The sequence below is a fragment of the Bactrocera neohumeralis genome, chromosome 5, assembly GCF_024586455.1.
Source record: "Bactrocera neohumeralis isolate Rockhampton chromosome 5, APGP_CSIRO_Bneo_wtdbg2-racon-allhic-juicebox.fasta_v2, whole genome shotgun sequence".
In the NCBI taxonomy this organism is placed as follows: domain Eukaryota; kingdom Metazoa; phylum Arthropoda; class Insecta; order Diptera; family Tephritidae; genus Bactrocera; species Bactrocera neohumeralis.
In genome coordinates, this window is record NC_065922.1 from 5,615,446 (window position 1) to 5,686,886 (window position 71,441).

Genomic DNA, 71,441 nt, shown 5'->3' on the forward strand with positions numbered 1-71,441 from the left:
AGGCTCTCAGTAGCGCCAACACAAAGTCTCATTGCGTAAGATTGTGCAAATAAGTTATGGGTAGACTCTCAGTATGTAACTCGGTTAATATCGTGTGTGTGCTCGCTCTTATAGCAAAAGAAGAAATTGTAAAGGTAGACGAGATAGCCCCTAAGCAGAACCAGACCATTAGCTTTTCAACACAAGTAACATAGGTTATATTGGGGTAGTAGTGGTAATGATGTATAGAACAACAAGCACACACAGAGCTCCTGCACTTAAAATCCCACCTTCACAAAATGGGAAAAGTAGACCTTGCGGAATGCAGAGTATTTGCGATGTTTGATGAGACACTGGAACACTATAAATGCGAATGCCCAGCTTATAATGATCCAACTTAAGAGACATTGGCCTCCTGGACCGAAAAGAATAAGGTTACCAACCATTTTACCATTTTTGGTTTTCTTGACTCATTGCACACTTTTTAAGTTTTCGAATCAATGTGATTTCGTACAATTTCCCCTCCAATCAGGTATAGTACTCCCATATATTGATGATATAATTATAGAGATAATACTCCACTATAGTAATGTCTGTAATTCCTGCAGGAACTCCACGAATCTCCATTTTCATTCACTCATTTCAATGTAGCAAATTATGAGTGACCCAAATTGACTGAGAATCCTGAGACGAGTGGTTCAAAGTCATATTATATCTAAGAAAGAGATAAAAGATCTATCTTTCCTGGCCAAAATATACTTAATTCATATCACTAGTTGTAGCAAATGACCGCCTCAGTGCACACATGTGGTACATCCCATTCCCGATCTAATATATTTAAACGAAACTTAGTATTTTTACCGTTACAAAATTATAAATGCTCCTGCATAGATTCAAATGCGTGGCTCTCGTGGATCCTCGAAGCGTAAAAGAAGCATTGTGGATATATAGCAATCACATGTTCTAAGAATAACTGCTAACACACACACATACACATCCTAATGCGTGGGTCTGCGTGTTTGTATTTGCAAATAAAGGATTTATACATTTCTTACAGTGTTGCTGAGCAACCGTAGTCCGCCTAGAAATGTATTTCATTTTGCTAAGCTGTCAAGCTGACGGCGGCGAAAAAGGAAAAGAAGAAGAAGAAGCATAACATCAACCATAAAATAACGGGCAAGGAAGTGCACAAGTTGGGAATGTGCAGCTAAGCAAAGTGGCATCGTTTACTGTTGCAATCACAGCAGCGACATGCAATGCCAACCATTTGTTGTTGCTGTTGCTGCTGTGGCAACTGCTTTGGCAGCAAAAGACGTTTCGGGTGGGCGGATCACTGAAGCGTTGCTGGAATGCTCGCTGCAATGCAATGCGTGCAAACAACATAATGGCGCCACTTCCGCTGCCGCACACTAACCCACACACACACACACACGCAGCAGTGCGTTTACAAGCATTTTATATTTTATAGAAAATACACAACAAAGTATAAAAATGTGTTTTCTTATTCAGCTGCTGTTGTTGTTGCTATTGCTGTTGTTCGTGTTTGTGCTGCGGGTGTTGCATGTGTTGCACGCACTGGCGCTTACACATAAATGCACTTAACTCTGCTTTGTTGGTTGGTGGAAGCGGGCTCGCGGCCAACCTTCGGGTGAGTGTGAGTGTGTGTGCGTGTGGATTGCGTGAAGTGGCAAGCAATACAGCGCAAATAAGTGCAATGTCAACAGTTGCTGCTGCAAAAAAAAAAACTTGGGTACAAGAAAACATGCACAACAACTGCTGCAACAACAATATAAAGTTTTAAGCAGAACAACAGCCTCGCTCTTCGCACAATCGCCTTAATACGGAACACAGTGCTTTTTGTCTTCGCAGTTTGTGTTGTTTTTGTTCTTGGTTTCCCCTTGCCTGTGGCGACCCAAGTGTGCGTGCGACATGTGGCACGCAGTAAAATCGTGTGAGATGCCAAAATAGCAAGGATGCAGAACTAAAGCAGATATTATATTTCGCGTACAAGGAAATGCCATTTTTCACAGTGTGCCGTTAGATTGCTCATAATCATAACTTATTTTCTGACTGACAGCAGAACTTGCAACAATTTCAAATTCTAAATTATTCATGAAAATCTGAGCTGTACGGCGGCTGCGGAAGCGTAAGGATGCCGCCCTTGGTTAGGTAACTGTTCACAAGAAAGGCAGTGTGACCCGGGGCAACTTCCAATCGGCTGCAATGTCTTGTCGGATCCGATCCGATTGACCTTTCGTTTGAGTCTCTTGAGGACTTCCACGTAAAACTTGGCGTTGTCGGTTTGTCCAGGAGGAAAAAAATTCATGGTGGACGATGCCACTGATGTCAAAAAAGAAGCACTCTCCTTTTTGATAAAGCAACGTTTGGGTAAGCCTGCTTGATCATATCAAACGTCTCTGTCGCAGATTTAACGAGTTTCACACAGAATTGAATCGGCCTGCACCACTCACAGAAACACGTCGAGCGAAAATGTTTGTCCTAACTCTCCAGGTGCTCGGAAACAACTGACCAGCCGATCGTTCGTTAGCTAGGAACGCCCTCTACCGAACCCAGTCCGTGCGCGCACGCTCCGAAGTACAGTCGCGGCGGAAGAAAATCAGTTAATTTACTTTACCGAGCTCATTAGTGCGACGGTATTGAGGACTGGGTAGTCGACATTGCGCATTCACTCCGTTTCGTTAGAACCCAGAACGTGATTCCGTAGATGTCGGAGATTATTGGTGTTGTTCCGAGTGAATGATCTAATTTAGTTTGAATGTGTCGTGTCTGCATGAAGTAGGTGACAGATCGGGCTTAAGGCTTTGGGAAACGATGGTTTGATAAGCGGTGTCGGAATCATACGCCAGTGCGGCATGAAAAAGATCCAAGGAATTAAGCCAATATTCATAAGCTTGGTTATGGTCAGGGAGCGCTTTCAACTGCTTTTATTGCTTTAGTTTCGGTTTAAGATTGGTACCGAAATTTCTTTTTTGAAATTTTGCCAAAACTGAAAGGTTCAAACTTTTAAATTCATAATGAATAGACTTATCTTAATTGGAACAACCACTAACTGAGGGACTTCAGCATTTCTTCTCCATGTAAAGTAGAGTATTCAGAATAAGTATGTAACGGAGTAAGTTTATTAGTCTTCAAAATAATAAAAATTTGGGTTTCTTAGGGATGCCAATTATTATGAAAACAAAATTCAAATTGTTGCCTTCATAAATAATAAGACAGGAACATCAATTAACGGGTTTGAGGACTCGTCGATATTTGTCAATAATATCCGTGGACAATTTTATTATCTTCGGTGTCACCAGTTTCACTTGTGGTCAACTAAATCCTAAATAAACACACACGAAGTATATAGTTAAGGCTGCAGGCATAGTCGCTGCCACCGTGCGGCGCGTTGCGTCATTTCATGTCATAAACTGTCAAAAAGACACGCACAGATACGAAATATACAAGGACGTGCATATTTAACCGTTATATTGAAAGTGTGTCAATGTGGCACAGTGAAAATTGAGGGATAACAACTTAATAAGGGTGTTGCAAGCGCGAAGGGAGGAGGCAAGGTGAGCTGTACGCCATGTCTATAGAGGACTATATGTGTCAAGTGTACGAATACTGAATCGCTGATCACAATACCCGTACAATAATAACAAAAATTTTGCACTAAGCCACAACACACCCACACACATACATATACAACTACAAACACTGTGTAATAACGCAGAATGGGAAAATGCTAGCTAGCAGCCGTCAAATTAACAGCAACATGTTGTGACGGCAACACTAACGGTAACAGCGCGGCTTTTGTTGTCGCCGACAACGCGAGCAACACGCGAATGGCGCAATCTGCTGAGCCAACAGTGTTGCCAGCAACGCCCGATGAAGTTGGCTATTAAACGGGTCCGTGGCAAAGCGCTGCGTCGCATTGCTGTTGTTGTTGCTGCTGCTGCAGCTGGTTGTTTGTTGTACCTGTCATTTGCCGCGCGTCAAATGTATGTATTTGTTGCATTTAATGAGGAATTAGCAGAGTCATCTTTTTATCACCATTTTGACAAGCGCACATACACACACACACACACAATTGCATAAATACATATTTACGCTGTAAAGGTGTCCGTTGAGCTACTGTTGGCATAAGAAATGACAATATCGAACACGCGCGCTCACGTTTGCCTGGGCAGTGCGGAGACAGCCGGGATGTCAGCTGACAGCGCAATAATGTTGCAAATGATGAATGGTCCATGGCGCGTAGCTGGCCGCTGCACGCTGGACATTCGGCGCAGATACAGTAGTGGACCCCTAATACAAGTTATTGCAGCTTCTGCCACACCTACCTCTTTCTGTGCCACACGCAGTCACTGTGTCTATGCCGCCTCACCTCCACTAAGCATTGCCACACCATTGGTAATTATGTGGCATTGCTTGCGCTACAAGTAGTCGGCACAGCCAGGTGTCGTCAGCGGCTTGTAGGTGCGGACATAACTGCCGGACAGCTAACGCAGTGCTCAGCTGCGTTGGTAATGCGTATACTACTTTGGTAAACGGCGCTATAACATTTGTGCCACATCGCCACGCAACATTACCGTGATTGTCATGTACCACTGACAGACCGCAAACAGCATTAGGCAGTTAGCGCTGTCAGCGCCAACGATGATTGAATGCATTTGCCTTTGCAGCACAACCTCACATGCAATGATACGAAGATGGATGTATTGGAAAGTTGTTGGGTAGATAAAGAATCCATTTGGGCATATTATGAAGTATTATTTTAAAATTTAATTATAATTGTTAATTCATTAAAACAGAATTGCGTCATTTACTTACTTTTATTACTTGCAAAGGTTAGGTTAGGCTAGATGGCATGATGCTGATCGCACATGGACTGGTATATGTTGTTCTTTGTGAAGCCATGGAAAATAAAAACTGTTGTGTTCGGACTTACAGATTGGCAAAATGCTTAGTAGCCAATACAAATTTGCAAAGGCGCTTAATTTCAACTACCGCCAGTTTGGTGGGATGCGCTCTCCAGTGTGAAAGTTTCGACCTCCAAAACGCTGGACAGTCTTCTTCCAAACAGCTTTTAAATGCGGCGTCTGGTGAGATTCCCAACCTTACAGCATGGAAAGTCTAACCTTACCTAGGGCAACGAGATCACTAGATCTCCTGCGAAAGGCTTTTGCTACTGCGCAAGTACCGATGGTGGCCCAGCACTGGCCAAGCTTTCGCGAAGCCCAGTTTTCCAGTAGTAGAACGAGGTAGTGGTCCTAGGGTGCCTTTCCTTGCTAGCTCATCACCTTTACATTCACCTGCTCTTCCGCTATGGCCTGACACCCATGAATATTATGATACTTAGTATGTTCCCAAATACCCAATACCACAGATTTCTGAAATTCTATAGAATTGAATTTAGGTCCCCAAAATAGTCTTCCCTTCCAGAGAAGAGGCATATAGATGGTCCAAACTAGATGATCAAGTGGGTGGTAGTGTCTGTTCAGAAAAACTACATACCGAAATCGGCTCCCGTCTCACAGACACAGATCACAGCAATTAAAGAAAGCCTACCTGTTCTGAGAAGGTGTGTGCTCACAACAAGAAACATATTTATATACATATACAGACAGAACTATGTCACATTTCCTCTGAAAACACTATGTTTTTCTAGTCGATTTCCAATATATGTACGTCATCAGAGAATTAAACTAATTATCTCAGCATTAGAGTACAATATATACAAGTAAATAAGTAAAACTCTGTGAATAGCGCCACCAATCACACCTACCCGTAAATCTTTTAGGAAAGACAGCTGGCCGGTGGTTACATCTGTGCTCGACGCTAGACTGAGCTTCTCCGAATTCAAAGCTCTCAGCCTGTTGTAAACGGCTAAAGGTTAGGTGAGCTGCTTTTCAAAAGCAGCAAGGTACTGGGAAATCCGAAATTTTCTTAATTGGCGACTTCTAAGGAACAAATTTTTTCACTGATTATTTTAAGTACCTACTTAGTGATGGGAACATTTTTGAGATTGATTGCAAAGTCAGTTCTAGAAAGATAACCTATATTAAGGAAAGATTAACGTTACAAAAGTTAATTGCGATGGTCATCATAAGATCAAGTTGAAGTTGGAATCAACAACACATTTAATTCGATGTGGATGTAAAGACTTTGACGTTTTGCTTTTTTATACCCTGAACAGGTTAAATTAGGTTTGCCATGATGTGAGCAACATCAAAAATAATACGTAAGAGATATTTTTGAAAGTATATAAGCTATATAAATGATCAGCGTGACGAGCTGAGTCGATTTAGTCATGCCCGTCCGTCCGTGCGTTGCAATCTTTACAATGGATAAAAATATCTAACAAAAAATTTGTCTCAGATTTTGTATAAAGACTTAATGTGATTCAGTTTTATCAAAAGCACAACCCTAGAAGTGGTATGAAGCCTTCAAAGGCCGTCGATGGATCGTTGAAGACATGTTTTGTTCTGGACGACCGTCGATATTAAAAAAAATATCAAAAATATTAAACAAGTTAAAAATCGCCAGGCAGTTGCAAGTGAGAAAGCAGGAGAGCTCGATATCTCTCGCGAGTCCGTTCGAATGACTCTGGTGGATATTTTGGATATGAAACGCCTTCTTCTCGATAATATTGAATTTTTTTTCAAAAAGGGTACCGTAAATAAGTGTCTTTGGACAAGCTTGATCGTGCGAACTCCGATCCCACATTCATGGAGAGCATGGTAACTGCCGATGAGACATGGGTTTATGAGTTTGAACTGCAAACAAGTCAACAGCCATCGGAATGGAGGGAAAAAACGAGCCGAAACCCAAAAAACCTTGCCAACGCCGCTCAAAAATTCTCAAAAATCAAGGTGATGCTCATGTTTTTTTTTCGATATTCGAGGTATGGTCAATATAGAGTTATATTTGGCCATTTTGAGCAGTTTGTGTGAGAACATCCGTCGAAAACGGCCGGAATTGTGCAAGAATAACTCCTTGATTTTACACGATGATGTCGCATCGAGCAAACAATGTAATCGAACTTTAAGTTAAAAACGCAATGCATACCATCGATCAACCACCGTATTCCTCAAGATTGCCTCCATGTGATTTCATCTTGGTGTCCAAACTGAAATTGCCGCTCGTGGAACTCGCTTTCAGTGCTTATGAAAAGACCTTGAAGACCGGAAAAATCGTAAGTACGTAAGTAAAAATTTCAAAATTGCACAAGTTGGAAAGTCAAGTCAGAAATTATTGTTGTTTGCCTTTATAGTCTTGAGTTGCAATACATTGTATAGACTTGAAAAACTAATGAAACCTCGCTCTCTGTTTGTAGTTGTTGTTGACTTTATGCAAGAATAATATTTCCAAAAACAAACTTTAATTTGACATTTGACATTTGTGTCGCCTGCCACACCTCGTCGCATTCGTTTGCCTCAGTTAATTGAGTTACGAATACAAAAATCGCTTTTATTGTTAAGTAAATCCATTAAAAAAACACTCTAAATTGCATGCAACAGCAGTTTGTTGCGTAAATTCCATTGTTTTATGCTAAACGGTAAATTCCAAAGTGAGGCGAAATGCAAAAGTAATTGCCAAAACATATGCCAGACTAATGCAACAGCAGGATAACATGCCACACAAACACACACACACACTCACTCGCCTACAATGACATGGCATGAGTGTGGCAACATTGGCAGCTGCATTAAAATACGAAAATAAATACGATGCAAAGCTTTTTGCATCAACACATAACGGTATTTGTATAAATAAATAAGCATGTGGAAGCATGCTTGCAACGCAAATACCACGAAGCATGCTTGTGTGTGTGTGTGTTAAATGTGTGCTTAAATGCCATATATTTATTCATATACTAAACGTTATGTTGACAATTGGCAAAATAGAAACTTTATCTGCCTCATCGAAACCTCAATGACGACAGCCGATAGATGCTCCAGCCTTGCATTGTCCTTGGCACTGGCTCGGAGATGCAAGCACACACATACACACACAAGCATAATCTCGCATGCGTTGTTTGTAGGCGTTGCTGGAGGCATTGGCATGCAACCAAGCCACAAACGAGTCGACAGCTTGTCCGGCAGCCAGCAGCTGGACCAAATGCTCGCATCCCTAAAGTAATTTTCGCAAAAGAAATTCAATTGTGGTTCAAATATCCTTCGAGATTTGGCCATTGGCAACGGACAACACACACACGCACATACACACAACCATAAATGCGCATGTATACGCACAAATCCTCCTGCTCCGCCGTTGAAATGAAACAGCAAGTATGTGTGTGTATATTTGTGCATCTGCATCTGTGTGTATTTGTGTGCGTATTGTTCTTGGCCTCGGGCTGTCTGCGCTATTGCGGCCGTTTCTGCTGCATTTGTTGCTAATGAAAATTTCCTGCATATTAAATGTAGGCTTTGTGTTGCAAGACAGACGTGCGAGCCCGTCCTTCGTGCTTGCGGTTCTGGGGCCGGCACACTGCCGGCCAGCCGAGAGCAGCTGCTGCTACAGCTTATTGCCAAATACATCCGAAGCCAAGTGATGGGCCGTTATTTAGCCGTAATAGGCTTGTGTGCACTAATGCATGCAAAAGCGTATTCGCAAATTTAGTTGGGTATGTGTGGATGTGTGTTCGTGTTGGGCTGTCGGTGTATTTAAAGAATGCAAGTGAGCCTAGAAAATTTGTCGCTTGCAAGAGAGCGTTTTCGTTGTCAATTTCGAGCATTCTAATGTCGGCGCACTTAAGAAACGTTCTAGCCATTTAGTTCCAGAGGCGTGGCCAGATCAAACATGTTTCGGGTATATGCATGTAAGCATATGGTATATTTATATGTACATACATATATATTTTTCAATGTATCGAATGTCCTTTAACACTGAAAAAATTAGAAAAGTAGTACGACCAGTTAAATCATTAGAAGTAAGTTTATTTTATTTACCAAATATGTATTCAGTTTTTTGAAACTTTTAAAGAAGTTAATGTTCAAAATAGTTTACTTATACTCAATATATTGGGAAGTCGAAAAAGTCTTTTCGTATTTTTTCAATAGATGTCGTTGCTGTCATATACCTCCAGTGCTACCTATCACATTGTGTCATACCATATAGCGTTGGATAGATAAAAATCTCAGCTTCATTTAACACACAAAAAAATTATTAAATTCAGGTAAAGTTGAAAAAAGATTACAGCTGTTCAAAATGAAGAAATTCGTTATATTTTGAAATTTTTGTATAAAAAAGGGAAGAATGCCACGCAAGCCACTAATGAAATTTGTGAAGTATACGGAGACGACGCTGTATCAGTTCGTGTAATACAATAATGGTTCGCTCACTTCCGTTCTGGAAATTCAGAAGTGAAAGATGCACCTCGTTCTGGTTGACATATCGTTGAAAATCTGGAAAATATTGACCAGGATCGTCTCATAAGCAGTAATGACATCGCTAAGGGATTTAACATTCATCATAAAATGCTTTTGAAACATTTCAAAAAGGCTGGCTACAAAAGAAAGCTCTTTGCTAAAACGAAACGAAATCGAAACATTTCTGAAGCAAATGGTAACAGGAGACAAAGAGTGGATCAAATACGACAATAATGTGCGAGAAGGAAAATGGTCCAAGCGTGGTGAAGCTCAAGAAATGGTCGCAAACCCAGGATTGGAGCTACGAAAGGTTATGCTGAGTATTTGGTGGGATCGGAAATAAATCATCCACTATGAGCGGCTCCGGCGTGGTCGAACGATTGGTTCTGATTAAGATTGAAGCAAACAATCGAAAAAAAAATGGCCAGAACTGATCAACAGGACTTCGTCTTACATTAGGACAACGGTAGACTACACACCTCTTGATGACTCGGCAAAAACTGGGAGAGCTTGGCTTTGAAGTTTTGATGCAGCCACCATAAAGCCCTGACCTTTTACCATCGGACTACCACTTGCTTTGGTCCATGCAGAATTGCCTTAATGGAGTAAAGTGGGCTTCAAGAGAAGCCTGTGAAAATTACTTGTCGCAGTTTTTCGCCGAGAAACCAGAAAAGTTTTACACTGATGGAATGTCTCCAGAAAGAAAGTAGCAAAAAGTGGTCGAGCAAATTGGTATATATTTGGTTCATTAAAGTTCATTATAAGTATACAAAAAAAATAAGTTGAAGTTTGTGTAGAAATACGAAAAGATTTTTTCGACTATCCAATATAAAGAGCTTCTTTGCAGCATGGAAGAAAATGGATGGAATTTCCGCTATTTCGACTTAGTTCTGAAAGTTTTATGAGATTTGATGTTCGATGGACAAACTGTGACAATAATGCTTAAAGACAGATTGTCGCCAGTTCGTACACCAATTGTCCGGGTGAATGTAGTCAGCATTAAGTAAGTGACGCAAGTCAAATACCTGAGTGTGTCTTTGCTGCGGAATTACTGGATTTCCTATGATGATTCTTCTTGATGATAAGGTTACGAGTAGGTGGCATGATTGTTGGGACAATAGTTCCGAAGTCGAATGCTTCCGAGTCGGTACGTTTGTTGATGGTAACCCGCACTTCAGATTTTGTTTGACTCTGGGGTTTCTGCTTACGAGGCATGGGTGTCTGAATGCAATATTGTACCAGAGGGACATATCTGATAGATCAGATTTTTGGTGTGGAGAGTACCCGATGTACTTGTCAGGAGTATGAAGAATAGCTCGACTGATGAACGATTAGATACTAGCGGTGTGATCTCCACTAGTCGGAATGCCCAACAGTTAGAGTCGTTTGGTATGTTTGGACTTGAGTTGTTTAGGCGGCAAAGCATCTTGTGTAAATGCTGTGTGCGTGTAATGATCGTATGGGGTTCAACCTCTGGCCACCCGCCCAGAGCAGTATGGGTAGCACTGGCTACTGGCAGTAGATGCGGCTACGAGGCTCGATCGGAGACTTAAATTTTTTACCACGGAGAGTAGGAGCCCTTAAAACTCGCTTCAACCTCTACATCCGGCATCGCCCTTTGGGAAGTATTTTGGTGTATGCGGTTTAATACCCGAATGTAGAAAGAACTGACCTCTGTTAGTTCAATGTGGAGATGCATTCCACCGAGGTGGTTAGTGTTTTCTATTTACACTTCACGTTTTCAGGGTTTTGATTAACGTATTGATTTGATTCACTTTGCTTTTGAGCGCCATGAGATAAGGGTATCATCAGCAGATATCCAGGTGTAACACACCGGACGTTATTATAATATCATTTAGCGCGAAATCGGTCCAGATATTGGTCCAGCCTCAGAAATTTAATTTAACGATTTTACCTAATATGACCAAGATATATAATACCATAGAACATTGTTCCTTTTTGGTTATGTTTATACGGCATCAGCATTACGTCATTCGATAGTAAAAATGGATGGAAAGATGAAATCATTCTGTAAAAAAATATTTTCCAACACCAGAAAATATGTTGTTTATTCTTTACTTACTTGGAAATAAACTTCCAGTGACCAAAAATTTTTACTTCGAAATAAGTCTTTAGAAAGATGAACTAAAAATTTTCGTAAAGAATATATAACACAATTTTTTTTTTCACTGTGTATATACACATGAGGCTTTAAAAATTGCATTTACCAATTCTCGCAAACCCTGTTCCAACACTTATTTGTCTGTTTAACGTTCAATATGTGGTTTCGCCCACTGGGCCTGCGGTTTTGGCTGCCCGTCGCAATTTAACACATATCCAATAAATGCACACATACAGGCAAAATACTTGTGCATGCATGCGTGTGAGTTGCTCGTGTAGCATGGCAAATAACTGTTAATGTGCTTTCATGTGTGAATGGAAATTTTTATTATAGTGTGTATTTAGGCGCATATGCTTTCATTACCAAAACACCCGTTGCGAGTATATGTATGGGCTTGTATGCTTTCGCCGCAAAGGCTTTTAAGTATCAAAAATTCTCTCAGAATTTATTTGCCAACTGTTCAAATATTCTCGTAGCTTTAGTGAAACTTCAGGAATCTCCTCTGCTTTCTTAATGGCGAGCGTGTTTGTACGTGTGTGCGCTTTAATGTATGAGTTTTTAGGCAAATTGCATCAGTCAAAGCCACACGCACAGTTACATATGTGTATAGTATGTGGTTGCGCCATCAAAATGTGTTTGAGGTATGCGTAATGAATTTTGACGTATTTAAAGGACAAACGTTTGGAAATATTTTACTTGTTTCCGAAAAGTAAATAGGATGCTGTGTTATTATTTCAGCTTCACCTGCTGAAGTCAAAGGTGTTTTCGAACAAAACAAATTCTGATATTTAGTCAATAATTTTTTTGGGCTGCGCGCGTCGAAGGATTTGGAGAATTATTTTGCTGAGTTTTTCGTTTTTTGCTATGTCGAAATTTGTTGAGCAAAGAATTTGCATTAAATTTTGTTTACGGAATCAATTTTCTGCTGCGGATACGTTGAGGATGGTGCAGAAAGCCTTTGGTGATGAGGCTATGTCTAAAAAAATGTTTACAAGAGGTATAGTGAGTTCCAAGCCGGCCGTGAACGTGTCGAAGACGAAGAGCGTCCAGGGCGACCATCAACCTCAACCGACGAAGCTCACGTTCAACAACTCAAAGATTTGGTATTGAAAAACCGTCGATTAACAATTAGAGACCTTGCTGATGAAGTTGGCATATCGAAAGGCTCGGCCAATACCATTTTGAAGGATGTTTTGGACCTCAAGCGCGTCAAATCTCGACTGGTACCGAAAACATTGAGTTTTTTGGAAAACGGCGTCGCGTTGAAGTGTATGAAACGATGCTTTCCGACTACGAGGGTGTCATGAAACGCATTATAACTGGCGATGAGACTTGGATCTATTGTTACGACCCCGAAACAGCCGATCAATCGAGCGAATATCGTGCCAAAGCCGAGACCAAGAAAATCTTGCCAAAGTCGCTCAAAAATCAAGGTCATGTTGACTGTTTTCTTCGATTATCGTGGTGTTGTGCATTATGAATTCCTTCCAACCGGTCAAACAGTCAGCAAGGAATATTATTTCAGAGTTATGCGTCGTTCGCGTAACGCTATCCGCATAAAAAGGCTGGAATTGTGGAAAGACAATTCTTGGTTTTTACACCACGATAATGCACCATCCCATACTGCCCTCATAATTCGTGATCATTTCGCCAAAAACTCATCCCATATCGTTCCGCAACCACCGTATTCACCTGATCTGGCGCCGTGCGACTTCTGGCTGTTCACCAAGCTCAAAAGACCGCTCCGGGGACACCGTTTTTATACGATAGAGGAGATTCAAGCCGCAGCGAAGACGGAACTGAAGGCCATCCCAGAAAGTGACTACAACCAGTGTTTCAAAGATTGGAAAATGCGTTGGCATAAGTGCATTGCATCGGGAGGGGATTACTTTGAAGGGGATGAAATTGATTTGGAAGAATAAATAAAGAATTTTCAAAGAACAAACCTTCGATGCGGTCAGATCCATAGAATTATATGAGGAAGGAGATATTCCGAAATAAATTGCTATACATAAAACAATTTTCAAAAAGATGGCAACCTCATTTAGAAACACTTACACTTTTCTGCCTAAACGCTACATATAATAAAACCTCTCTTGTAGTTTTACTTATTACACAAATTTTTGCTTATTAATTTGAAATAGGTGGCAATATTACATTTTTCTGTTTTTTTTTTTGAAGCTTTATTGTACGACTCCATTTATTCATAATTTGGGTTCCTGGTGATATGAACATTTTCGGCAACGAAAATGCTGACGAGATGGCTAAGTCACGAGCCTCTCTAGACGAATCCAAGGCAGAGACAATACCATGTCCGCTAGGAGCGATCAAGAGTTACCTCAATACGCAACGTAGAATAAATGGAGATCTACAACTAAATGCAACATAACTAAACAGATATGGCCAAGATAAGTTAGAACAATAACCATAGACCCATTTCGGGGCACTGGCCATTTGTAGAACATGCGTTAAAAATGGGAATGCCCAACTAAAGCACGTTCCGTAGCTGCAAACTCGAGCGAAGCAAGGAAACTTCACTTCCTCTGTGAGTGCCCAACTTTATCACAAATTAGACATCGAAGTTTGGGAATCCATAAGTTAACAAACCGTGAATAACTATTTACAAAAATAATAACAAATATGTGAATATGGAATGTGATATCAAGATAAGGTTTTGATGGTGTATCAAAATGGCGATAATGGAGCCTGGAGGCAGCATTCTTACCTACCTACCTAATACACTTTCTTAACCGTACGATCTCAGCCATCACTATCTCTTCTCTCTATATATTCACAATTTTGCTTGCCAAAAATCGATAGATTTTACCACCTTTACGCACTTTCACTACAAAAACCACGAAAAGAAAAGAAGAGAATTGCATAGAATGAAATCAAATCATGGCCAATCTTTAATTTGCCTTCAGATCATAATTTTTTCTGCTGCATAGTTTATAAGTTGCAATTTCCTTTGCTTGTTGACGTCGAGTGAAAAACTTTTGAAGGAAAGTGATTGCAATTTTTGTTTTCGCTGCAATTTTATGCGCAGTTTTTTGCCGCACTCCTTTCTGCCGAACATTCAAATCAACGTCACTGAGTGAATGACACTTGAACATGAAATTTGCATATCATGATAAATTGAGCCATTAAAAACTGGCAAGGCAAATAAAAAGCGGAGAGCTGAGTGGATGGAAAAATTGTAACAAGACTTTTTATTGAGCTCTTGAAAGCGGCGAATGGATTCGAAAGGTACCACAATGCTGTATGAAATATGTATGCAAGAGCTGAGGAAGTAAAACATAAAGAAAGCTGACAAATGAAAAAATTAGAATTTGCGAAGGAAACAGAACAATTTTTGAAAGGTAATACAAATTCATAAGGCTTTCAGTGGCGCTGAGCCAACAACTGGAATAAAATGTAAAATATTTGGAACTACCTAACCTAATACACAAAACTCAATGCATTTGAGCAAAATTCGAAATTGTTCGCATTTTGGGTAGACAAATGAAAACTTGTAAAACATGAAACATGAAAAACGATGTCTCAAAATGATTGTAAAAGATAATTTTTACTTCTAAGTTAAGTTCTTAAGAAAATAAAGCTTGTCTTGTAGATATGTAAAAATGTTAACAAGTCTGCTTTAATTTCCTTTAAACAGTTGATTTGAAGAAGCTTCTAGAGTTTTGTCTACAGACCTGGTTTTATATTCGCACGGAATATGACACCGTTGCGCCTTTCCCAAAAACTATTTTGGAAGTGTTTTTCGCTGCCGAAACGAAACCAATATCAACACGGTTCTCTGCTCCATAAACTCGAGTTTATTGTTCACTATTATTGCTGTGATTTTTACTGTTCATTGGGGGCGTTTTTTATGTAGCGGGTTCCAAAGAATCGTTTCTGGCCACTCACAAGTGAATGGCGATCAGAGAACGTTCCTTACTTACGTGAACTTCTACACATGACTCCATCCGCCTTATTGCTCTGATTTGTAAGATTTAATAAACTCTTTGTTTAATTTCTCTTACCAGCTTTTACTTGAATTGGAAAAAACATGGTGGAAATGCAAGAGAGGTTTTCCATTTACTTCGCGACTGGAAAATATAGAAAGATCTATCCGATTACTTACTGTTGGGGTCCATATCTAAATGAGGTAAGATCGGAAAAGTTTAATTTTATCGAGACGCGTCGAGCGTTTCATACCTAAAATATCCACCAAAATCATTTAAGCCGACGACGAGCTCTCTTTGATATTTTCATCAGTTGAAGAGGTCATTTAGAACGAGGCATGTCTTCAACGATTTCTCGACCGCCTTTGAAGCCTTTGTACCACTTATAGTCCTGTGTTTTTGAATCACCATAAGCTTTTTCCAACATTCGATTTGATACCATAAATCAGCATGACGAGCTGAGTCGATAGTCACTCAGTGATTGAGATATCAATCCGAAAATTTGCACCTGTTCTTTTCTCACAGAGAAGCTGCTTATTTGTCGGAAAGCCCGATATCGGACCACTAAAGCTACTATAGCTGCCACAAACACTGAACGATCGGAGTCAAGTGCTTGTATTGAAACTTTTTCATTGAATGAGACATCTTCACGAAATTCGGCATGGATTATTCCCTAAGGCAATTGCTCAGATGGAGCCCCAATAGCACATAACTGATTCTGGTGTGGAACCTTTTGAATTTTGCGCGGAAGATAACGTTTGTTTCCTGTTTTAGTTGCCTTTGAGTCGTTATTAGACTTCTGTGACCACATTTCAAATCAACCTCCATACGAGGAGGCCTTTGAGTTCTCCGGTCTTCTTTCTAAATGTGAGAAAGTATACAAATGATAAATTAAACGATAAATGTATAAAATGGCAAAGGCCTTTGTTTTCATTCAGCTTTTGTGACAAAGGACTTGTATTTTGTATTTTCGTGGTTTGACAACAATTGTCTCATTACTCACTTAAGCAGCTACTTTGGCAAGTGATAAAAACTTAAAAACGGTCAATTGTAAACAACAAAAGTTGGTCATTCAGCCGCAGCAAGGACACTCAAACTACCACCGTTACAATATATAAGCCACATAGACAGTCTCTCTGCGTTTCGCCTCTTAGTTATATACATATGTAAAAGTGTGGGTATTGCGTGGTCTGGTTATCTTCTCATTGTGAAGCGGAGCTTTTTACTAATTAAGCTGACCACAATTAGTCAAAGTTAATTGCCTGAAGGACGGCCACAATGTGTACGTAAGGACAACGATTAGCCGGCGCAGGATCGAACAACCGAAGCAGTGAAGTGCAATTTTCGAGAACTCGCATGAAGACAAAGCGAAAGTATTATCTTCTATGCTGGATTTAAGTATCCATGTTTGTGTGGCTGAGTACATAAGTTCCTCTGTCGATTTACCTTTCGTGTGTACACATTTCTTTGTGTTTTCACAGCCTGCGACTGGGGTCATTGCGCATTGAGTTCCACGGTCTGGCCGCCTGCGACAACTTCGAACATCGCTCAATGCTACATCTGTGACGTGAAGAAGCGCTCACCGCCTGCACCGCACCGCCAATGACCAGCACTGATTGTGACTTTCTTGCGACATTTTTTCAACATTCTTCCGATTTTTTATTATTATTGTGTGCTCTCTCTTTCTTGGTCCTTCTTCTGTCTGCGCTTATTTAGTTATTGGCACGGCAGAAGTTCGCCTGTCCTTTTGAATTATCCAAGCAGCTTTTACGCTAACCCAAGCGCACACACTCGCAATCTCTCTCTTGTCTAACAACAGCAAAAACAACAACATCTAACTGTATGTTTGCGCTGATTAACACGATTGTGTAATGCTTCTGATAGAATAGAACCCACCGCCCGCCTGTCTGTCTGTCCTTCCATCTGTCTGTCTCTGCGCTTGCTAGACCAAGTAGACAGCGCCAGAAGTATGTGTGTGTGTGGCTGTGTGTGGCAGCTCGTAGTGTCTCTAGGTGGTGATGGTGGCTTTTTATTAAGTTTGCCTTTGTATATGCTCAATATTGCATGTGACATTTGTAAATGTCAGTTTGTTGTCAGCAGTTTCATTATTGGAACTTGGCTTGTTTGCCTCTCACTTCACTTACCGACACACAAACATACCGTCGAACAGCACGGAAGGGCGACGCATTGAGGGTGAGATGTCGCCCACATTCTGTGTCAGCTGTTGCCCTTATTGTTGTTACAAAACATGGCCTTGTTGTCGTTGTTGTCGCGTTTGCTTACAGATTGTGGCATATTCAAGCGAAAATTCGTTATTCCTAATTCGTAATTTGTCCTTTTTATTATTTGGTTGTTGTTGTGTTCTCGTGTGCGTGTTGTTGTGTGTGCGTGCGGTCAGTCAGGTGAAAGTTCGAGTTGCGAATACTTTTGAGTGACGAAGTTTAATGAAAATGTCATTGACGCCAAGAGCAATTAATTAAATATTGCAGTCGCATTGTATTCGTAATTGTGTTTGTATCCGTGTTCATTTTGTATTGCTTCAAGTGTGTGTGCGCTGGAGCAGCTTTTTTAAGGGTCCAATTACACAAATTTGTTGTTGTCCAAATACACATAGGGTTAAGACTAAAAAGCGTCAAATATATTGAGCTGGATATTTATCTCAATATTTTCTGAGATGCGTTAAAGTACTTGAATGATCTTTTCATGGCTGTAAGAAGTTGTTTTCAGAATTCATTCATTTTAGGCACCGACCCTCCCTTGGTTTATGCATGTTTTTTTAGGTTTAAAGTGGAATTTGGAATACATGTACCACTCTATGGACCCTTGAAAGCTTCCAAGAAGATCCGATGTTTTCGAGCCAAATTTTGTTTGCCGATGAGACCCATTTCTGGCTGAATGTGTATATAAACATCCTAAATTGCCTGAAGAGTTTCAAGAGCTGCCATTTAATATAGAAAAAACAACGGTTTGGTGTGGCTTGTGGGCCGGTGGAATCATCGGTCGATGCCGTTGAAAACGTAACCGTCAATGGAAACCGTTACCTCGCCATGCTAACCGACTATTTGATGCCTGAAATTGAAGCTCGTAATCTCATCTGCGCAACATTTCAAACAGATAATCTTCAAGAAATAAATGCCAAAGAATGTTCTTTCGAATGATAACAACTCTTCCCCAATATACTTAAAATTTCTGATCATTTTTTTTTTGTTTTTTGCGTAGGGAACCTCTAAATTAATCACCTTTTAGTGGTAAAGCGGCATATAAAAACACTATAAAGCCACTTTTTTTCAAAACGAAGATTAAGTTTATAAAAAAAATACATATTTTCGTAGACATGATTCACCGTATAAAACCTGAAGGATCTATTAAAAAAAATTAATAAAAGTCTGAGTTCAGCTGACAGTGTACACTAAACATTGACCATTTATACAGTAGCATACTAAATTTATTGAACCTACTTCTCAACTTAACAAAGATTACAGCCTCTCATACTCTAACCAAAACTCGCCATCAATGCCCACTATAAACGTGGGCGAATCGTGTCGCTTTTCAGGTATTGTTTTTGCGCAACATTTAACACGATAAGACTTGAAAATTTCCACGAGACAAGCCTTGACCTCCATCGTAGCCAAATGTATTCCTGAAAAAAAGGTTGAAATCTCTTATTACTCCGGAGTATATAACTTGAGATGGAACTAAAAATGTTGATGACAATTTGATCCACAAAATTGAGTTAACCGATCAAAAAGTTGCTAAGGTAGACACTTACCCGCACATATACGCGGTCCACTACCGAATGGCATGAATATGCCCTTTTTGATCAGGTCGACATGTGCCGCATTGTTGAAACGATCCGGATTATATTCCGATGGTTTTGGAAAGTAATCGGGGTTATGGTGATAACTAAATATGGGCACACTGACCACATCGCCAACACGAATCGGTATGATATGGCCGTCACCGACATCAAGTTCCGTGGGTTCCGTGCAAATGCGCGCATAAAAGGAGACCACGGTGATCAAGCGTATGGATTCTAGATAAGAGGCGTTGTCTTTACCATGCGATATGCAGTGGCGTTTGCTTTCCAATGAACTTACCATGAAAACATTGATCCAAATAAGGCAGGCTAGACAATTTTTGGTAGCTCACAAAGCCATCCTCTTCGATATTCTCCAATATTTCAGCACGTAACTTCTCCTGATATTCCGGATGATGCGCTAACTTTTTGCGGAAAGCAAATAAATTTAAAAGTTTTTGAATTTATGCTATAAAAATTAAATTTCGTGCCATAACTCACATAGAATATTGTGTGGAAGAGCACTGTGGCCGAGGTTTCATAGCCATTCAGCATTGTGGTCAGTATATGCCCGACCATATCGTCGTGTGTTATACCCTTCTTTTCCTGCAATTGTCGCAGATGGTTCAGGAAATCGACTCTACTCTGACTATTTGTATCCTTGGCTCTCAGCTCAAGGGCATCTTTTGTGAGTTTCGAAAAGAAATTATTGGTGTCCTCCGAGAATAAACGCTTTTGTGCAAAACGACGTAGCCAAGGTAATGGTAATAACTTAAAATAGGTGTCCAACGAATTTACAATGAACTGCAACCATTTGGCCTGCATTTGGAGATAAATGTTTGGTTCATCTGGTTTGGCAAGCGCATTCGTTTCAATGCCCCACAGAAACTCGCCCAAAACGTTCGAGGTAAAGCAGAAGCCGAGCTGTGGGGAAGGCAATTAATATTCATTTGTGTTTAGTTATGGGGGAAATAATATTGAGTTAGATTATCGTTGGTAGGCTAAAATTTTACGCTGTTGAGGCACTGAGTTTAATTATTCCTCGTTACATCTAAATGTTAAGTAATCCCCATTCGGTTTTAAAGACTGCTTTTAATGTCATATAAATTGGGTTACTTTTTAGTTACTTAAACTAAACTGTGGTAGGAATGGTTTTTTCTCTTTGGATTTACCATTATATGGAAGTTTTTTTATATTTTTTGCTTACATTTTTGGTTTCTATGACCGCGTTGCCTTGGGCAGTTCTTTTTTCGAGATATTTGGATAGTTTCTCTGCACAGCCCTTTAGGATTGGATATGCCGCATTTAGCTGGAAAGTAACAAAAACATGAATTTGTTTTTATATGAACATAAAATAAATCTGGCTGAAATTACCTTATTTTGCGTTAAACCTGTAACAAGATCGGAACGTTTCGTTTTCCATGAATCGTCACTGGTGAAAAATGGACTAAGCGCAGCCAGTTTGTCCAATTTTCTGTCATAAATCTATTTGAAGTAATGGAAAATTACAATTTTTAACACCTTATAGTATTACTTTAGTATTTTTAAATATCGAATGATTTAATATACAATCAAAAAAATTTTTGCCCTTTGTACGAAAGAGTAAAATTTTCTTAGTTCATGGGTATCATTGGTTTGAGCTGTATGAAATGGGACTTGGATCATCTAAAATCCGACTGAGCTACCACTTATTGAGAAAGAACTAAGATCGCAAGTAAAGTTTTCCGTTCGCCAGGTGAAAAGGCATCGAACAAAAACGTTGTCTAATCGCTGTCGATTGCTGTAAAGGAACGGATAGGCGTGTGCCCCTAAATAAAGTTTCAAAACTTAAATTGCTTTTTAGGAACACAGTGACGAAAAGCTGATGACGATATAATTACATATGGTTCAAAACTACTGTAAATAGCTTCCTCAAATTGATTCAGTTCATTGATTGGATTTGTCATGGATATTTTTTCGTTTTTTAAGCGGAACTACTTTCTCTACTTGCATGTTGTTACTTTCTGTATAATCGGAAATTACTTTCTGAAACAACGTGAAAATTAGTGAATGTAGTTCCTAAAATGGATAGAGTCATGTGTAGAAGTTCACGCAAGTAGGAAAGTTCTCTGATCGCCATTCACTTGGGAGTGGCCAGAAACGATTCTTTTACACTTGGCTCAAGCAGCTCACAACTTCCGGTCTTTGACCAAGTATCCTCTGGGTAGCCTAAGAACATCCGTTCGAAGGCGAGCTAATGTGAGAAGGCGAAACATCCCCTGCTTAGGGTTGTGCGCTGGGTTTGGGACCCGCCACGTAAAAAACACCCCCAATGAAAAGAAAGCGACAGCCTCGGAAGAGAAACCCCCTTTTGATGACGACCATGGCAAACGAAATAAGGACTACGAGATAAGGGCATGCACCTGGAATGTCCGGACCCTTAATTGGGAAGGTGCCGCTGCCCAGCTGGTTGATGTCCTCGCGAGAATAAAGGCTGACATCACCGCCGTCCAAGAAATGCGATGGACGGGACAAGGACAGAGAAGAGTAGGTCCTTGTGACATTTACTACAGTGGCCATATAAAGGAGCGCAAGTTTGGTGTTGGATTCGTGGTGGGAGAGAGACTCCGTCGCCGAGTACTATCATTCACTCCGGTGAATGAACGTCTAGCCACAATCCGCATCAAAGCGAGATTCTTCAACATATCGCTGATTTGCGCCCACGCCCCGACGGAAGAGAAGGACGATGTGACCAAAGATGCCTTCTATGAGCGCTTGGAGCGCGCTTATGAGAGCTGCCCCCGCCACGATGTCAAAATCGTGCTTGGCGACTTTAACGCCAGGGTGGGCAAAGAAGGTATATTTGGCACTACGGTCGGTAAATTCAGCCTCCACGACGAAACATCCCCAAATGGGTTGAGGCTGATCGACTTCGCCGGGGCCCGAAATATGGTTATCTGTGGTACTAGATTCCAGCACAAGAAGATACATCAAGCTACCTGGCAGTCTCCGGATCGAAAAGCCACCAACCAGATCGATCATGTTGTGATAGACGGAAGACACGTCTCCAGTGTACTAGACGTGCGTACGCTCCGAGGTCCTAACATCGACTCGGATCACTATCTTGTTGCAGCCAAGATACGCACCCGCCTCTGTGCAGCAAAAAACGCACGTCAACAAACACAAGGAAGGTTCGACGTCGAGAAGCTGCAATCACAACAGACAGCCGAACGATTTTCTACTCGGCTTGCACTCCTGCTCTCTGAGAGCACTCGTCAACAACTCGGTATAAGGGAACTGTGGGACGGCATTTCAAATTCCTTACGTACAGCTGCAACCGAAACCATTGGTTTTCGGAAAGTGCAAAAGAACAGCTGGTACGACGAGGAGTGCCGTGTCGCAGCGGAGAGAAAACAGGCTGCCTACCTCGCAACGTTACGATCGACCACTACACGTGCGGGATGGGATAGATACCGAGAGTTGAAGAGGGAAGCGAGACGCATTTGCAGACAGAAGAAGAAAGAGGCCGAAATGCGTGAGTACGAAGAGCTTGATAAGCTGGCCGACAGGGGTAATGCTCGAAAATTCTACGAAAAAATGCGGCGGCTTACAGAAGGTTTCAAGACCGGAGCATACTCTTGTAGAACCCCCAAAGGTGATCTAGTCACTGATGCCCAGAGCATACTTAAATTATGGAGGGAACACTTCTCCAGCCTGCTGAATGGCAGTGAACGCACAACACCAGGAGAAGAAGAACCCGATTCCCCAATCGATGACGATGGAGCAGACGTTCCATTACCCGACCATGAAGAAGTTCGAATAGCAATTGCCCGCCTCAAAAACAACAAAGCGGCAGGGGCCGACGGACTACCGGCCGAGCTATTCAAACACGGCGGCGAAGAACTAATAAGGAGCATGCATCAGCTTCTTTGTAAAATATGGTCGGACGAAAGCATGCCCAACGATTGGAATTTAAGTGTGCTATGCCCAATCCATAAAAAAGGAGACCCCACAATCTGCGCCAACTACCGTGGGATTAGCCTCCTGAACATCGCATATAAGGTTCTATCGAGCGTATTGTGTGAAAGATTAAAGCCCACCGTCAACAAACTGATTGGACCTTATCAGTGTGGCTTCAGACCTGGAAAATCAACAACCGACCAGATATTCACCATGCGCCAAATCTTGGGAAAGACCCGTGAAAGGAGAATCGACACACACCACCTCTTTGTCGATTTCAAAGCTGCTTTCGACAGCACGAAAAGGAGCTGCCTTTATGCCGCGATGTCTGAATTTGGTATCCCCGCAAAACTAATACGGCTGTGTAAGTTGACGCTGAGCAACACGAAAAGCTCCGTCAGGATCGGGAAGGACCTCTCCGAGCCGTTCGATACCAAACGAGGTTTCAGACAAGGCGACTCCCTATCGTGTGACTTCTTCAACCTGCTTCTGGAGAAAATAGTTCGAGCTGCAGAACTAAACAGAGAAGGTACCATCTTCTATAAGAGTGTACAGCTGCTGGCGTATGCCGACGATATTGATATCATCGGCCTCAACACCCGCGCCGTTAGTTCTGCTTTCTCCAGGCTGGACAAGGAAGCACAGAAAATGGGTCTGGCAGTGAACGAGGGCAAGACGAAATATCTCCTGTCATCAAACAAACAGTCGTCGCACTCGCGACTTGGCTCTCACGTCACTGTTGACAGTCATAACTTTGAAGTTGTAGATAATTCTGTCTATTTAGGAACCAGTATTAACACCACGAACAATGTCAGCCTGGAAATCCAACGCAGGATTGCTCTTGCCAACAGGTGCTACTTCGGACTGAGTAGGCAATTGAAAAGTAAAGTCCTCTCTCGACGAACAAAAACTAAACTCTATAAGTCCCTCATAATTCCCGTCCTGCTATATGGTGCAGAGGCTTGGGCGATGACAGCAACCGATGAGTCGACGTTACGAGTTTTCGAGAGAAAAATTCTGCGAAAGATTTATGGTCCTTTGCGCATTGGCCACGGCGAATATCGCATTCGATGGAACGATGAGCTGTACGAGATATACGACGACATTGACATAGTTCAGCGAATTAAAAGACAGCGGCTACGCTGGCTAGGTCATGTTGTCCGGATGGATGAAAACACTCCAGCTCTGAAAGTATTCGACGCAGTACCCGCCGGGGGAAGCAGAGGAAGAGGAAGACCTCCACTCCGTTGGAAGGACCAAGTGGAGAAGGACCTGGCTTCGCTTGGAATATCCAATTGGCGCCACGTAGCGAAAAGAAGAAACGACTGGCGCGCTGTTGTTAACTCGGCTATAATCGCGTAAGCGGTGTCTACGCCAATTAAGAAGAAGAAGAAGTTCCTAAAATGGCAATTAGCCGTCCGAAGAATAACAAATCGACGGGTGCCGATGGATTGCTGGCCGAGCTATTCACACACGGCACACGGAACTGATAAGGAGCTTGCATCATCTTCTTTGTAGAATGTGGTCAGACGAAAGCATGCCCAATGATTGACATTTAAGCATACTCTGCCTAATCCACAAAAAGGAAGACCCCACAATCAGCGCCAACTGCGGTGAGATAGGTCTCCTAAACATCGCATGTAAGGTTCTAAAAAGCGTATTGTGTGAAAGATTAAAGCTCAACGTCGGCAAACTGATTGGACTTTATCAGAGTGACTTTAGGCCTAGAAAATCAACAACTAACCAGATATTCACATGTGCCAAATCTTGGAAGCTGCTTTTGACAGCACGAAAAGGAGTTGCCTTTATTCCGCGATGTCTGAATTTGGTATCCCCGCTAAACTAATATGGCTGTGTACATTGACGTTGAGCAATCTCAAAAGCTCCGCAGGCTCGGGAAGGAACTTCCTAACAGACAAGGCGACTTCTTATCGTGCGACTTCTTCAATATACTCTTGTAGAAGGTAATTCGATCTGCAGAACTTAGTCGAGCAGGTATCTTCTTCTATAAGAGTGTACAGCTGCTGGCGTTAGTTCTGCCTTCTCTATAATGGATAAAATAGCGAAGCAAATGGGTCTGGTAGTGAAAGAGGGGGAGACAAAATATCATCATCAAACAAACACTCGTCGCACTCGCGAATTGGCTCTCACGTCACTGTTGACAGTCATAACTTTGAAGTCGTAGATAATTTCGTCTACCTTGGAACCAGCGTAAACACCACCAACAATGTCAGCCTCGAAATCCAACGCAGGATACCTCTTGCCAACAGGTGCTACTTCGGACTGAGTAGGCAATTGAGAAGTAAAGTCCTCTCTCGACAAACAAAAACCAAACTCTATAAGTCACTCATAATTTCAGTCCTGCTATAAGGTGCAGAGGAATGGAGGGTAACAACAACTGATGAATCGACCTTGCGAGTTTTCGAGAGAAAGGTTCTGCGAAAGATTTATGGTTCTTTGCGCGTTGGCCTTGGCGAATATCGCATTCGATGGAATGATGAGCTGTATGAGATATACGACGACATTGACATGGTTCAGCGAATTATGAGACAGCGGCTGCGCTGGCTAGATCATGTCATCTGAACGGATGAAAACACTCCACTTCTGAGAGTATTTGACGCAGTACTCGCCGGTGGAACCAGAGGAAGACCTCCACTCCGTTGAAGGGGTCAGGTGGAGAAGAACCTTGCTGCACTTGGTATCTCGAATTGGCGCCAAACTGCCAAAAGAAGAAACGATTGGCGCGCTGTTGTTAACTCAGCTATAGCTGCGTAGGCGGTGTCTACGGCATTAAAGAAGATGAAGAAGTTTGTAAGTTCGGGTAAAAAGCTTTTTTTTCAAAAAATTTGTTGTTTTAATTAAAAGTTCTAAATTTAGAATAGTTAAAATAATTAATAGCCAGCTTTGGCCATTGAGTACTATAGAAATCATGTTATATTATGTTGGTTAAGTTCATCGAAGAAGCATTAAGTGATCATCTTTCATTTCTTCGCAGGTTAGGTTTTTATTATCTTTATCATTTTTATGACTTTTTGAAGCAAGTTGACAGCAAGTTGTCTTCATATGTTCACTTTTTTCAATATTATCATTATTTCACATAACACGGTTGAATAATTGAAGTACGGCTAATATCTGACGCCAACTTACCCAATTTGCAGCTAAATTGCCGCGAAACTTGCCAAAGTTCTTCACCAATACGTCCTGGGCCAATTGTGGGTCGAGGATCAGAATTTGTGGATTTCGTGTCATAAAGACGCCAATAGCGCGATGAGTCTTCTTATATTTGCTAAAAAATGTAACAAAAATTTTAATTTAAATTGAATTGGTGCAGACCTCAGTCTGACTGTTATCTGTTATGAATATGCTAACTATTTAATTAATTATTAAAATTTTCCTACATCTTTAGCTTCTGCTTACCTATAAATCTCATCAGCTTCATAGACAAGTGGTTGATTGCCGGTTATCGCGCTTGGAAAATTTCCCAAAAATATATTTGGCTTTGGACCGTCCAAGCCCAACTTCTTAAACACACCATGATGCCAGGTCAAATATTTGTAGACTAGAATAGCTAGCAGCGCCAAAGTGACCAGAAGCGCTTCCATTTTTGTACTAACCTCAGAGAAATTTGGAACGCATAATGAAATGTTCTTATCAGCATAATAGCCCATAGACAACAACATAACCATCTCTATAAATAAACATAAATTTTTATGTATGTATGCATGTGCATTATTTCTTTTTATTGATAACTCGTGCATTTTGCTTATAGAGATTGTAAAATTGTATTGAAAATTATGAAAGTCATCCATTTGGGTGTGAGCGAGAGCCAATTTATCTGTGAATATATTATAGTGCCTGGTTTGATTTGCTTAGCTTAGTAAGTGATGCAGTGGGTCAAGCCTTGAACCTGCTGAGGTTGTTGAACCAAGTATTGGGAATGACTTTATTCTGTAAATATATTGAAATCTAATAGCAGTACAAATATAGTACATAGTTTTCAAGCATTCGGAGATTATCTGAAGGATCAGTGAACACCATTTTGAAAGATCATTTGGGCCCAAGAAAAGTGAAAGCACAATTGGTTTCAAAATCACTTATTTTTTCAAAAAACAACGTCTCGTTAACGTCTGTGAAACAATGCTTTCCGACTACCAAGATGTCATGAAACATATTATTACTGCCGATGAGTCCTGGATCTATACTTATCGTATCGGGACAAATGTCAGCCGGAGCCGAAAAATGATAACGCATCATCGCATATTGCTTTGATTCTTCGTGAGTTTTTCGCCAAACTTTCAACCAATATCGACATACATAGATTTTGAAGAACAAATTAAGAATTTTAAAATTGTGAACAAAGTCTTACTATTTTGTGCTCATAATAGTATGTGGACATAAGTACACCCATAAGTTATCTTAATCACTGCTCAAATCGGTCAACAAATTCGTTAATCTTTTATGTTGTTTGCTGCTGAATCTCATTTTCGTCGCAGGCCCAAACAGCCCTAATTCGCATCGATACTATCTAGAATTGATTCCATTTATATATATTAGCAAATAGCCTACTAAAATCTGCAGGAAGCATCCAAAAGAGCTCTTTCGGACAAAAACATAAAAAATATACAAAAATGTTTCATAAACAACGCAAATTACAGCATTGCCAAACGCTGGTTTCAATATTTTCAGATTTAGAACCTTCGTCAACATAAAAAAATATACAAAAATGTTTCATAAATTTCAAAGAATACAATGAAATAATATTGAAACAGCGCAGAACCAACTCGGTATTTAGGTAAAAATATTAGTTTCCATTATGTAGAACTAGGGGAGCTAAAATAATTTAAAACAATAGTATTCTGGGAAGCTTCGTCCGTAAATTCTTAACACACATTTTTTTTTTTGTTATTACAGTTTTTCCATAAAGATATATTTCGAGTGTGAAATGTAAATGCATGTCTTCAAGTTATAAAATTTCATGGCATAAATCAGATATGCTTATCAGTATTCACAGAATTTAGAAAAAGTCATCAATCCCATTACATACGAGTGTTTACGTCAAAAATATGAATAATAACAAAAAACACTGTTTATAATCTCTCATATTCAAATAATAAATCGCCATCCACTCCGATAATAAGTGTTTGTGATTCGAGTTTCGCTATCGGTGGAGTTTTGTCGCAAACTTTCAAGCGATAATTCTTGAGTACCTCGACGATAGCTGTTTTAACTTGCAACACCCCCAAATGACGCCCTGAAATGGCATAGTATACATTTTATTTCTTTACATAGTTACACGGTTTTAGTATGTTTGAAATTACCTAAGCAAATTCGTGGTCCATCGCCAAATGGCAGAAAAATACCCCTCTTCGTTAGCTCCGAAATATCAACATTTTCGAAACGCTCCGGCTTGAATTCCATCGGGTCTTCGAAGTACTCAGGGTCATGCAAATAACTGAACACGGGCACAGTTGCCACCTGTCCCTTTTCAATGGGTATGCGACGTTCGTCGTCCAGTACTAATTCGGTAGGCTCCGTACAGATGCGTGAAGTAAATGTGAGGGGACTTATCATACGTAAGGTTTCTAAAAACGAAGTCAAATTGAGAGATTGTATGCTTTGTTGTAAAAATTATGTGTTCTCACCGTGCACACATTGATCCAAATATGGTAGCAGAGACAAAGCTTGATAATTAATATTGCCGTCGGCTTCGAGATTGCTTAGAATTTCTTTACGTAGTTTTTCCTGATACTCCGGATGATGGGTCAACTAAGATCATTAAGCTGTTTTAGTAAGTAAATTATCAAAATTTAAGTGTAATTTGACTTACGTAGAAGAGCGTGTGAAAAGCAACCGTTGCTGCTGTGTCAAAACCATCGACAAAGACGGTCGCCATGTAGCCTACCACTTCATTATGGGTCAGATTCTTTTTTTCCTGCAGTTGGCGCACGTAGTTTAAGAAGTCAGCTTGATTCTTTTTGCTCGCATCTCTCTCACGCAACGCGTATGCGTCTTTAGTAAACTGTGAGAAAAGCTGGTCACTTTCGGCAGTGAAGATTCGATGACTATCGAAACGTCGGTACCAAGGGAAGGGTATACATTTGAAATAGCTCATAAAACCCTGAAACACTTGGAGCATATTTCTTTGTGCTACTTCCAGGTAAGGATTTGGCTCGTCGAGACTTTCCAGCGTTTTCGTTTCAATGCCCCAGAGAAACTCGCCCAAAATGTTGGATGTATAGCGTAATAGAAGCTGTAAGGGAGGAAATATTCAAATTAGAAAAGAAGCAACGACACATATTCAGATATTTACATTCTTGGTTTCGATTATCGAGCTGCCTTTTATAGTCTCTGCATTTAAGAGTTTTCCGAGCTTTTGAGTACAAGTCTTCCAAATCGGATACGCTGAGGTGAGCTGTGAGAGATTTATACGTGTAATTGGTTAGTTAACAGAAACATATTCATACTATACCCTGTGCTGTGTAATGCCACTCATTACGTCTGATCGTCTCGTCTTCCATTCCTCACCAACATTAAAAAACGGATTGAGTGCGGCGACCGTATCCTCTTCTCTGTCATAGAGCTAAATTATATTTCCACATTAAATAAGTTTGGTCTTCTTTATATATTTGTGTGTATAGTATTCTTAATGAACACTTCAGAGCCTACTTACGAATTTGCTGCTTAAATTCTCTCTGAAGCTTTTGAAATTCGTAACTAACACTTCATGCGCCAATTTGGGATCTAGTATTAAGATCTGAGGCTCTCTGGAAACAAACATGCCAACAATCTGATGTTTTTGCTTGTATTTGCTAAAAGAGAAACAGATTGACTTTAGTAGTATGAATATAGAGATTTCAGTAACAGGTTTGTAAGACTTCTGAGATGCTGAAACTTTCTTGGATCGGTTCAATACTAGATATTTATACTTGCTTTGCATTTTTTTGAACCGAAGCCCGAGGAGAAGTTATTTTCTTGCTCAAGTATATGAAAAGTGTAAATAAAAGGCAGGGGTTCATACTCACTTGTATATGTCATCATAATCGTAAGCTATGTGCTGTTTGCCGGTTAAATTTCCAAGCCATATTTTCGGTTCTGGGCCGGCTATGCCCATCTTTTTAAAGGTATCGTAGTGCCATGTCAGATATTTGTGTATCAGAAACGCGACAGCGGCGAGCAAAACAAATGTAACTAGGAGCGGCACCATTTCGAAACTGTTCACTGTGATTTCTATTTAGCATTGCGAAGCATAAAATGCATAACCATTGTCCCCACTTAAGTATTCATTATCAGTAATTGGCGTGGTGCATTTGCTGTGTGTGCAGCTAACCTTCTCTATTAATATCATTCTTCGTTGGCTCTCATATAGTGAGCATATAGAGCGCTTTTGAACATTTAATGGTTGAAAAGTGTGAGTGAATCTCTTTCTAGTGTTATCAGTGGCTGGTAGGTGCAAATTAATCAATCTCTTTTATGAGATAACCTTGAATAAAACGCAGTTTGTTTATGTACTATATGTATACTTTATATTGCGGTTATGTTATGAATACATTTTGTCGGTTGTCTCGGTTTCATTGACGTGATTATAATTTTTATCAGCCTGTTCATAATATTTGTGAACGTTTGCTGCATTTGTAATATTTTTTTCTAAAATAATATTTATTAAATTTGTTTATATGCTTCAAAGATTCACAATATATAAAAAACCGTAGAGAGAGTGCGAGCGCCGGGTGGATAATGACAGAGAGAAGTGGTTTGCCTCGCTTGATTAGAACTGTTGGATGCTTTAATGTTTTGGCACTAAATTATACGACGCCTGCTATTTATAAATAAAGTTTGGACAGGGTACAATCGCTTATCATTTCATAAACCTTAATCAGTTAATAAATATTTATATTTTGATTAATTTTACATGAGAAACAGCAGCAACAAATTATAGTTAACTTACTTGTATCACCCTTAGACCTACCCTTATCACTTTTGAGCAAAGCTAAAAAACTTCTGTATATAAAGACTATTAATAACTAAGTAAACAAACCATTAAACAAGATAGAAAAAAGCTAAGGTCTATTTAGTATCTTGATAACTGTAATCAGTTCGAGCGAAAAGCAAACTATAATTAGTGCCTTATCAGTTAGACTCATATTTGTTATCTACAAGTATTTCGAAACTCTGTTATTTGATCCGTCTTAACACATTGATTGCCATAACACATGTTTTCGTGCGACACGCTAAATTTATGGGGGTCTTGCGTCAGAGCTTGTTCAACATTCAACGTTGTTATGCTATGTTGCCACTTAGATTTGATAGTAATGTCTTTGTACGCTCATATTCGTACAAATATTGGTGCATTTTCAAGACGTAACGCGATTTCTGCAGATACTATGATAAGAACTGTGAGGCTAGAGATGGATTTAACAAAACCGTGCTTGGCTTGCGGTAAGGGATTTCGTCGAAAACAATTGGCGTCCAATGTGTTAAGAGCCGCTCTGCGCAATATCTATGACCAAGTAAAACTTTTTTCTAAGAGTTTATGTATTTTACATTGTGGAACCTCTGTAACGGAAAATGATTGATCATAATGGAAGAATTTGGCTTGTTCACATACCCATTGAGCCAGAAATGGACCTCATCGCTGAACGAAATTGGCTCGAAAACGTCGAATCTTCTTGGACCTTTTCAAGAACCCATAGAGCGATTTAAGATCTCGACGTAACGCGCCAAGTCGTTCCATGCGTCAGTTCGAGTAGCTGCGAACGGCACCGAATCGACTTTCCGCGGTCTTCGTGTACACACTCAGCTACTGTATTTTCTTCACTGCATGCTCGACGTAATCTATTCGGACAAGATGACACGATTCATTCGTGAAAAAAAGCACCTCTACTTGGATCACACATGAGAAGATGATGGTTTAATTTTTTTCATGAACTTCGCTTCTACTGTGTAAAATAATTTGCTGTTATCTATCATAACTAAAGTCTTTCTTTTAACATAAAAATAAGCAACAAAAAATCAGGAGTCTTCAAGAAACACTGGATAAATCGGTGTTCGTCAACCTTCCAGGTTCACGCTGCTTATAATTGAACTCGTATCATCTCCATGAAAAACCCCTCCATATTAGATTTAAGTCCATACCGTCAACTGAAAACCATTCGCAAGTGGTTCGGAAAGTTCCGCAGTAAGCATCCAAAAGGGGCTTTAGGAACGAAATCATCAAACAAATGCACAAAGAATTACGTGAATTGGACTTCGAATTGCTTTCGCAGCCTCCCATTTTCCGAGACTTTAAGTATTTTAAATGATATTGCAGAAATACTAACCATTGTACGCATATTGGTATAGATATAAAGCTCTCACATTTATTTTTTCTGAAAGAATACAATGAAATAATAATAATATTCAATATTAGGGTAGAGCCACTTCGGTTACTAATAGCAACAATTATTATTTGACCCAAGGAGCTAGCGAGGTTGAAACTATAATACACATATATTTTAATAATTTTACGTTAGTTCATACTTTTACGATTTTTAGGAACTACTTGTAAATTATCGTATCTTCATAAATGGAAAAATTCATTCCATATACCAGATATATGTACATACATATTCGCAGAGCTTAGAGAGAAACATTAGCCTCGATATTACTTTAAAAATACTAATAATAAGAGGACCTCACTGCTTATAACCTCTCATATTCGATAAATAAATCGCCATCCACTCCGTTAATAAGCGCATGTGAGTCGAGCTTCGCTATCGGCGGAGTTTTGTCGCATACTTTCAAGCGATAATTCTTGAGTACTTCGACAATAGCTGTTTTTATTTGCAAAAAACCCAAATGGCGACCTGAAATTCCGTTTTATTTTAGTTATTTACATATTTTTAGTATTTTTTAAATGTACCCAAGCACATTCGTGGTCCATCGCTAAACGGTAGAAAGATACCCCTCTTCGTTAGCTCCGAAATATCAACATTTTCGAAACGCTCCGGTTTGAAATCCAACGGATCTTCAAAGTACTCGGGGTTATGTAAGTAACTGAATACGGGAATAGTCACTACTTGACCCTTCTTGATGGGTATGCGACGTCCATCGTCCAATACTATCTCGGTGGATTCTGTGCAGAGACGCGATTTAAACGTAATTGGACTTATCATACGTAAGGTTTCTAAAAAGGAAGTAAAATTAAGAAATTCTTTGCATTGTTATATAAACTATGAACCTCACCGTGCACACATTGATCCAAATATGGGAGCACATTCAAAGTTTGAAAATTAATATTGCCGTCGGCTTCGAGATTGCTTAGAATTTCTTTACGTAGCTTTTCCTGACATTCCGGATGATGAGTTAACTGAGATCATGAAGCGAGTTTAGTAAGTAACTCACGAAAGTTTAAGTGTAATTTGACTTACGTAGAAGAGCGTGTGAAAAGCAACCGTTCCTGATGTGTCAAAACCATCGGTGAAAACGGCCAACAGATAGCCTACTACTTCATAATGGGAAAGACTCTTCTTTTCCTGCAGTTGACGCACGTAGGTCAAAAAGTCAGCTTGATTCGTTTTGCTCGCATCTCTCTCACGCAACACGTATGCGTCTTTTGTGAACTGTGAAAACATCTGGTCACTTTCGCCAGTGAAGATTCGATAATTAGCGAAACGTCGGTACCAAGGGAAGGGTAAGCACTTGTAGTAGCTCATAAAACCGTGAAACACTTGATGAATTAGCCTATGGGAGACTTCCAAATAATGATTTGGTTCGTCGAGACTTTCCAGCGTTTTCGTTTCAATGCCCCAGAGGAACTCACCCATTATATTGGATGTATAGCGTAACACAAGCTGCAAGAGAGGCAAAGTTAATATTAGAAAAGCAGCAACGGTATATATGTCTGCAATGTATTCGAATATTTACATTCTTGGTTTCGATTATAGAGCTGCCTTTTGCTGTCTGTGCACTTAATAGTCTTCCAAGCTTTTGAGTGCAAGTCTTCCATATCGTATATGCTGAAGAGAGCTGGGAGACACAAAAGATATGTAATCTATAATTTATAAAACTTTTTACTTATTAATATTAGACCTTGTGGTGAGTTAGACCACTCATTATGTCGGCTCGTATCGTCTTCCATTCCTCACCAACATTGAAAAAGGGATTAAGTGCGGCTACTGGATCCTCTTCTTTATTGTAGAGCTAAATGCAATGCCCGTATTAAAATAAGTTTGAAATTTAACGTGTAATACTGTAAATTGCAATCTTGCTGAAGAAGTATGGGTTTACTTACGAATCTTTTCCCTAAGTTGTTCCGAAAGCTTTTGAAGTTCGTTACTAAAATTTCATGCGCCAATTTCGGATCTATTATTAAAAACTGAGGTTGTCTGTAAGCAAACATGCCAATAACCTGATGTTTTTGCCTGTATTTGCTGCAAAAAAAAATTTCTTTAGTGTTATGAATATAAAAGATTTAACTTGATCCAAAATGGTCCTTTATAAGGAAGCACATAAACGAAATTTTGTGAATGAAAAAACTTCTTAGGTTAGGTTTCAAAAGTTAAGTAAGAAATTAATCTGGTAGTTTCTGGTATGAAGAAAATATGTGGATTGAATTTGGTGTTTCTGTGTTTCTAATGGAAATGCCTCTTTGGAAGTTGTTAGAGGGATAGTGTAAGTTCCGAACTTTTTTGACTTTTTTGTAACCTGGCCACACTGGCTGGCTTTTATCCTTTGCCAGAAAATATGTGGGACGAATTTAGTGTTTCTAATTCTGTGTTTCCTTGCAGTGAAACTCCTGAAGAGAAAAGTTCTGATATTTTAGTTGCCGCTGAAGACTTCGCCCTACTGCGGTGTTTCGGTAGCTAGAAGGTCATCTGTGGTCTAGTCCGCGCAGGATCTTAGCGTCCACTCCATCAGCCAGTTTTGTTCAGTCTGTACAGATCTTAAAGGTTGCGTTTGTGGATCGCGTCACCACTTTCTGTTAGCGTGCCTTGAAACCTTCTATCGCAGATAAAGTACTATATGTGGTTCTGTAGTCAATTTTATCCACCGACTCCCTGCCTATTGAGCTATGTCCGAAGGTGCTTGTATACTAAAAATATCTGAGCAAAAAGTTCTCTGAAAAAAGAGTTCCCTTGTCATCCGAACATAAACAAAGGACGTTGATTAGTTTTGATATGATAGGAATTTTTAGTTCTCCACAAGGTATATCTACGACGAAAAAAAAAATACTATGGTTTGTACTTACTTATAGATATCATCATAATCGTAAGCTATTTGCTGGTTGCCAGTAAAATTTCCGTGCCATATTTTAGGCTCAGGACCGACTATGCCTAACTTTTTAAAGGTATCGTAGTGCCATGTCAGATATTTGTGTATCAGAAACCCGGCAGTGGCGAGCAAAACAAATGTAACTAGGAGCGGCACCATTTCGAAACTGGGAGCTGTGACTTTTTTAAGCTTCTTAAGTACCATTTGAAATGATTGAATTGAATTATTCCATATAGTTTTAAGAGGTCACCTTGAACTATACGTGGTTTATATATTGTAAATATGTGCTGTTACACAGAAATATCATGAATAACCATTAGCTGTTGGTTTTGGTTTGGTTGATGTGATTGTCACTCATATGCGTGAGCCTATTATTTAAAACTATTTGTGTGCATGTTCTTCAAATTATCCATAACTAATTTGTACTGCATTTATAATATTTCTTTTCAATTAAAATATAGTGAATTTATTTAAGTGCTCTAAAGTTTAGCTATACGTAAATGAACGAAGAGAGAGAGAGAAAGTGTGAGAGACAAACATATAGTTACAGAGTGAACTTCAGTGATCTGCCTTGCTTGGAAAGCATATAAAAACTTTCTATAATATTACATAAATAAATGAAATTGAAGAAGTGGTATGCCCTAATGTTTTGGCACTGAAAAAACCACGCCCCTTTTTTTTTAAGTATGGATCAGAGTATAATAACGATTTATTTCTTGAACGGAAGTCACGTGTGAAAGATTTGTAGATTAATTTTACTAGCAAAGCAACAACAAACAATTGTCGCTCTTCTCTGCATGAACAATTAGCATTGAGTTAAATGGGATAATATTGGTTTAGGCCGGGAAATACCGGCCTTCTTATAAAAAACGACGCGCTTATTAGATTTTAATCGGTCAGTATGTAAGTGTTTTATAAAAGGTTATAATGCCATATTATTTATATTTGAGTAGCAACTAGCGATTAAAATAGATTATTTCCAGTCTAAACTAGTTCTGTTCTGCTAGCTGTAATCAGTTTCGAAGAAAAACACATCATATTTAATCAGTAGCAATTTAGCAGTTCGTGACAGCGTTTCGTATTCTGCACATTGCGGGTATCGTGCTGTTCAAAATGTTTCTATTCACGTTCATTGTTTTGGTGAGCCTCGTCGCGGCAGTTCTGATAGTATATCTGCGTTGGCATTTCAATTATTGGCGTAAGCGTGGAGTGTGTGGACCTCAACCGGATTTGCTCGTCGGCACGTTTCCAAGGACCAGCGCCGGACAGTGCAATTTACTGGAGGAGTTACACGAGATTTATCTGTAATTTCTGGAAATTCATAAAACTCTCTTATTGTAAATTTTCTTAAAAAAGACAGGATATTTAAAGAGATTTTCTTGACAGTCGTTACAGGGTCTCACAAAAGTTTGTAGGCATATTTACCGCACGCGCGCCGAAACTTTTTATATGCGACCCACAGCTGGCTCTGCAAATTTTGACGCAACATTTTAAAAGTTTTCGCGATAACGAATCTTCCCAATGGGTGAGTCAATGCCCCTACTGATTTGAACAAACAAAAGTCAATAAGTCGAACTTAATCTATAAAATTCGAAATCTATATTTATTATTTAGCCGTAAAAGTGTCTAAAAATAATTTAGAAACATAAGTATACTTACTCTATACATACATATATATATATATATATATATATGCATGTACTTATTTCAGACGAACGCAAGCGTGGAGCAACTGCGACTCAGCAGCCCTTTCGTTTCCACCGGAGAGGAATGGAAGGCCCGGCGCTCGGAATTGGTGCCAGCGTTGACCATTAATAAGGTGATAAGATAATTTGTATATATCAGTAAATATGTATGTAACACATGTACCTTAATATGTATGCGGAATTTCTCTAAAGTTTCCGATTGATTAATTGCGCACCTAACAAAAAACTGAGCTATTAACACGTCAATTAGAATCGTGTAAATTGTTGAAATGAAAATGTGATATATTTCGTGTGCAAGTTTTTTTCATCTACAAAAGAGCAGTTTTAAATGATTGCATGAATAGATAATTATAAATTATTATTTCGTGTGTGTGTGACCGGCTAAAGCGTACGAGATGTTGCAGAAGTAAAACCGTATAAAGAGTTCGGAGCGATGTCGGTCGACGTGGTATAAACGAATCGAATAAAGCCAGGATTGTGTTGAATCGAAATGGCGTGATGATGTTGACCAATTCAGTTAGTAGCGCGCTGAGTAATCGGAATTAGCGCTTGGGATCGAATTAACGTGCTGAATGGCATCGACCGAACTGGATAATCGAATGATGTGGCGCTCAGAATCGTTGGCGAAGAAAGCAGAAAAAAGTGGAGGCGATGATCGAGTCCTTTTTTGTGAATTCTGTTGTATTTTGAGTGTGGCGGTTATGTCGTATGCGATGAGATCCTGGGAGTAGTCTCAGGCGCGGTGGTGTGCTTAGGTTAGGCTTAGCACATTTCGCCACCGAGCTAGGTCAAAAAATGTTATTTTGAAGAAAAACTTTTTGAAGATACATAGTTTAATCGAACGATCGCAATTGACTTCCAAACTCGGTAAAAAAGTTAAAATATTGTCACTTGCTTTAAGTGTCGAGTAAAAGAAATAAAAATGTGGCACTGAAAAACTACAAACTGAAAGTGTTGGAAGAGCTTACAGAAAAGATACATTTTTGAAGCAAATAATTTCTAGAACAAAGTTATATCGAGCAGCTCCAAAATTTCGGATCGAAATCTCAAAAATAAAACGAATAGTTCACGTATATACAGACAGACGTCTGTCACAAGTCATTGAGTTGTGGGCGCTCAACCGGTAGGAGCAAAAGCTACAAGGTCTTACCAGAGGCTTTAACCTGGTACCACGGGAAGCAGTTAGCCCTTGGAGTTTACTTCAATCTGCTCAATGGGTTTGGCCCTTTGTGGAGATTCGTGGGGACTGTGGTTGAAACCTAAGGGAAGGGTGCCGGAACCAAAGTACAGCAGAGGTGTTATATCGGCCTCGTAGCCGACCAAGGTAGCAAAGTGTCCCTATCCACCTAAACCATTTGGAACCAAAAATACTTGCAAAATGCATTTATATTTTGGAGCGCTGATCAACGCATTGTATTGCCCTATGTGCTTCAAAGAAATCACCGTGAGGTAAGACCGTCGCCGGCAGATACTCACGTAAACCACAACGATTGTTGTCCATCACACAGGTCGGGTTGTTTTTGTGGGGCGTGGGTTGAGGAATGGGTGCATTTATTAGCAGAATGCTCAGACAATAGGAATCTGGGTGGTATGGGGGTTAGCTGGACTGATGGAAGATTAGATGTTAGTGAAACAGTTAGGATCGTTTCCGCGTGAGTTGTTTAAGTGGCGAAGGCGATTAGCTGAGAATTAGGGTTAGATTTTGTATGAGTGGTGTGTGTATGTGATATGTGTATGAGGTCCAACCCCTGGCCACCAGTCCAGAGCCGTATGGAAGCTCAACTGGTAGAAGCTGCGGCTACGAGGTCTGACCGGAGACTTAATTCTGGTACCACGGTAAGCAGAAGCCTTGAAGTTTACTCCAACTTGCTCATGTGCACTGGCCTCTCGGCGAGTATCATGGTGGTTGTGGTTAAAACCCAAATGCTGGAGAACTGACTTTGTCACTTGAATGTAGAGTTGTATTGCAACTGGGTGCCGGATGCAAAGCACAGAAAAATGCATTCCTAGGTGCGCTGTTCAACGCATTATTTTGATCCGCTGTGCTTTTGAGCGCAGTGGGGTAAGGCTGTGGGTGTTGCAAACTTCAGGGTACACATATCGATAATATAAACAAATTGTGCAATATTATTGAGCAACAGCTGATGTTATAGTTATTATACTAATCTTTTTATATATTATATATATATATATATATTAATATTTTTATCAAATTAAGGGGTTATTCATATATAGGTAGAAGGCTGAAAAAACGAATTTTCCAGATTTTTGTGTCATGAAAACACGGTATACTTTAAAACAAAACAAAATTGTTCAAGTAAAATCGTAAAATTAAAAATTTTTCTTCTTCTTTTTTTATAATTTTACGATTTTACGATGCCTTACGACAGGTTGTGAATTGCTCAAATTTTTACAAATGTAACTCTTCTAAAAAAGCTGAATACGACTAAAATTAAAATTTCCATTACTTTATCTCTTGCAGATTCGCTCCTTTTACTCAGCAATGCGTGACAGTGCACAGAAAGCCTGCGAGTTCCTCACAGCTGGGGGTGAGCAGCCCCAAGATGCCAAAGAAGTGGGTATTTATGACCTAACTGCAATAGCAAACACTTTATCAAATACTTTATTGCTAAGTGCTGCATTTCTGACTTAACATTTTAGCTGGCCAATCGCTTCACAGCCCAGTTCATGTCCAACTTCATATGGGGAATTGAAGGCAACGCCTTCAGTGTACAGCAGAAAGCGAGTGCACCCTCGCTCTCACCCGTGCATTGCATGGCAAGAGATATTATTTTGCAATCGCTGCAATGTATACGTTATTATGGGCGCACCGCTGCTTGGCCTTGGCTGCGTAAATTACGGCCGGTGCGTTTCTTTCCGGTCTCCGCGGATCGTTTCTTTCAACAGCTACTCGTGGACGCTTTGAATGTACGCGCCAAGCAGCAGACTGGCGAGGGTGGCGGTGGGCGCGGCGATGTGATCGATCACCTGCAGCAGCTCAGGGAGAAAAAATCCTTAAATGCCATACAAATTGCCGGACATTCAACAACAGTTTTGATTGATGGCTATGAAACGGGAGCGATGCTGATTGCGCATTGCCTGTTGCTGGTGAGTGGAAATTATGAGGTTCGCTTGTTGCTGTTGTTTGTCGTTGTCGTTGTTGTTTTTGTTGTTACAAAGTTGTGATTTCGCTAAGTATCGGTTTTAAAATGTCTGTCTGTTGATCTGTTGTGCATTTTCATGTCTCGTTGGCAGCTTGCGCGCAATCCACGCGTTCAACGGAAGCTCAGAGAGGAACTGCTCGCTGCCGACGTCGCTGACAGTTTCGATGCGCTAAATGAACTGCCCTATCTCGAACAGTGTCTACATGGTGAGAAAAATTACAAAAAGCTTTTAATTTAAAGTTATTTATTATATGTTTTTTAAAACATTACAGAAACTCTGCGCCTTTTTCCACCGCTGCCAACGCTTTTCAAACTCTGCACTGAGTCAGTCACTTTGAAAAATTTTGACGGATCTGCGCTGACTCTGCACCCTGGTGATAGCGTCTATATTTCAACTTACTCTTTTCATCGTGACGCCGAGTACTTTGAAAACCCCGAGGACTTTTGGCCTGAGCGCTTTGCAGAGGAGATGGGCGGTGTACGCAAATATCGAGAGATGGGTGTTTTCATGCCATTCGGAGATGGACCGCGTATGTGTCCAGGTAAAGTACATACATTAAAGCACAATTTGCGATTATAAAGTCGAGGTGATCAAAAACTGAAATTTATCAAATTTTCAAGGCATGAAGTTGGGTTTATCTGAGGCCAAGGTCGCTGTATCTGAGCTGATAAGTAAATTCGAGATTACCGCTAGCGATGAGACCCGCACCGATAACAAAATAGCAACTGACTCATTTCTGTTAACGATCGACGGGAAAATCGAACTTGTGTTCCATCGGAGGCCATGATTTTCAGCTGTTTGTGGAAGTTTACATTTTATCTCAAATCTGTCTAACAATGTAACTCTTGACCCGTTATGTGATTACTTTGCTGTTATATTTTTTTTTAAATAAAGTTGTAAGTTCTTTCGTGTAGAGAATTCGATTTCTACCTCGTAATTACAATCGTAAATAAATATTTGTTAAATATTGTTTTGTTCGAAGCGTAATTTTGTCTTTAATTTTTCTAATCAGAGAGTTATTTTTATTATTGAGCGCTCCAGTCGTTTTTTCTTTTCGCGATGTGGCACCAATTGGAGATTCCATGCAAAGACAGGTCCTCCTCCACCTGGTCTTTCCAACGGAGTGCAGATCTTCCTCTTCCTCTGCTTCCCCCAACGGGTACTGCGTCGAATACCTACAGAACTTCAGCGTTTTCGTCTATTCGGACGACTTGACCTAGCCACCGTAGCCGCTGTTTTTTAATATCGTAAAGCTCATCGTTGAGCTTTGTTTTTGTTCATTGATAGAGGGCTTTACCCCTCAATTGCCTCCTCAGTCCGAAGTAGCACCTGTTGGCAAGAGATATTCTGCGTTGGATTTTGAGGCTGACGTTATTACTGGTTCCAAAATAGACGAAATTATCTACGATTTCGAAGTTATGACCGTCAACAGTGACGTGGGAGTATGGTCGCGATTGCGACGACTCTTTGTGTGATGACTAAAATCAACGAAGAGGTGGTGTGTGTCGATCCTCTTTACACGGATCTTTACCAAGATTTGGCTCTTTGTGGATATCTAGTGAATGAGGTATAATTAATTATCAATTAAATATCTAGACAATTACTTTTCCGAATTTAATTAAGTAGTTAAGATTTATGTTTGTTAGTTTAAATGTTGTCTCAATTAGGTGCAATTTCTCGGCACTGCATCTCAATTTCGTCGAAAAGTATTTTAAATTTCGATGAAAAAATAGATTCTTAACAGAACATCAAACGAACTTAATAGCCATCGAGGTAAATGCCTTCATCCTCTAGGCTTCCACACAGAAGCAGCTGCTGTGCTAAAGTTCCATACCTTAGAATTAAACTTTGGATAAGATGCTCTACATTATCATTCTCATCCTTATTCAGTAGATTTTCTGGAATTTTTGCTTGCTTATAGGTTTCTCCAAAAGATTTTGAACTTAAAGCAATATAAAATACTGATAACTTGTTCTATCACATTATACTTTCGTTTCGTACACGTTCGTTCGTTATCGTTTCACGTCATGATGGATCGCCTCTTCCAGCCAGTACTTGTAGGCTCTTAGCCGCGCTCGCTAACCTGTTGAGCAAGAAGAGAGAAAACACAGTTGATCGCTAACAATAGTCACAAAAGACTAAGCTATTACAAAACGTTGCACAACAAAAACTTATTTGATTGATGGCCATGGAGTGGAGCCAAGCTGATTGCGCAGTGTCGGTTGTTGACACTCCTTGTTGTTATTGTTATTATTGAAGTATAATGTTATTATTATTATTGTTAAGTAGAAGTTCGCACCATTAACTGAGTGACTGATTCCTGATTGAGTTTGTGTGCAAGTAAAGATGGACGAAAATTAACATTTATTCTCTTTCAATAGCCTTATTTGGGTTCTTAGTAGTAGTTCAAGTAGTCCCACTTGTCTCATCTGTCGCAAAATATGCAAAAGCTGTTTTTCAACGAAATTGGGTACCAGTGAGTAACACTGATTAGTTGCGATTCTGAAGAGCTAAGTAGAGTCGACTTTCCTGAAACTGTCTCTCCTGTTAAGCAAACCTTTGCTGTTACTATCGAACCGCATATATTTTAAAACTGCTGAGATAGCTATGACATCAATTTGATTTTAATCTAACCTCACTTTAATATAATTATGTAAAGTAGTCTTAAAGTCTTGTAAGCACTTCTCCTTATTGAAAATACACACCTTCGAGACAAAGTGTCAGATACTTAGCTTTACAGCCTTTGCTGCTGCCATTTTAATCGCCTTATCACCATCAACGTAGAAATTGAGTGTGCAAATAAGCGGGTGAGAAAGAGGAAAAAAAAAATGAAAGCAGAAATTAATTAAGGAAATTGGCTGCTCGTTTGTCGAGCTGGAAAATGGCAAACACAATATTTACAATGGCATTTATGCGTTGACCATTTCACCCGCAACCAGCGGCAAATATGCCAAGTGTGCGGTCACCCTATCACGCTCGTCCCTCACACAGCACTCCCCTGGCCAAACAAAAGACTAACGCCTTCGGCCTCTGCTGCTGCTGATGCCATGCTGTTTCTTATGCAACATCGCTTTGAAATGTTGCAATGCAATTGCAATTTGCAACAAATAAGTAAAATCTTAACTGTGCTGCCACTTGACCACATTAGTGGGTCACGATAAGTGCGGTCGAATGGCTGGTGGGGCGGACGGGCCTGCAAGGGTGCTTGTCGTTCGCCGCAATCGGAATCTGCTGTCAGGCCACTTAAAGCGCCGCCATAACGCTGCCGTTTGAATTGCAGCAATGTGGCAGGCACACAGCGTCTTGCTGCTTGGAGGGTAGGCAATTACTTGTGTTGTAAATAGCAGAGTGTAGGGTGCGAATGCACTTCGTTCAGTGTGTATTGTTGAGCGAAAAAGAAGGGTATTACATGCGAAAGCATTGCGGCTTATAAATACAAATAAATAAATATTTGCGGAGAACTCTAAATGTTGCACTTTGAGCTTGTAGCTTTGACGCAATCAATCGGAAAAGAAGAGCGCTGTGCAAACACAAACCGAAACACATAAACTCGTACAAACAGCGTAAAAGTAAACATTGTAACGAGCAGTTGCCTTAAAGTAGCCAGAAGCTGCTGAGAAGGCGTCAATGTCGGAAGATGCAGCAATCATTGCAGCCAGCAAGATAGTTGAGCTGCAATTACACAAAGTGTTCACCAAGTATTTTATACTCGGCACGTGAATATTTCTAATAGAGAGTATGTGAACTTAGGTACTTTCTGAAATGGAACGTAAATGAAGGACGTCTAAAATATATAAGAGTAAAGGCGGTCTTCGGTTAAGTACAAGATATTAGGTACTATTCTAAGGAACAAAAAAAAACATTTTATCAATAATATAAGAGCAAAATGGAACGACGCTAAAATAACCAAGGAAGTCTGTAGAGGTACTCCCCAATGTAGGGTGCTATCTCCGCTTCTATGGATATGGGAAGGCAAAGCCCTTAAGATAGTGGCACATGCCGACGACATTGTCATAACGGGTAGGTGTCTACAGACCATTAGCCGTATTATGACCTCCACTATCAATACAGTCCAGAACTGGGCATGGGAAGCGGGTCTGGGGCTTAACCCGGAGAAAACGGATCTGCTTGTGTTCACAAGAAAGCACAAAATTCCTCTACGGAGCTTCCCTTCTATAAATGGGACACAACTCTCTCTCAAAGACTGTACCAAGTACTTGGGTAACTGCTGTGGAAGAACAACAGAAAGAGTATGGAAAGCTAGCATTGCTTTATATGCCTTTAGGCAGATGCTCGGCACAACCCAGAGTCTATTGAAATTCGTGTCAGATTAACCAAACCTAATATAACTCGAGTTTGGTGACAATTTGGTGTTTAATATACATAAAACACTACTCACAAATATGGATTTAATTTTATTGAAGATGTGTTTTTAAATTGCTTTAAAAATAAATTTTTCAGTGTTTAAGGATATCCGTAAGAAAATTTCTTCGAACTGTCTAAAGCCTTAGGTGTGTAACAGAGTTGTTAGAATATTTCTAATCCGTAACCCAATCGGTTTGAGAAAACAAAAAGGTCTACCGCCGAAAACCTAATTTAAAAGAGATGTTGACTTGTTCTTGAAGGAACCGATAGATATGATAGGATGGTATCATAAGCTTGAACTTGGAAAAAATGCTATAAAGAAAGATTGTCCGAATGTTTAACAAACGAATGATACTGACGGCTATTCGGGCTATTCGGGTCCTTATCGAATTTTTTAGTAATGGCCATTTAGATTATAATTGAGAAACCAGTTGTTGCCTTCGCACAGTCGGCCATTCGATTAACGAAAGGCTCGATTAAGAAGCAGCTGTTCCTCATTTTGTATTTTGTCTGATGATTAAAATTCATCAGCTGATTGTTATTTTATCAACGCACAAAACCATATCTACAGCCTAGACAACAACCGGCAGAGTTAAACAAAGCCAAATTTATTACAGTTTTAATATTTCTGTTTTGTATGATAAATCGATCTTAATTAGCTTTTTAATTGTGTAACGGTCAGTTAATTGATTAATTAACTCCTGTGCGAGAAGGCTATAACGACTTTTGAAAACTTTCAAAAATTCAAAATATTACTGCTATATGTTTCTAAAGTAAAATTATGTATGAGCTAAGGGTGGAAGGAAGCTGTTAGTTTTCACTTCAGTAAATTTTTCGCTAAGTAGAACACTGTGCCACAAAACTGATTTGTTTTTTTGTTATTGTTTCAAACCTTTCTTTCTTTCGAGAGATTGATTCATAAGTAAATATGTTGTATCTCCGTTCTCGAAGTTAGCGGCCAAAGTCGAAATATTTGCTTTTGAAGTTGGAAATTGAGGTTACTAAAAACAGTAAAAGTATGACTGTCATCCTACTGAAATGGTTTAGAATATTTTTCTGTCAGGCTTATATGAACGATGATATAGACCAGCACAGTCATACTTATCTTAAAAAAATTCTCCAATTAAAAAATACCAGAAAAAAAAATAGTTTGGTTCAATATCTGGCCGAGTGTTGTACTGTGGAATAGACGTGGTTGCCAGCTTTCAATATAATAATAATTTTATTTTTTTCCCTCAAAACTTTTGCACTTTTAATGAGCGATTACAAATAACAACAACTTATTTGCTTAAATTTTTCTAATAAATTAAAATTCCATTACCACAAAACATGTTGCCACATGATGCCATATAACAAGCGCCTGCAGTTACAAACAGGATATTGCTTTTACAATAATTGCCGTAGTTTTGCTTTTTCAATTCACTTTAAAATTCTCATTGAGAGTCTTTGAGATGTTATCCTGTCATTCAAAGTTTATTGCTAGTGTGTGGCTTGCTGGCGTTTAGCAGTAAAAGAGGGGAAAAAACTTAACAACACTTAACACGATTGTAATTAAAAAGCCGGCAGAGACTGGCTTAAGGGTTGTGAGCAGAGCGGCTTTCAAAGGGCTGGACTCTGCCGGTGAGGGTGGCAATGAATGCAATAAACGTCACCCGGTTGACTGTTGCCTTACGCCTGTCGCACGCACTGACAAGCCTCTGACATCAAACAGTACACGCTGACCTAGCTCAGGCGACCCACCACCCTCCGCAGGCGGGGTAACTTAATTGCGGCAGAAGGCAACTGCCTCGGCATATTGCAGTTCGGCGTCACTTTCCATTGCTGTTTTTATTATTTTTCTTGGCGGCATATTGCTCAGTTGCCCGTGTGTCATGCGGAACAAATGTTACTGGCGCTTCCGCTTTTTAGCGAACGAACACGCTTATTAGTTGTTTGTGTTGGCTTGAAATAACTTACATAAATGCTCGCTACTTCCTACTAATTTAATGAAATCTCGTGCTTTGCCGGAAAATTTATTAATTTTGAAAAGTGCCATAAAGCTTTGCAATAAGGTGGCATCCATTTCATCAAAATACATACATACGTGCGAAGGTATCTTCTTCAGCACCACGCTAGCTTTGAGTATAGGGTACTGTTTAGTGGATCGTCTCTAGTGACGTCAAGATAATTCTTGTTTTGGGCTGATTTATGTTGAGATAAGCTGTTACGGTCAACTCTCGAAATTTTAGGAAGGAAATATTTGATTAAACTGTTGAATATGATGCGCTTTCGATTAGTTCATAAAATTTATGACTTGCGTAGTATTAAGTTTTACTTCCAATATACATTTTTCATCAGAGGCTTTATAGTTTCTTGATTATGTAAGATACCCATTACGTCAAATTTCATGACAATCATAGTGAAATCAATAATATCATTCTTCCAGTTAAATTAGCAACATATTTAAAAAGTAAAATTTACTTTATTTCTGTGAAATACTACCGTTATTGAAATTGAAAACTAATTGTAATGTCGCGAATTCCGCTTTTGTGAATTTTGAGTCATTAAATTTGACAAAATAACAACCAAGCCTTACAGGGATATTAAAAAATATTTCGAGCGACATCTTTCGTATGGATTCCGATAAACCAAGGTGTGAACAGCGTGAACTAACTCCGTGTGTGAGGGTCTTCTTTTCTTTGTCTCTTAAAAGCGTCCGACCAATAAAAACATTTCAATTCAGGCAATTGTGAGTGTTATAGCTAAATTAAGTGTAATATCTCGAGCATTCGACCAAAGCGATTTTAAAAAGACACTATTTCATTCATCTCAGCTAATAAACCAAGATATATAATTTTGAAAAAAAAAATAAATAAAAGTCATAGTGTGATGAAACCCATCGGAAACAAAAGATAAAATAACAAACATTCAGCGAAAAATAATTTACGTTTGATCTGAAGTCGGGTAAAAGTAAAGGGAAAGTAGTGTTTGAATTTCCCTACGTTAAGAAACTACAAATTCTATGGAAGAAATGTATATGGCAATATTGTAGGTAATGAAAATATCTATGTATAACTTTTGTTTGCTGACTTTTTTCAAATAACCTCAAAATTTATGTGAAAAAGTCATGCAACCCAGTTTTTTGGGGTTTTTATCTTGTCTTTTACAAATTTTTTTTTCCTTCAACAAATTTGGTGTAAACTTATATCCCAAATTTACTACATTTTCTATTTAAATACTTTTTTATTTAATCATTTATTTTATATTGACCTAATATTAAAAAAAACCTTAATTTTCAAAAATAAATTACAAGCCCAAATTGATTATTTTAAAATGTGAGTAGGATTTATGATTGCCGAAATCTCTTCATTCTGATTGTGCTGCAAATGTATATATACATATGATACATACATTTTCTCAAAAAATGTGAATATAAGATCCCTCTAACCAGCAAAATGATGACAAAAATGATTCAAAACTGCTGTTACTACGAAATAATAGCTAGATTAAATAGAAAAGCAGTTTTGAATCGTTTTTGAACTGTTTAGTGGTATCTTGTTATTCTAAAATTCTTGAATTTAAATTTAAAATCAATCGACAATGCTCCAACAAGTTGTGTGTAACATTCGAAGAACGTATTTTACTTTAGCCTTTATTTTGACAATAAGATCATTAACATATTTCTTATCATGCGGATGTGAGTGGCATAATTTTCACGGCGGATAATTGCGAAATTCGATTTCCTTGTTATTCAAAGTAAGCATTGAAATACACAATAGAATGACGTTCCTCCGCCTCTTCAGTCTTTCATTCCCTAATCTACTGTGTATATTCACACATTTTCTTTATTTTTTCATTCACGTTTTCCTTTTTAAAAGCACAATTAGAAACAAGCAAACTCAATTTTCAAGAGAAATGAGCAAAGCGCTCGAATGCTTTAGTACAAACAAGTTGGAATATTTAGACATAAATTTCAGCCAACAAAAATAACAGGGTGGTTTTATTTATTTTCAAACCAGAAACAAGTTCTCTAAAATTATTGGTTTGTTGGAAACAGAATCCTTCCCTTATTTATGGTTACGAAATTGGCTTCGCAGTGGCACATGTTTTCTACAGCAATATATTATCAAAATCTAACGGTTCTCATAATTCGTTTTCAAGGTCTGATTATTATTGAACATCATTGTATAAATTTTACTTGTTTTAAGAAAGTAATTTCCAGGGTTGATTCAACTAGGCCCTACTATGGGTACAGTTGCATTAAGTGAGTAGGTTTAAGGGCTAATGGAAAGAGATGTTTAGTACAAACTGTAAATTTGGTATGCTGGAGTCCAATCTACATTAAGCTGCTACCCTTAGCTTTGTATACTTCCAAGAAACAATTCCTCTGCATATGTATGGCTTTGATGAGCGATCGCCGCTGAGTGAGATTACAAGCGTCGTCAATGTGGTATCGTCGGAAATATTGTTGTAAGTATTACTTAGAAAGAACATTCCTGAATTCCGATTAGTATTTAACTCACCAAAGCTTTAACCCTACTTAGAAAAAATATCGATTTCATAGTCCGTGAAAAGTTGACTCCTATGAAGGATTCTTCTCATTGCATGAAGGTGTGTTAATGGCTTCTATCAAAAATAAAGTTATGGCACATGAACCAACCTTTATACTATATCATAAAATTCTATATACATATAGTATACTTGCATGTACATATGTATATAATATATGCGTTGAAAATATGTAGCGTTGCGAAGCAAATGAAATTACTCCTCTCCATATGTAAAGAATCTGAAAGAAGCAAGCCATAAAAAGTAGGTGAAGGCACTCACGCACGCCCATACACACGCCGCCCCCGCGCGTTAACAGGTGCGCCGGCTGCCTGCGATACGCGGTGTCAATTAGGAGAAATATATGTCACCAACATGAAACGATTGACGAGAAGCACGGGAGGGGGCGATGACAATGGCACAGCAAGCTGATAAACGCAGAGCTGAGGAAGAGAAAGATTGCGAGATGGTTGGCGAAAACCGCGATTCGCATAATGAACCGCAATAAGGACGACGGTATAACTCACACCAATCATTAGGCGCACGCACACACACACACACACACACATGCAGACACTTAAGTAAAATTAAGGAATGCGCTGAATAAGAGGAGAATCTGCGGAATGCTTGCTGGCGCTTGATTGAATATTTATTGACAGCAGAAGCAGCCACAGCAGCAGAATATGCGCGCATTGCCACTTGCCTGTGGTATTGTTGAGAAAGAAGCGCACACACATATACACGTACACACACACACAGATGCGTTGCCCATAATTTGCAGGCATAAATACATTAAGTCGCGGATCTTATTTGCGCGACAGAACACAATTTCCGCCGCGTGCAATTTCTTTGTATTAGTGGCTAATACGCTTGGCGTGAGTACTGCGACAGCGTGTATGTGTGCGCATGGGTGTGTGGGTGCAGAAATTCTCGCGCTTCTGTCACATTTTTGATAATTTGATATTTTCCGCGGTTGCCACTGAGGTCGCTGCTTTTATTGGCTGTTGCCGCCAAATCATGCGTCGCTCTTCTCTATTCTCGGCGCAAAGTGCCTCTTAAAGGCATTTACATTTGCGCCTTTCACACATTTTGGTGCTAAGGTGTTGGTGATTTTGTGGGTGTGTGGGTCTGTGATAGGAAGCCCTGTTGGAAAGTGTGAGTCTCACTTTTCTTCTAGTGAGTATCTTCTCCAATGATATGACTCCTATATGTACATAGGTGATAACTTTCATATCTAATTTATTCTTCAGAGGATGCTACATATATTGGAGAGTAGCTTAGTATCGACTTCAAAGTTTTTTAGAATATTTTAATGGATGATTTTCAAAAGTAAAACAAAACGTTGAAAAAAAAAATTTCAAAAATTTTCCATTTCCATTTCATGAGATGAGGGGCGTCTCAAAATAGGAGCTGATTATTCAGTTATGACGCGATCGTAAACCTAAAGGTAGATACCTCTTACTCGCAGCTATTTCCTACCGGAAATAAGCTTATCACACATCGGTTACACCTGTGGGTGCTGCTGTTAATCACACTCGTATGCACTCGTATAAATTTTTACATATTAACCATTAAGTGAGTTTTCTTCCAGACCCCTTCCAAAGCTGTTGCTTAAGTGGTTCATTGAGCGTCTTCTGAAGTGCATATAAAGATATTAGTGGTAGTGTATGCGCGTTGTTATTGTGCAAGTGTTGTGTGAGTACGCTCGCTATGTGAATGGATAGGTGTGTGCGCGAGATATTGCTGCGGCAGTCACTTAATATGTGTTACAGCGACGGTTGTGATATTTAATTAACATAATTATTTTACGAACTGCCAATGTGGCACACAAATTCAGAACAGCGGCTTAAACGGAAATCTGGCGAATATTTGCTGTTGACTTTAAAGATTTTATGGAGATTTTTATTCCTTACATATATCTGTAAACAATAGAGTATTGTAGTCTGAAAGCATTGAAGGTAATTAATTTTTTCTTAGAATTATTTAAATGGTTAAAAAATATAATTAAGAATATAAAAACAAAAATAAAAAAACATTAATTATAAACAAAAAATCGGTGATAAGTCGCTAGTTTGCTGTGTGTTGTTGTTCTGTTTGCAGTAAAGTTCCTTACGAGATTTTAAAATGACAATATTTATCCTTAAACTGCACCAAATATCAAGGCTAACGTTCTTTTTTAATAATATATACATATGTATATATATAATTTACAAAATATTTCTATATAAACTTGTAAATTACTGGTGCGATTATGGAATTCTTAGTCTGCAGCATATTCATTCTTGTGGGATGTCCATGATACCAGCAACTGTTTTATTGAACACTGAATAAATTGGTATCTGATTGGGTCGTTCACAAAGTATCAATTGATACGTATTATATGATGAAACCGGTTCGCAGGTCCAATGACCACTAAGCAACGAATGTTCCAATGGGTGATAGTGTATTGGGTCGTTCACAAAGTAAATTCGTTTGATGACAATCGCTGATAGTAGTAAATTTTTTCGCAGCCAACTTCACACTTAACCGCTTTACCGTTATATATTTGAACAGCTGATATAGTCAGATTTGCTTGTAAAAAAATATTAATATGTTTGAAACAGTTTTTGGTTGGTGCTCACAGAAGATTGAAGATCGAAAACAGTATTTTCGGCATATCTCACTGTTTTACTATCAAAAGGGTAAAACAGGCAAGGCCAATACTATGTGATGTGTAAGGAGGAGGTGCATTGATCGAAAATGCCAAAATTGGTTTGCAAAATTTCGTTCCGGCAATTTCGATCTTGAGGACGCACCACGTCCTGAATGAACTTGAACTGACCATGCGCCAAATCTTAACGTTGGTAAAAAAAAGATCAAGAACACAGAAGAATGAATCGGCTCAAACTACTTTGAATGCCGATAGTCATAAAGTTAAGAAAATAGTTATGTTGTCTATTAAGTGGGACTTCAAAGGGATAGTTTATTTGGAGCTTTACCCGAAAATACCAAAAGATAAATTTTGAGGTGTACTGTGATCAGCTGGGCAAATTGAGTAATGCACTTAAACAGAAGAGGCCAGAATTGATCAATAGAAAAGGCGTAATGTTTCACCAGGGCAAAGCCTTCTGAATCTTGAATGGTCATAAAGTGTTTTCTTCTTCTTCTTCTTCTTCTTTATTGGCGTAGGCACTGCTTACGCCGAGTTTATAACAGCTCGCCAGACGTCTTTTCTTTTCGGTGTTTGGCGCCAATTAAAGATTCTAAGTGAAGTATATCCTTCTCCATTTCTTCCGCAGAACCTTTCTCTCGGAAACTCGTAACGCCGACTCATGTTGCCATCGACCATGCCTCTTATCCCACGGTAGTTGGCGCAGATTGTGGTGTCCATTTTTTTGGATAGGGCGAGCACACATTAGTTCCAATCATCGGGCATGTTTACATCCGACCATTTCTTGAAAATAAGCTGATGCATGCATCTTGACAGTTCTTAGCCGCCGTATTTAAATAGCTTGGCTGGTAATTCATCGGCCCCCGCCGCTTTGTTGTTCTTCACACGGTTAATTGCTCCTCGAACTTCTTTATGGTCGGTCAATGAAACGTCTGCTCCATCGTCATGGATTGGGGAATCGGATTCAACACCACCGTTCATGGTGTCATCTTTTCACTGCCATTCAGTAAGCTGGAGCATTAGCCTTGTCAGCCAGCTTGTCAAGATCTTCGTCTTCACACATTTCGGCCTCTCGTTTTATTGTCATCTCTCGGTATCTATCCAATCCGGAACGTGTCGAACCTTCCTTGTGTTTGTTGCGTCCTTTTTTTGCTGCAAATACGCTGCAACAAGATGGTCGTCCGAGTCAATGCTAAGACCTCGGAGTGTACGCACGTCTAAAACACTGGAGACGGTTCTTCCGTCTAACGCAATATGATCGATCTGGTTGGTGGCTTTTCGATCCGGAGACTGCCAGGTAGATTGATGAATTTTTCTATGCCGGAATTTAGTCCTACAGATATCGGATATGCTCCGTTCTCAAATAAAATGATTTACACAATAAAACAGTCATGTTTAAATTGCACCAAGAAGAAGCTTAAAATAGGAAGAGAAGCCTGTCGAAACAATAAAAGTCTTTTTAAGGAGTGCGCTGGTGCTGGCTTAAGGATCACTTAAAAATTAACAAATTTAACTTTTTTGGATTTGTGATGCTAAAATTTCAAGCATATATGCAAAAGTTCTTAAAATAAAACTTGTCTTAGACTTATACTTGAAGTTTTGGCATCCCAAAAGACCGGTCTTTCTACTGACTCTCTGGGATGTCTACGAACTCCGTCTCGGAAATCAGTCCAAAACCTCACTTAATCTAAATTATTGACAAAAACGGCTAATAAGGAACAATGAATTCTCCACAATTGTCAAAAATTTGTATTAAAGCTAAAGTCGCGTTGATGCTCTCGAATACTCGCCAAGAGTTTTCCAATAATTAACTTTTTCTGGCCTCTGCCTTTATATTATCACAAGTGAAGAACCGTTATTGTTGTTGTAATTGCTCTTTGAATGCTGTTGCAGGATGAATGGCATGCATCTCATAATATCACACGCGCCCTCAGCAGCTTCCACCTGTGCTTTGGCAATGTAAGTCACTTAATTTTTCAATCGATGATCTGCATATTCCATTTACGGTTTACACGCACCAAAATTGATGCATAAATTGCGCTGACAAGCGAATCATCGCACCGCCACGAACCCAAAGCCGCACACGGAATATTTTATACGCAGCGCATATGTGTTGCAAGCGCAAGTGTGCGCCAACGTTGATATCCAGCCGAATTTTATGGAAATTATTGTGGAAAAGAGGCGGCGAGGAGGCGGCGGTGTGCGCCCGGGCGCTTTGTCGCATTGTCAAAATTCAAATTGCGGCTGCTGCAACACACCGACGATGCTGTTTCAAGATAACGCACCTGTGCGTGTGTATGAGTGCGCGCTGATTGTGTGACGCAGAAAGGATAAGCGCGACATAAATGGCGGCGAAATTGCCGGTGTATGAACTGCAATTTTGCTGAATTGCTGAAAAGGCGGATATTGGCCATATGTGTGAGCAGCGTAAGTGTGGTGCATGTGTGAGTGCATATTGGACACACACACGCAATGAAAAAAGTAGGAAAAAGCGCTCAAAATACAAAGCCTCCTTTCATTTGCTCGCATAGCTTCACCTACATGTGTGTGCGCGTGTATGGGTGCGCGCGCCAGTGTTAGTGTGTTGGTGTAATTCTGCAAATTTCGCTATAATGGCAACACAAGTGTAATTGGATCTGTGGCACATTGGCGGCCGCGCTGACTGTGGGCAAACGCGACGCCATCAATTTGAAACTGGATATAAAATTGACAAGCGCGGGGAATGGGACAGAATTGAAAAATCGTTGCCTAAAAATGTCGGTTCAAGTTGAGCGGCCATGTTTGCAAGCAATAGCGAGCGGAGTTGTCGAATGAAAAAACGAAAAAACTGGAAAAATCACGCGCAGACACAGATTCTCCCGCAGAGTGAGCGCGTGTTGTTGTTGTTACAAATTGAGAAGTTCACCGCCTACCGCGTAATTGACAGTTTCATTGCGTTTTGATTGATTTTTGCGGTTTGCACACAAACACACCCACAGCGCACCACCACGCGCGCACTCGCGGACTTTTTTGAATACTTTTCAAATATTTGCGCGCCTGTGTCGGTTGTCGCACGCACACACGCGCGGCTTGTGTACACACTTAAAAATTGAGTGGCGCTCAAATTTCAATTAAAATAAAGTGTAAAAAGCGACTACAACGCGAGGCACATATATACACCCACATGCACACAAGCACATGCAATATGGCGAAAAAAGCGCTCGTTAAATAAAATAAAATTCCGTGGCGCATTTCCCGTTGAATGAGTTTAAAACTACAATTTAATACCCGGTAAGTTTGACCGCCAACAACCACAATAACAACCGCTGCAGCAATTGGCAGCGAGCAAACAAGCCGGCGTGATAGCCTAGTAACGCAGCCACAGAAGGTGCAAAACGTGCAAATAGTCGCATGAAAGTTTCATTCGTAAATCAAATGAAAAAAGTTGCAGTTTGTTAAATTGAACATTTAAGCTCTTAAACGGTAAACTGCGGCGCGTTCACGCACATTGGCAGAGCTTACATTTATTGCGGTAGTGTGGCTGTACTATATTAAATGTACTATATTTATGTATGTGTGTGTTCGGAAATTATTTTAAGCTTAATGCAAATTTTGGGAATTTGTTAAATGTTTGAAGACATTTTTCATACATACAGTTTTTTAGAAGAAAGTTAAAACCCTAGGATATATGGTAGATCAGGGTAGATAATTTTTCAAAACAACAAAAATCATAACAGGATGAAACCAATAGGAAAGGAAAGGTTAGATAACAACATCACATTGAGGGGAGAATAATTTACGTGCGACCTGAAGTCGGGTAAAGGAAATGTAACTTTTGGAATAGACTTTTTTCACATAACCTTAAAATGTATTTGAAAAATTCACATAATCAAGATTTTGGTTTGCACAAACTTTTTTTCCTTCACGAAATTTGTTGGAAACTTAACTTCTTATGTCCGAAATATACTCATTGTGTCCCAAATATAAACGCATTCTCATACTCTGCTACAGAGTACAAAGAGAGGAGAAAATAAATGTGTTCACCAACGGTTGTGCGTATCACCTAAAAAGTACTCGTCGCAGATATAGGATTATATACATATGTATACATGATCAAAATGAAGAGATGAATTGTAGAGACGAGTTGAAAATGAGATATCTTGATGAAAGTTGGTATGCGCATACCATAGCAAAAAAAATCGAATAATTTGGTTGGGGGCATGTGCGGGCTGAACATTTTGAAAAAGTGGCCGTTATCCCGCTCTCTATCTAATAGGTTTAACATCTTATTTATACATACATCTCCAAGACTAATAAAGCCAGAAAGCTTTATGAGAACCAGGGCAAAAATTGGTGTGGCACCTCCCACTTGTTGATAAATTCTCGATTTCTTCTCACATTCTTATATTGCGACAAAAAAAGAACCCGGAAATCGTAAATAAAACGCAAAATATTTAAGTATTCATAAATATTTGTTTTGTCGCCATCAAGGTAATGCCCACCAGATGTAATACACTAAGCTTATCATACCCACTTTTTGCGATGGCCTTCAGGTCCTTCAGTGAATTTTGTTTTATCTTCTCGATCGACTGAAAACGGGTTCCACAGAACGACATTTTCAGGTCGGGGAACAAGAAAAAATCGCAAAAAGTGAAGTCTGGTGAATGCGGTGATTGTTCGATTCATACCCAAAATGTAATATTTACCAAAATTGTTCGAGCGGACTTGCGAGAGATATCTAGATATCATGGCTTTAAATTTTACATCACCTCTAACATATTGTCCAAAATTTTGAAGTTGATCGGAGTAATAGTTTCAGAGATAGAGCCTTGAGAACTTGTGTCTTTGAGATACACTTCTTAAAGACTTGGACGAAATTTTCATTGTTTCTTTTTAATGTCTGACAAAAATCCAATTTTCATTTTGTTTTCCTTCGTCCACGTTCTAAGTTAAGCTTTTAAGTAAAACACGTATTTTTTCACTTTAGGTGATCCTGTAAGAAGTTATGCTGCCAATGCATCTTTTTTCCGAGAGGTCACCGGAATTGGCGTCGCAATGGCCGAGTTTAAAAAAAAAATCCAAAAATTTCAGAATTTCTTTGTTAATATAAATACTAATAAAATTGTAAAATATTTAATTTTTCCTATGAGAAAAAATTTGTTGAAGAATTTTTGGAAATATCATTTACCCGGGGAATTCAATTACCAGTTCTGTATGCTTTTTTGTTACAATGCATGTCACTGCGCGAAATGAGCGAAATCGGACTAAAACCATGTTTACTTCTTATATAGCGCAATTTTAAATTCCACTTGATTCGTTCAGTCTCCTGTACATAAATCAAGAAGCAATCGATGCTCGTATAACAGAATAACAATTTTCACTAATATTTGCTTTAAAGTATGCCACCTTTGGTCATAAGATTGTTTAAATCCAACCAAAACTCTTCAAGCGTCTAGGCATCGGAAATGTGGACTCCAGTATCTATTGTTGACTTTTGACCGAAAATATCGGTCAATTTATACAAGGAGCGTTCCAAAGTAAACAGACTTTTTGAATCTAGCCTCCCCATCTATATGTCGACTGGTGCGTTAGAATCTTTATCGCTTGTCCAGTGAGAATTTCATGACATTTCAGAGATTGGAAATGAAGTTAATGGGTTTTAAGGGTCAGTATGTTTCTGTATCGATGCGAAAATGAGCTTCGAACAAAGAGCCAACATAAAATTTTGTTTTAAACTCGGTAAAACTTTTACTATTGATGAAACAAGTTTATGGCGATGATTGCTTCTCCCGTAGCAGAGTGCACGAGTGGTTTTAACGTTTTCAAAGTGGTCGTGAGGACACAAATGACGATCAACATGTGGGCCAATCAAAATCCGTGATCGAAGGAAATTCCATTGAAACTGTGCGTGAGTTCATCAGAAATCAGCCCAAATCATCATTGAAATTCATAGAAATGGAATTAAACATCGATTTATTGCATTTTGACCGAACATTTGGGCTTACGAAAGGTGAGTGCACGGTTTGATCCGCACAAATTGACTGACGACCAAAAATTGCTCAGAATCCAACATTCGAAGGACGATTATTTGAGCAAAAATCACATTTCAACCATTAACCACTCCCCGTATTAACCTGATATGGCACCGTGCGGCTTCTTCTTTTTCGGAAAAATGCAGTTGCCCATGAAAGAAAAGCGTTATGCAGACGTAGAGGCCATTCAAAAGGCTTGCACCGGCATACTTGCGGTCATACCGGCCAACGAGCTAAAACACTCGTTCGACATGCTTTTGGACCGTGCAAAAAACTGTATTGAAGCAGGAGAAGACTATTTTGAATAAAATAAATGGAAAAGTCCTGTTTACTTTGGAACGCACCTTGTACAATTGAAATTCAGGTATGTATAAGCATTTCCTGATATTGGTGTGTCTGTTTGTCAACAACATGTGAGTTATCTCAATGAAAATGAGGGATCGTATTTTACCCAGAAGAGTATATCTTTGTGCTTAAAATAAATTAAAATACCTTAATGAATCTCAGGAAAGATGTTATTAGTATGTGAGATGTTACAAGTACAAGTCTGTGGTATTGGCAAAAATAGATAAAATCGGGTCGGTACTATCCCCAGTGATTTTAGTTGATACAAAAAACTCTTAGTAGAACAAGACGATTACTATACTCCGTAGCAACATGCTGCAAGTGTAAAACAACTACAATTATTATAAAAACATCTTTGAAACTGTACCTAGTTATAAAAATCTTCAATCGCTCTTTAAATGAAATTTAAAAAAGTACTTAAAAAACGCAAAAATGTTAAGAGAACATGCAACTCGCGTGCTTCGAGCAACTGCAACACACAAAGCGCAACCAGCATATCACTTTCACGCACACACACACACACACATCTGCGTGTCAATTTATGTGTTCACCGTTAATCCTGAGGCAAGAGCTTTGCCAGTTTACTCAATAGTTTGACCATGTGGTCCGCTGATCCGACACGTAAATTGCGTGTGTTGCACGAAGGTTCCTCCACCGCTCCAACGCTCCGCCTCAAGAGCCGTGCCAATCATTTTGTTGCATGTGTAACACAAAGCGGTAACATTCGCGCCACACCTGATGCTGTTGAAGCTTGTTGTGCTACATTGTGTGGCACGTTGAAAGCGCTACACACTACCATTGTGCTGCCAACACATAAAGGTGTACACATATCCACACACACGCACGCATTTAACCACAAATTTTGTTAATGCCGCATGCCGTTGCATGAACGGTTCTTGACCGACAGCCAAGCAAGTGAATTGTGTTTTAATTACCAATAACATGGCAACAACAATAAAATAGTGAAAGAAAACCGCACCAAACATACGAAACTTACAATTAAATGGCTGGAAGATACACACACATACATACATACCGAGGTATTGAATAATTTGTGAAGCAGGCGCCTTGGCTTATGCCCAAGTCGACGATACCTTTTAATTACGTATATAAATATAGCTTGTGTGTGTGTGTGCGTTGTGGGCTTCAAGATCCGTCCTTCTCAGCTGCTATCTGCCAGCTCCTTGTATCCTTTTAATGAAATTATGTCAGTTGTCTTTCGCAGTCTTCGGCTCCGTTCGATTCCTTCGCTTCCACTGATTTATTGACAGCGAACATGAATACAAGTTGCATGCAACAAGCTCAGTGTTTTGTGTAAACATATTTCTGGATGTCTGTTGTTGTTGTTGTTGTACATTGCTGTTTCCATTTAGCTGACCCAGTTTTGTGATTTCACATTCAGGTTAATTGGACTTGTTAGAATATATTACAGTTCGATGGTTTAATTGTCTTTAAACGTCAGAATTCACTTGCGTATTGATTTAAATACTTCGAAGTTTTTCTTGAAATACTGAAAAAAACTATTAAAATTTGATTCGGATATCTTAAAAACGGATGAAGAAATTTTTATAATCCCTAAACTACGTTTTACCTCTAGAATATTGTCCTACATTTTGCGAATTTATGAAGTATTAATAGGGTTAGGGTTATTACTACAGGTATCCATTGTACAGGTATCCATTCCACGGGCTCTGGATGTCATAGCAGCGCTCAAAGTCTGTCACAAAAAATTATGAAATCAGTAGTGTCAGTAGTGAATTCTGGCGACGATTAAATGATATTCTGCGATATCTTGCAATGCAGTACTAAAAAGTGGAAACTCATAGATGAAGTCAGAGCTGGAACCAGTAGAGCTTTTAAAGTATCAGTATTATCTACTACAAAAAGTTATCTAATATGTCTCTTCAGTAATTCTTAGTATTCGTTAAATTATATAGTATATACATATCTACTATTACAGTAGGGGTATTCTCTTGCTCTTGCAAGATTGCAGATTGCAAAAATCCTATACCGAAATATAAAAGGGCACGGGAGCACCCATTGCAGAATCTAGTGATATATGAACGGCTGATTCGGTCAATTTATTGTGAATGACTATTATGCAAAACTTTTGTGAATGGCTATTGTGAATGACTCTTTTAACGAGTATTGTGATTGAATAACTAAAAAAACAAAACAAATTGCGAAAGATTAATAAATTTTTTTTTCAAAATGCCACAAACTTCTGAGAAACAAAAACTTGTTAATTTTATAATTGAAGAAGCTGCTTCTAATATATTACTACATCTGGATGGTAATTGTTTATTTCACTTTTTTAAACTTTAAAAAATCAAAAATTTTAACTTTTTAGACGGCGATTTCTATTGGAAAAATATGGATGAATTAAATGAAAGCCTTCAATTATCTTATCGAACCATTGCGGAAATTATCAAAATGTTCCTAAGTGTTTGGAATGGAGGACTAATGTTCTTGACTATTTAGACGAAGGACGTTACCAACAAATGCTCCGAGTCTCAAGAGATCAATTTACGTTGCTATTGTCCTTGATCAAAGACAGTGCACAATTCAACAACGCTCAATCCATTAGGCAATTTTCAGTAGAACTACAGTTAGCTATAACCTTATATCGTTTGCATTCGTCGGGTGAAAGTGCGGCGATTCGGAAAGTAGCTACACTGTTTGGTGTAGGAGATGATGAAACACTTTACAAGATAACAAAGAGAGAATTTTCGTCTATTTTGGAGTTAAAATCTAAATATATCACTTGGCCTGAGACCAATGAAAGGCAAGATATCGTTCAAACAACGTACAATGAGCTGCCGCATTGCATAGGGTATATTGATGGTACTGAATTGAAACTTGCAGAAGCACCAGTTGTTAACCATTCGGCTTTTTTTTCAAAAGCCGAATCTATTCCATAAAGGCACAAGTTGTATGCAATTAACAGTTAAGAATTCGGCATGTAGTAGCGGGACACTTTGGTAGTGTACACGATGCTCGCATGTTCCGTACTAGTGCTCTCTCCACTCAGGAAGGCGCACTTTTATCTTCTTCTCAATGGCTAGCAGGAGATTCTGCCTTTCCATTGCTGACCACTCTTATCACGCCACTTCGATCAAATTCACAACAAATGGACTATTCAAAGCGTAAAGCTTTCAACTTGCGTCATAGCAGATATCGCGTGAGGATTGAACATTGCTTTGGGATTTTAAAAGAACGCTTTGGCAGCCTCAAAGAATTAAGAATACGTATTCAGGACGAAAAAAGTCATATTCTATGTTCAACTGGTTTATTGTTTGCTGTATATTGCATAACATCTTCCGATCTATTTCTAATGATATTGAATACGTAGACAATATAGTTGTCGATAGCGACGAAGAATCAGATGAATTTCCTTCACATGAAAATGGAACTATGTATGTTATACATAGTGGTATTAGGTATACCAACTCTATTTTTGATATAACTATTTATATAAGTTCATACTTACGAAACCTAAAGAAATAATTTAACTGCCTTAAAAAATCATAAATAAATACAAATGTAATTTAGTATATTTAATTGCTTTTATTATACTCTCGCAACAATGTTGCTAAGGAGAGTATTATAGTTTTGTTCACATAACGGTTGTTTGTAAGTCCTAAAACTAAAAGAGTCAGATATAGGGTTATATATACCAAAGTGATCAGGGTGACGAGTAGAGTCGAAATCCGGATGTCTGTCTGTCCGTCCGTCCGTCTGTCCGTCCGTCTGTCCGTCCGTCCGTGCAAGCTGTAACTTGAGTAAAAATTGAGATATCATGATGAAACTTGGTACACGTATTCCTTGGCTACATAAGAAGGTTAAGTTCGAAGATGGGCAAAATCGGCCCACTGCCACGCCCACAAAATGGCGGAAACCGAAAACCTATAAAGTGTCATAACTAAGCCATAAATAAAGATATTAAAGTGAAATTTGGCACAAGGGATCGCATTAGGGAGGGGCATAGGTTAGGTTAGGTTAGGTAAAAATGGCTGATCGATGATCCCACGTAGACTAACAAATTAGTCCTTTGTGATGCCATTAAATGAAAACTCCCGTATTCGGACTTACAGATTGCCGAAGCGCTTTGTAGCCAATATAAAGTTACACAGACGCTTAACTTCAACCCCCGCCAATTCGGTGGGGTGTCCAAAGGTATGCGCCCCCAAGTGTCTTAGTCTTGACCTCCCAAAAGCAGGACAGTCAAGCAGGAAGTGCTGGCTTGTTTCTACCACATCTTCCTCTAAACAGCATCTGCATTCAGCATCCGGCAAGATACCCATTCTTACCGCATGTAAGCCAATTGGACAGTGGCCTGTTAAAAGACCCACTAACAATGAGATGTTGGCCTTACTGAGGACTAAGAGATCATTTGATCTCCTGCGATCTATACTGGGCCAGAAGGCTTTTGCAACCGCACAAGTGCCGGTGCTGGCCCAGCGTTGGACGAGCATCCGCGTGGCCCAGCTATCTAGTAGTAGACCACAAGAAGAAACAGGAGCACCGATCCGTTTCCATTCTACCGATAATGATTCTCGGGTGCCTTTCCTTGCTAACTCATCAGCTTTGCAATTGCCCGCAATTCCGCTATGGCCCGGCACCCACACCAGTCTAATCACGAAACATCTGGCTGCTAGAGATAACGACGTTAGACATTCTTCGACCAACCCTGAACGCACTTCGAATGAGTTCAAGGCTAATATAGCCGCTCTACTATCTGAGTGAATAGTCACTTGTCTGAAGGTGGATGCACACTGCAACAGCAAATCAGCTGCTACCTTGATGGCTGCGACCTCAGCCTGGAATACACTACAGTAGTCGGGAAGTCTGAAACAGGAGTTGATGGAGAGCTCCCGACAGTAGACCCCTCCACCAACTTTCCCCCCAAGCTTTGACCCATCCGTGAAGAAGCTTGCTGCCCCTCTCCTCCAACGGCTTCTTCCCACCCACATCTCCCTCGTCGGTATATGGGCAGAGAAGGAGCCGCCAGAGTTCGGTACGGCGATTCCATGATCCAGATGATCCGGTATGCAGTCAAAGTTTGTAAGGATATCCGAATGACCAGATGCACGTTCCTTTAAGAAACCATATTCTCTGAGTCTAATAGCCACCTTCGCGGCTATGCACCTACCGGCAATGTCCACCGGCGTAATGTTCAAAATTGCATTAAGTGCCATAGTTGGGGTAGATCTTAATGCACCGCATATGCTAATTAGCGCAGCCCGTTGAACGCTTTCGAGCTTTTTGGCCAGTGAGGTCTTCCCTAAAGCCCTCCACCACATGAAGACACCATAGAACAAGATGGGCTTTACTATGGTGTCATAGAGCCAGAGGATCACTTTCGGTGAGAGACCCCATCTTTTGCCAATAGCTCCTCTGCAGCAGTATAAGGCAATAGATGCCTTTTTTGCTCTCTCCTCGATATTCGGCTTCCATAAAAGCTTCTTATCCAGTATGAGCCCTAAATATTTCACTGAGTCCGCCGGCTGCAGGTGAATACCTCCTATCTGCGGCAACGGTGCCGCCGGGATTTTATATTTTCGGCTGAATAAAACCATTTCCGTTTTGTTAGGATTAATGGCGAGTCCACTTCCGGCCGCCCACTTTGTTACATCGCTGAGATATCCCTGCGTCAACTCGTACACGGTGCTAAGGAACTTTCCTTTGACCATAAGTGCTACATCGTCTGCGTAGGCAATCACCCGGCAGCCGCGATCCTCTAGTTTTTTGAGCAATTCGTCAACAACCAGGATCCATAGAAGAGGAGAGAGAACCTCACCTTGTGGTGTTCCCCTACTCACCCTACGCCTCGCACGCGCGCTGCCCCATTCCGTTTCGATCACTCTGTCACACAGAAGACTGAGAATGAGGCACTTGAGGTTCGATTCTACCCTAATACCGTCAAGGGCAGTTACTACTGCCTCCGGTAGGACATTGTTGAAAGCTCCCTCGATATCCAGGAAGGTCCCAACAGCGAAGTCCTTGGCTTCAATGGCTTCTTCGAGCCATGACACGATAGTATGCAAGGCAGTGTCTACTGACCTGCCTTTGCGATAAGCATGTTGTGCTCTAGACAAATAGTCTCTCGGAATGCTCTTCCTTATATACCAGTCCATCAGCCTCTCCAGAGTCTTTAACAAGAAGGAGGAGAGGCTGATTGGCCTGAAATCCTTGGCCGTGACATGGGAGCCCCTGCCAGCCTTCGGGATGAATGTAACCTTGACTCGTCTCCAGGCCCCCGGGATGTAACCTAATCTGATGCAGTTCGCATAGATAGGTGCCAACCAGCTGCATGACACCTTAACAGCTTGTTGCAGCTGCGCTGGTATGATGCCGTCTGGTCCCGGGGACTTGAATTGTTCGAACGAGTTAATCGCCCACGTCAAATGCCGCTCATCCAGGATGCTGACAAAGGCCGCGCAGTCGTCATGCGGCACCCCGATAGATCCCCTAACAGAGGACATGTTACACGGAAAGTGAGCGTCGACAAGCATTTGAAGTGTTTCTTCACTGCTGAGGGCCCACTTCCCATTTTCGTCCTTGAGATACCCCAGGGACACTGGGGTTTTTGCGAGAATACGCCTGAATCTCGAGGACTCGTGACAGCCTTCCACTTTTTCACAGAAGCGCTTCCACGAGGTCCTCTTAGCCTTTCTTAACTCGGACTTGTATATTGAAAGTCCAACTTTATACAAAGCCCAGTCATCAGATAACCCACTCCTGCGGGCCTTGTTGAAAAGCCGTCTGCAAGACGCCCTAATATCTGAGAGCTCCATAGTCCACCATAGAGGTTTCTCTTTGCCCTTCGGCGATCTCAGCGGACAAGACCTCTCCAGCGCAGCCTTACACGCCGAGCTGAAGACTTCAACCCACTCCTCCACCGCATCGGTGGTGGCCAACGCGTCCACCTCCGGTGCGCGCGGGAGAGTTTGCCGAAGCCTTCTGCGGTAACCTACCCAGTCCGTGTACCTAGGATTCCTAAAGGATTTCCTAGGCGGACGTTCTCCGACTAGACTAAACTCGATGTACCTGTGATCCGAAAAGGAGTGATCGTCGAGGACCCTCCAGTTCGAGATCAGCGGGGCAATCGCTTGTGAGGTTAGGGTGAGGTCGAGGACCTCCTCCCTGCCAGCGGTCACAAAAGTAGGAGAGTCTCCTCTATTACAAATGCGAAGATCTTCGCCAATAATGAAATCAAAAAGCGACTCACCTCTAATGTTCGTATCCGAGCTTCCCCAGATCTGGTGCCGCGAGTTAGCGTCGGAGCCGATGATGACGCCAGTGCCAGCCTTAGACGCTTCGGCTAAGGTCCTTCTCAGCATTAGGGGAGGTGGCTCCACCACATCATCGTGTGGCATATATGCGGAGATAAGCCAGAAATCTCCGGTGTCACACTCCAGTTTCGCTGTCACAATGTCAGCACTGCTGAAATTAGGTAAAAGAAATACCGTTAATTCATTCCTTACCAGCATACAGGCTCTGTTCCTACCTGCACCCTTGGCCGACAGGAGCCTGTGGCTCTTTGTCCTCAATCCAGATATCCCGTTACCAGTCAGCCACGGTTCCTGGATCAGGACGACATCAGCTCCATCTTGTTCCAGACGGAGCAATAGATTGGCGGAGGCCGCCTTCGCATGCTGGAGGTTAATCTGGAGGAATTTCATCCTTCAGACTTTCCTCCAGGAGCGCTATTTCAGCGCCCAAGTCGTGGTCGACCCGAACCTCCTCAAACAGTCGTTCGAGGCTGAAGACGGAGTCGCCAATCGACGAACCGCCCCCAACACTCGCCACATCCGAGAGATCCGGATCGATTTCCACGGTCATTTGACCGTTGGCGCCCTCTGTCGCACCGATTTCCACGGTCGTTTGACCGTCAGTAACCTTCGACACCTCCACCGCAGGCACCGCAGCTTGGGGGCCATCAGCCCTGGCATCAGATGGAAGTACTTTCAGCACTACCATCTCAAAACCATAGCTTATGGCTCCCTTTGTTTTGCTGAGAGGACCGATGGATTCCGTGTTTAGCATTATCAGCGCTTGCCGATACGGTTCATCAGTCCTCTCCAGCCATAAGACTTTCCAGTCCTGCGCTGGAAGTGAGGGATTGCAATATTTGAGGATTTCCTCAATCTCACTCGGAGTGGAAGGTTCGGCCGGCAGCCAGACTCGAGCCCTAGGACGAAGGGGAAGATCCTCCTTGGCCACGGCCTCCAGTCTGGCTCCCTTCCAGACCTCCCCCACCTGAGAGACTGCCTTCTTGTACAAGATGGCCGATCTCTCATCAGCACAACAAGTGAGCTTATGTAGCCCCTGGTGCCAACCGGCACTCACACATTTCGGGGGTGGCCCCGGGTTTTCCTTGACCACCCTCAGGAAGACCGATGAGATAGCCGCTGCTACCCTCTTCCATTCATCATGGGAGATGGCACCGTCCTCTCTACTGCGGTCAAGCACCCCCAGTATTCTGGCCCCAGCACCTTTAGCGATTTCGCTGAAGGTTGGCGCTTTTCCTGTCCGCGGTTTCTTAACAAGGGAGGTTTCTCCCTCATGCGACCTCTGCCGCTTGACCGCCGGTTCTGTCCTGCTGGTTTTCAGTTCTACCCTATCGTCCTCGCTCAGCACTTTCTTGGCCCACTCAAGCGTACTAGCATGCTGCTCAGACACCTGACCAGCATGCTTGTCACCGTAGCGCTCCAAGATTTTGGCCGCCAATCGGCGGTCAGACTTTAGCTTTCTAGCTAAAGCTGCCTTGCTCTTATTCCCTGTGGATCCTTTCATAATTCTAGCTGAGGTTCCCCTGCTAGTGCTGGCGATTCCGCCGCGTATGAATGATCCACCCTTCGCTACTACTGCTGCCGACGGTTTAGCGCCGGTTACCCCCAGTCTGCTACCTACGGAGACACCTACTGGAGTCCTTGTCTTGTCGCTGCCATTAGTCGGCGACGGTTTCGTCGCCATAGGAGCAGCATCCCCACCTAGGTTGGATCTAGGTGCCGATTTCGACAGCCCTTCACCTCCCTTCGTCGTTCTTCCGTCAGTTAAATTGTTATTTACCTTGTCCATGCAAAAAGGGTCCCCACTCAGAGCCGCTATCCGTCCCCCGGAAAGGTAGTCGCCTTTTATGGTCCCAAGGTTATCTCGATGACGAGGCCAAGGCGAGGGTTGACGTACGCCCTTATGAGGCAATACGTTCAGAGCCGACCAGCGCAAAGAAGGAGTCATCTCAACATACACCTACCACGCCAACTTAACGACGACGGGGGGAACGTACTCTGAGGCCTGCCAGAGTTTTAACGGGACGGGGGCAGTTGCGACATTAGCCTGTCAGCCATTTCCGATGAGTGTCACCTCATCGTACTCAGGTGTCAGAATGCCGCCACCACCAGCCCAGGGTTCTACCAAATCTAATAAAAAAGTTTCTCAAAAAACCAGTCCAAAGCCAGAGTCGTCTAGGGAGTTGTTAGGCCGTGAAGGCCGCAGGTCATTTAGCGTTACCCAGGATGCACCAGCTTGGAGGCGACCTGCCTTACATCTCCCATACAAAGGTTATGTTGAAAATCACTAAAAGTGCGTTAACGGAGAAGGAAGCTGCACCCAGGCTTTTTTGAAAAATTGAAAGTGGGCGTGGCCTCGCCCACTTATGGACCAGAAACCATATCTCAGGAACTACTAGACCGATTTCAATGAAATTCGGTATATAATATTTTCTTAACACCCTGATGACATGTACGAAATATGGGTGAAATCGGTTCACAACCACGCCTTCTTCCAATATAACGCTATTTTGAATTCCATCTGATGCCTTCTCTGTATAATATATAGTACATTAGGAACCAATGATGATAGCGGAATAAAACTTTACAAAAATACGGTATTTGAAAAATATGTAAATGACGTATAATGAAATCTCGATTATCACTTTATCATGCGAGAGTATAAAATGTTCGGTGACACCCGAACTTAGCCCTTCCTTACTTGTTTTCATTTTTTTTTTTCAATTTCCTACATAGCCACTCTTTCTTTCATTTCTAATTCTAACATCTTGCATTTTTCATCAGTTTCAATTTTTTTCAATTCTATTTCTAATTTTTTTGACTCAATATGTAACTTTCTTTCCTGAATTTTCTTTTCCTCCTCGAATTTATACTTATCAAATTCTAGTTTCTTCGCTTTCATAGCAATTTTTTCTGCTTGGATAGCCGCCAATTGTCCAGCGGATGATTTCAGAGGCCGAATTGACCGTTGGTATGTTGATACCGGTGTGTATATTGGTGCGATCGAAGGTGCGGCATTTGATGGCGCAGCAGGTACACATTCTTCTTCCAAGAATTCTACTTCGAATTCTGATGCAGGACTAACTGGACATAACTGAGGCGAAGAAAGGTTACTTTCAACCAGTAACGGTTGCATGGCCGGCATCAGCTTTCCAAATATTTCCTTCAGCTGGTCGTAATATGGACACCTTTTAGCAATTTTTGATGAAATTAGTAAAAAATGTTTTCTTTACAATAAATTTAAAATATCTGTATAATACTAACCTTCGATGGTTCTGCCGTCAGCTTCATCTTGTAGTCCTGCACCAGTTGACGCGTACCAGTTATTGACTTTATATGTATATTGCGCCTTCAAATGTCGGACCTTCCACCGCACCAGATCCCATGAGACATCCAACTGCGATTTTTGTAAAAATCGTTTATAAAACAATTGCGCAGTTGGAGCCTGAAATAATAGAAAACCGGTGTGATATCACACGATCTTGGTGGCCAATCGACCTGCCCAAAATGTGAAATTATCTACTCACCGAAATGTTCTCTCAATAAGTCCATTGATTAATGCGATGTGTGTTAAGTAGCGCCGTCTTGTTGAAACTAAACGTCGTCGAGAACACGAGCTTCAATTTCAGCCATCAAATAGTTGATTGTTATGGGCTGATAACGGTCACCATTGACGACTACATTTCCACGGCATAATTTTTGAAGAAATATGGACCGATGATTCCACCGGCCGAAAGTTCACACCAGATCGTTGTTTTTGTAGATGAAATGGCAACTCTTAAATCTCTTCAGGTTGCTCGCCGTCCCAAATGCGACAATTTTGCTTGTTTACATACTCATTGAGCCAGAAATGGGCCTCATCGCTGATTAAAACTTGGCTCGAAAACTTCGAATCTTCTTGGAACTTTCCAAGACCCCATAGAGCGAAGCGATGTCGTTTAGGAAGGTCGAGCGGCATCAATTCTTGCACAAACTGTATTTTGAACGTTTCCAATTTATGATCTCGACGTAAAATACTACAAGTCGTCCATACGTCAACCCGAGTTGCTGCAAACGGTCTTCGTGTACACTCTCAGCTACGGCTGCTACATTTTCTTAGGTTTACTATCGGGTGATTTTTTAAGAGCTTGATAACTTTTTTTTAAAAAAAAACGCATAAAATTTGCAAAATCTCATCGGTTCTTTATTTGAAACGTTAGATTGGTTCATGACATTTACTTTTTGAAGATAATTTCATTTAAATGTTGACTCATGTGGTTTCAACAAGATGGCGCTACATGCCACACAGCTCGCGATTCTATGGCCATTTTGAGGGAAAACTTCGGAGAACAATTCATCTCAAGAAATGGACCCGTAAGTTGGCCACCAAGATCATGCGATTTAACGCCTTTAGACTATTTTTTGTGGGGCTACGTCAAGTCTAAAGTCTACAGAAATAAGCCAGCAACTATTCCAGCTTTGGAAGACAACATTTCCGAAGAAATTCGGGCTATTCCGGCCGAAATGCTCGAAAAAGTTGCCCAAAATTGGACTTTCCGAATGGACCACCTAAGACGCAGCCGCGGTCAACATTTAAATGAAATTATCTTCAAAAAGTAAATGTCATGAACCAATCTAACGTTTCAAATAAAGAACCGATGAGATTTTGCAAATTTTATGCGTTTTTTTTTTTTAAAAAGTTATCAAGCTCTTAAAAAATCACCCGATATTATCCAATAATGAACGCTGGGTCTCAAAATTGGTAATAGTGTTGCGAATAGTATGCTCATTATGCCCGTTATGTTGACCATAAGCCAAGAGCGCGGAACACATTTTTTGCAGAACGTGAATTTTCCGAATAAAGTTGAACGATTTGTGAACGTTTCTAAGGTGTTAGTCTCTCCATGATGAAATGCCAAACAATGCTGAAGAAAAATAACATGACAGCTTCACACGGCTCACACGTGATCTGTCACAAAAGGTTATTGAAGAATGTTCCCCTACTTGGATCGCCCGTTATAACCTCTCTAGCAGAGCAAACGTTTCGTAATTTCACTAATCAAAGTAATATGCAATTTTATAATAAAACGGTTATTATTTTTTACTGTTTTTTATTTCGCTTTCAAACACTGGAGGATGCTCATGCCTGACCACTATTTTCACATAAGCGGAAGTTTGTCGAGTTAGGCGGTACTTGGCTTTTTTCCGATCGCTCGCTTGTATGCCAACGTCAAGTTCCGGTTTTGTTTTCCGCTGCTGGCAACGCCTGCTGTGGCAGCAACTCGGAGCTGCCTACAAAAAGTTGGTATAATGGGCATGAAGAGGCGTATAAAACCAGGTAAAAAGTGTTGAATCAGCAGACAGCGGTGGTGATGAATGTCGTGTGCCGTGTTGTGGCAAGGCAAAAGCTGCAGTCGCCAGGTATGTGGTAACACCAATACTCGGACGCTTGCAGCAGCAGAATAATTCGACAAACTAGCGAACGGGCCGACAGCTCACACAGTTGCGGCATTCGTTATGGTCAAACCAAAACCGTTCTGCTCTTATCTTTCTACTTATCCTAGCGGCAGGTAGTCGCAGCGCCACAACCCAATCGTTTCCAAGGTAAATATGCTATGAGAAAGTTGTTGCAATGTGGCATGCATCAGCCGTGGCATGTCAGCCAGCATGTCTACTGGTATTGTATATTGGCGCCAGAAAAATCACCGCTACCACTAACGTGCAGCAAACTTGTCCTTCACACACACGTGCATACAAACATATGTATGTATATGTATGTGTATATGTGCGCCTGCAACTAAATTGGAGCACTCGATTTTGTAATAACTTTATTAGTGACAGCTTGCATCGACCAAGCGCACATATGAATTTTTTCACATACCCACACACATGGTTGCATGCCACAAGGACGAGCGGCAGGTGAAGGAAAAGCTCATGCATAATGCGCCATGCAGGCAGGTGCTAATCAAATATTACACTTTTGCTCGCG

At 40.3% G+C, this 71,441-nt stretch overlaps 5 protein-coding genes across 5 annotated transcripts; 1 reads left to right on the forward strand and 4 right to left on the reverse strand.

The window, feature by feature from the left end:
* Positions 1–18,729: 18,729 nt before the first annotated feature.
* LOC126758634 (probable cytochrome P450 309a2) lies at positions 18,730–26,846 on the reverse strand. Its single transcript, XM_050472982.1, has 8 exons — positions 26,578–26,846; positions 26,308–26,446; positions 20,596–20,706; positions 20,429–20,530; positions 19,723–20,145; positions 19,523–19,646; positions 19,195–19,458; positions 18,730–19,065 (listed from the first exon to the last, which is right to left on the reverse strand). The coding sequence occupies exons 1-8, from the start codon at positions 26,844–26,846 to the stop codon at positions 18,902–18,904; spliced, it is 1,596 nt and encodes a 531-aa protein (XP_050328939.1). The 3' UTR covers positions 18,730–18,901.
* Positions 26,847–28,014: 1,168 nt separating this feature from the next.
* Positions 28,015–30,395, reverse strand: LOC126758639 (probable cytochrome P450 309a1). The gene is made up of 8 exons (XM_050472990.1): positions 30,183–30,395; positions 29,831–29,969; positions 29,630–29,740; positions 29,471–29,572; positions 28,988–29,410; positions 28,803–28,926; positions 28,479–28,742; positions 28,015–28,411 (listed from the first exon to the last, which is right to left on the reverse strand). Exons 1-8 carry the CDS (start codon positions 30,362–30,364, stop codon positions 28,248–28,250), a joined length of 1,509 nt encoding a protein of 502 aa, XP_050328947.1. The 5' UTR covers positions 30,365–30,395; the 3' UTR covers positions 28,015–28,247.
* Positions 30,396–32,488: 2,093 nt separating this feature from the next.
* LOC126758637 (probable cytochrome P450 309a1) lies at positions 32,489–35,793 on the reverse strand. Its single transcript, XM_050472988.1, has 8 exons — positions 35,387–35,793; positions 34,430–34,568; positions 34,228–34,338; positions 34,063–34,164; positions 33,567–33,989; positions 33,382–33,505; positions 33,059–33,322; positions 32,489–33,002 (listed from the first exon to the last, which is right to left on the reverse strand). Exons 1-8 carry the CDS (start codon positions 35,611–35,613, stop codon positions 32,839–32,841), a joined length of 1,554 nt encoding a protein of 517 aa, XP_050328945.1. The 5' UTR covers positions 35,614–35,793; the 3' UTR covers positions 32,489–32,838.
* A 650-nt stretch (positions 35,794–36,443) lies between these two features.
* On the forward strand, positions 36,444–41,267 carry LOC126758638 (probable cytochrome P450 28d1). Its single transcript, XM_050472989.1, has 8 exons — positions 36,444–36,713; positions 36,796–36,934; positions 37,121–37,228; positions 39,598–39,690; positions 39,777–40,223; positions 40,371–40,485; positions 40,552–40,821; positions 40,901–41,267. Exons 1-8 carry the CDS (start codon positions 36,523–36,525, stop codon positions 41,065–41,067), a joined length of 1,530 nt encoding a protein of 509 aa, XP_050328946.1. The 5' UTR covers positions 36,444–36,522; the 3' UTR covers positions 41,068–41,267.
* A 24,084-nt stretch (positions 41,268–65,351) lies between these two features.
* LOC126758158 (uncharacterized) lies at positions 65,352–67,157 on the reverse strand. The gene has a single exon (XM_050472249.1). The coding sequence runs from the start codon at positions 67,155–67,157 to the stop codon at positions 65,844–65,846; it is 1,314 nt and encodes a 437-aa protein (XP_050328206.1). The 3' UTR covers positions 65,352–65,843.
* Positions 67,158–71,441: the final 4,284 nt, after the last annotated feature.

Excerpts from the sequence above, each read along its gene's own strand:
- LOC126758634 (XM_050472982.1), bottom strand. The coding sequence starts at position 26,846 with ATGGTTATGTTGTTGTCTATGGGCTATTATGCTGATAAGAACATTTCA. Across the intron at positions 26,447-26,577 it reads GAAGCTGATGAGATTTATAG|CAAATATAAGAAGACTCATC; the intron begins GTAAGCAGAAGC and ends TACATTTTTTAG. Across the intron at positions 20,146-20,428 it reads CGGTCATAGAAACCAAAAAT|CTCGGCTTCTGCTTTACCTC; the intron begins GTAAGCAAAAAA and ends CCTTCCCCACAG.
- LOC126758639 (XM_050472990.1), bottom strand. The coding sequence starts at position 30,364 with ATGGTGCCGCTCCTAGTTACATTTGTTTTGCTCGCCGCTGTCGCGTTT. Across the intron at positions 29,970-30,182 it reads GATTATGATGACATATACAA|CAAATACAAGCAAAAACATC; the intron begins GTGAGTATGAAC and ends TTTCTCTTTTAG. Across the intron at positions 29,411-29,470 it reads CGATAATCGAAACCAAGAAT|CTTCTATTACGCTATACATC; the intron begins GTAAATATCTGA and ends CCTCCCTTACAG.
- LOC126758637 (XM_050472988.1), bottom strand. The coding sequence starts at position 35,613 with ATGGTACTTAAGAAGCTTAAAAAAGTCACAGCTCCCAGTTTCGAAATG. Across the intron at positions 34,339-34,429 it reads ACAACTTAGGGAAAAGATTC|CTCTACAATAAAGAAGAGGA; the intron begins GTAAGTAAACCC and ends CATTGCATTTAG. Across the intron at positions 34,165-34,227 it reads GTGGTCTAACTCACCACAAG|CTCTCTTCAGCATATACGAT; the intron begins GTCTAATATTAA and ends TGTGTCTCCCAG.
- LOC126758638 (XM_050472989.1), top strand. The coding sequence starts at position 36,523 with ATGTTTCTATTCACGTTCATTGTTTTGGTGAGCCTCGTCGCGGCAGTT. Across the intron at positions 36,714-36,795 it reads GAGTTACACGAGATTTATCT|TCGTTACAGGGTCTCACAAA; the intron begins GTAATTTCTGGA and ends TTTTCTTGACAG. Across the intron at positions 40,224-40,370 it reads TTGCGCATTGCCTGTTGCTG|CTTGCGCGCAATCCACGCGT; the intron begins GTGAGTGGAAAT and ends TCTCGTTGGCAG.
- LOC126758158 (XM_050472249.1), bottom strand. The coding sequence starts at position 67,157 with ATGGCGACGAAACCGTCGCCGACTAATGGCAGCGACAAGACAAGGACT.